The sequence below is a fragment of the Schistocerca piceifrons genome, chromosome 11 (assembly GCF_021461385.2).
Source record: "Schistocerca piceifrons isolate TAMUIC-IGC-003096 chromosome 11, iqSchPice1.1, whole genome shotgun sequence".
NCBI classification, from domain to species: domain Eukaryota; kingdom Metazoa; phylum Arthropoda; class Insecta; order Orthoptera; family Acrididae; genus Schistocerca; species Schistocerca piceifrons.
The window spans coordinates 46,056,487-46,128,575 of record NC_060148.1 but is presented as its reverse complement, the minus strand read 5'-3'; the positions used below and the strand labels follow the sequence as shown (position 1 = coordinate 46,128,575).

Genomic DNA, 72,089 nt, shown 5'->3' with positions numbered 1-72,089 from the left:
AGTAGTTCCTCAACCTCATTTTTTGTTCCATGAAATAGAAGCAAAGTATCATCAACTTATCTCCAGTAATATCTTACTTTACTTTTGAATCTATTGTTTCCATTAAAGAACTTTCTTTCCAGATGATTGAGAATTATGTCTGCAAGAGCACTTGATAGGCTACTGCCCATGGCAAGACCCTAATTCTGTTGGTGAACTTTCCCATTGAATGTCAGTAATTGTAAGACAATATTAACTGCAATGTGTCCTTGACTTCTGATATTTCTACAATTGACAATTTTTATGTGTTATTAAGTTTTCAAAAATTAGATCTTCTTGAAATCGGGTTTTAAAGTTCGTGCTTGTTTTCCTTACATAGTAAACAGAACTGGGGCGTGATACCTTGTACATTGTACTGTTTGTTTGCATATTTCATTTATGTTATGGATGAGTAAGTTTCCTAATTTATTATTAGTTGAAAATGAAACTTACATTTGTTTCTTTGATAAGGTTAGCTATTTTTTGTGAGATGGAAAACAGGTATGGGATACCAGTGAATGTTTTCTCTTCTTTCATAGTGTTGACATTCATTGACTTGGTTTTGTGTATTTATCTGTCTAAATTGTCGATAGTTTTGGTTGTGTAGCCATTGCTGATGGCAATGCTCTTTATTGTAACTATCTCATTCTTAATGGTGTTTCCTTCTAGGGCAAGGTAGTGTACTCTGTATAGCATGGATCTAAATGTGGTGTTTTTCTGTGTGGTGGGATGAAATGATGAGTTGTCCAGTGTTACATCTGTGTGTGTGTGTGTGTGTGTGTGTGTGTGTATGCTAAACTTATGTTTTTGTTGATGGTTGGTGATTTTAAGATACAGGAAATTTATGCATTTGTTGTCCTCATGTTCTATTGTGAATTTCACGTTTATGTGGAAAGAATGGAATACTTCTAGTAGTTCCTCAACCTCATTTTTTGTTCCATGAAATAGAAGCAAGGTATCATCAACTTATCTCCAGTAATATCTTACTTTACTTTTGAATCTATTGTTTCTATTAAAGAACTTACTTTCCAGATGATTGAGAATTATGTCTGCAAGAGCACTTGATAGGCTACTGCCCATGGCAAGGCCCTAATTCTGTTGGTGAACTTTCCCATTGAATGTTCAGTAATTGTAAGACAATATTAACTGCAATGTGTCCTTGACTTCTGATATTTCTACAGTTGACAATTTTTTGTGTGTTATTAAGTTCTCAAAAATTGTCTATTATTTCTTCAGTTGGTACTATTGTAAATAGCTTAGTTTCATCAAAAGAGGCAAAATTTTAGTTGCTAATCCCTTTGTGTTCTTAAATAATTATGTTTTATCAAAGGTATAGTACTGCTTCAGAATTTTGTTCAGTAATTGGGAGACACTGAAAGCAGGTGTATTCCCAGAATTAACAATAGGCCTCAATGGAATTTAGGGTTTATGGGTCATAGGTTGAGCTACAAGTCTTGGAGCTGAGAGATTCATTAAAAGGCATGTTTTTGATTCTTTTTCTGTGAAGAGGAAATTGTATTTATCAAACATTTTTCTGATTTTGTTTTGGAATTTTAGTCAGATCTTGCTTGAGCTCTGTTATGTTATTTTCAAAAATAAAACGTAGTGTTTTAGTGAGTTATTCGTCTTTGTTCATAATTACTACAGAATTGCTTTTGTCAGCTCTCAGAAACGTGGCATTGGTGTTATTGAGTTTCATTTTTATGCTGTTTAATAACTTTCTCTCCTGATAAATTGTTTTTGGGGTTTCATTATGGTTAGTTATGCTTTCCTGAGTAACTTTATGTTGTGTGCTACGACAGTCTGTTCAGTGTTATCAAGATCAGCTAAATCAGTTGGTTTTTTAGTGTGTATGATGAGATGTTTTAGGTTATTAGTACTTAATCAGGGTTGTACATTGTGATTTAGCCCTTCCTTAAGTAGACGTTGTTCTTCTTCGTGAAGGTGATACCAGTTTGGTTAACGACTCTTTATGAAACTGTTCTGTTGGATGGTTGGTTGTCCTGCCGCTGATTTAGTTTTAGCTACATGGCTTCTAATTTCTTTTGGTGCCTGTGTGTGATTTTAGTTCGCATTTTATTTACAGTTCTTTCTACATACTACTCAGTGGCTCTTAGTTCTAATGGTGTAGTGTATTAGCTAATTGTAAATACGTGTTGCAACAGCATATAACAGTATCTTCTTTCGTTTTGTACTGAGATTTTACTTAAGACTTCGTATACATTATCTCACATTTCCTCTTGGCAATCTGGGCTGCAGCAGACTTGTTTCATCTTCGCTTTGACATAATTAGGACGAAAGTCACACGCTAGACGTTCTTTGATGAACTTAATACTAGCACTGGCTTTCACGAACCTTATTTTGTAATTACTCTATGAGGATGAGTATACTGCTTTCAGTGCCTGGCTGGTCAAGTTAAAGCTTCAAACGTGGTATGCTTTATTTCTCCTCTTGAATGAGATTAACTGCATATTCCTGTAATGAAAAGGTTTGACGTTAGGTTCCGAATTTCATAAGCCACACGTGGAAAAATGTGTGAAATAGTGGAAAGGATGAATATTGTAGACTTATCCAAATAATCCAAGAAAAGCGTTTTTAACCCTTTAGTAACAGCATTTGTATTCTGCTCTATCGTTTTCAAGCATACCATTTCAATGAAGAGGCACCTCCATAAACACATGTTTGTGAACACTTCACGGATGTTTTGTACATGGTGAGATCAAAGGTGCATTTTCATAGTGCTAAAGATATAATTATTAAATAATTGACATGTGCAGGAAATAACTTTAGAATAGATCTTCAAAATTACAAAAGTAACTGTGGCTTGCGAAATCTTTTTGTTCATGTAACATCAACTCTGGTTTCTTGATTTTGTGGAGGTGTATCTCCAGTTGTTCGAACAGATTTAGGGTCTTGCCATTGGCTACATTTTGCAGTACTACGAAATTGTTTTCTATGTTGTTGTTGACATGTTTCTTTTCCAACATGTGTTGTGCAATGACTGATTTTTCAAAGTCGCTGAGCCTGAAAGAATGTACATCTTCTTGAAAACGGGTTTTGAAGTTTCTGCTTGTTTTCCATACATAGTAGGCAGAACAACTGGGTCATGATACTTTGTACACTCAACTGTTTTTGTATGTTTCCGTATTTGATTTTATGTTATGGGTGAGTAAGTTTCCTACTTTAATAATAGTTAAGAATGAAACTGTTACATTTGTTTTTTCCACTATTTCGCACATATTTTCCGCGTCTGGCTTACAAAATTTGTATCCTAACATCAAACCTTTTTGTGACAGGAATATGCATTTCATCTCATTCAAGAGAACAAGTAAGTCATGTATTAAGACGATTTACACCAGAAGATGGACCCACAGGGTTGATATGCATAATGTACTGTATAAAACATGATAAATTGTGACTGAAGGCGTTTTTTAATTCATATCTCGAGTGTGTTGAGTACAGTCACGTTTGAAGCTGCTGAATATGGATAAAATTAAATTGAATTTACCCAGACAGGCACTAAAGGCTGTATACTCATACAGGAATCGCAAACCAGTGCTAGGGTTAAGTTCACTGACGAATGTCTAGCGTGTGATTTTCGTGCCAATTATGTCAAACTGAAGACCAAAAACAAGCCTGATGCAGTCTATTGCCAGAAAGAAATGTGAGATAATGTGGATGAAGTCACCAGTACAATCTCAGTATATGAAGAAAGAAGGTGTTGTTGAGTGCTGGTATAACATGTATTTACAATTAGCTAATACACAACACCCATTAGAACTAAAAGCTGCTGATGAGCATGTAGAAAGTATTGTAAACAAAATGCAAACGGAAATGACACACAGGTGCCAAAAGAAATTAGAAGCCATGCATCTAAAACTGCATCAGCAGCAGGACAACCAACCATCCAACACAACTCTTTCATGAGTCATTAACCAAACTGGTATCACCTTCATGAAAAAGAACAACGTCTACTTAAGGAAGGGCTAAATCACAATGTAGAACCATGATTAAGTCCTAATAACCTAAAACATCTCATTGTACACACTAAATACCAACTGATTTAGCTGATCTTAATAACACTGAACAGACTGTCGTAGCACACAACATAAAGTTATTCAGGAAAGCATAACTAACCATAATGAAACCCCCAAAACAGTTTACCAGGAGAGAAAGTTATTAAACAGCATAAAAATGAAACTCAATAACACCAATGCCACGTTTCTGAGAGCTGACAAAAGCAATTCTGTAGTAATTATGAACAAAGATGAATAACTCACTAAAACACTAAGTTTCTTTTCTGACAATAACATAACAGAGCTCAAGCAAGATCTGACTCTAAAATTCCAAAACAACATCAGAAAAATGATTGATAAATGCAATTTCCTCTTCACAGAAAAAGAATCAAAAACATGCCTTTTAATGAATCTCACAGCTCCAAGACTGATAGCTCAACCTAAGACCCATAAACCTCTAAGTTACATTGAGGCCTATTGTTAATTCTGGGAATACACCTGCTTTCAGTGTCTCCCAATTACTGAACAAAATTCTGAAGCAGTACTATACCTTTGATAAAACATAGTAACTTAAGAACACAAAGGGATTAGCAACTAAAATTTTGCCTCTTTTGATGTAACTAACCTATTTACAAAAGTACCAACTGAAGAAACAATAGACACTTTTTGAAAACTTAATAACACATAAAAATTGTCAATTGTAGAAATATCAGAAGTCAAGGACACATTGCAGTTAATATTGTCTTACAATTACTGACATTCAATGGGAAAGTTCACCAACAGAATTAGGGTCTTGCCATGGGCAGTAGCCTATCAAGTGCTCTTGCAGACATAATTCTCAATCATCTGGAAAGTAAGTTCTTTAATGGAAACAATAGGTTCAAAAGTAAAGTAAGATATTACTGGAGATAAGTTGATGATACCTTGCTTCTATTTCATGGAACAAAAAATGAGGTTGAGGAACTACTAGAAGTATTCAATTCTTTCCACATAAACGTGAAATTCACAATAGAACATGAGGACAACAAATGCATAAATTTCCTGTATCTTAAAATCACCAACCATCAACAAAAACATAAGTTTAGCACACACACACACACACACACACACACACACACACACACACACACACACACACACAGATGTAACACTGGACAACTCATCATTTCATCCCACCACACAGAAACACACCACATTTAGATCCATGCTATACAGAGTACACTACCTTGCCCTAGAAGGAAACACCATTAAGAATGAGATAGTTACAATAAAGAGCATTGCCATCAGCAATGGCTACACAACCAAAACTATCGACAATTTAGACAGATAAATACACAAAACCAAGTCAATGAATGTTAACACTATGAAAGAAGAGAAAACATTCGCTGGTATCCCATACCTGTTCTCCATCTCACAAAAAATAGCTAACCTTATCAAAGAAACAAATGTAAGTTTCATTTTCAACTAATAATAAATTAGGAAACTTACTCATCCATAACATAAAATGAAATATGCAAACAAACAGTACAATGTACAAGGTATCACGCCCCAGTTCTGTCTACTATGTAAGGAAAACAAGCATGAACTTTAAAACCCGATTTCAAGAAGATCTAAACGCTTTCAGGTTCAACCAATTTGAAGAATCAGTCATTGCACAAATATGTTGGAAACGATCAATGTCATCAACAATCTAGAAAACAATTTGGTAGTATTACATAATAAAGCCGATAGTAAGACCCTAGATCTGTCAGAACTGGAGATACACCTCCACAAAATCAAAAAACCCGATTTGGTGTTAAATGAACAACCAGATATCGCAAGCAACAGTTTCTTTTGTAATTTTAAATATCTGTTCTGAAGTTACTTCCTGCATATGTCAATTTTTTCCTGCCTATGTCAATTGTTTAATAATTGTATCTATAGCACTATGATAAATGCATCTTGGTCCACACCATGTACAAAAGCATCTGCGAAGTGTTTACAAACATTGTTTGCGGATCTGCCTCTTGAATGAAATGATATGCTTGAAAACGATGGAGAAGAAAACTTATGCTGTTACTAAAGCGTTAGAAACGTTTTTCGTGGATTATTTGGTAAGTTTGCATTATTCATCTTTTCCACTATTTTGCACATTTTTCCGTATGTGGCCTACAAAATTCGGAACGTAACATCAAAACTTTTCATGACAGGAATATGCATTCAATCTCTTTCAAGAGGACAAATAAACCATGGATGAAGACGACATACACCTGAAGACAGACCCACAGGGTCCGAAATGCTTCGTGTATTGAATAAAAGGCGATAAATTGTGACTAAATGCGTATTAGGTACATACCTCGAGTGTATTGAGTACAGTCACGTTTGAAGCTGCAAAAATCGATAAAATTAAAAAGAAATTCCTAGCTTTATAATTGAATGATTAAACTGTGCCACACTGATTTTTCTCTGGTGGTGTTTTTTTTTCTGCCTTAACACAGCATAATATAAACACGAGAACTAAGTGGGAACAGCCTTGTGTTTCTCTGGCATAAGAAAATGTTTTATCCTACAACAAGTGCAGATTTAATGTTCTGAGCAAAATGAGTTTGTAAGTACTACCATTTTTCCTTGCATATGGGCTTAATTATGTGCTTACTCCTAGAGTGGCAGACAGAAAAATGAGTGAATTACATCTTAAACAGTTTGTAGGCTTACGTTTATTTCAAGATTTAAACCAATCAACCACACCATAATGAAGGCACAGTATTCTGGATCAATAATTAGAGGTAAATTTCATATTCAGCAGCTGAGCACTTGATGAAAACGTCATGTCCCATCAAGATTAATGTAAAATATTTGTTATTTTGTAACAAATGGAACCTTTAATATACTTATAAATTAGACCATTCATAAAAAATATAGGCAAAAATCTATGCAAAAAGAATTTTTATCCACATGTTAAGCACAGGAAGAACAGTAAATGGATGTGCATTTAAAATGTAATCATAAATGTTCAGTATTGAAAATTTGTTAGTTTGTTGTTACAAAAACCCACATCTATCTCCTGGAAGTCGGGAACTGCAGTCACTGACAACTGGCATGGCAAGTCATGTGGAAATGCCTGTACGTGGACTGGTTGCACTTTGTAATTGCCACCATGTGTCAGGAAAGAATTACCTCCATTGGTATAATGAATGGGAAACACCACCTGGATCACCATTTTCAAAATTATTGAGATGTTTTGATCTGACCAGCAGATCATTTTCAGATGAAAAATGAGGCCTAACAACACAAGTTAAGAGTGTGACACTACAAATAATACAAACAGCAGTACTGCAAATTTCGTAAATATTTCATATACTCATTCATATTCTCTGGTGTAGTTTGTTATTAGTGGCAAGAATGAACATAAACTATGAAAACAGGACAGAGGATGGATGGGGAAAAGTTACTTAGTCATGTGATGTATATACACGTCAGAGCCCAGAACATTAATAGTGTCAAGAAGATTTTTATAAAGAGAAAGTATGTTGATTGTGTACAATGGATTACATGATTCTTCCTTTCGTTCTTCTCCCATCATGTGTTAGGTGATTTCACCTCTGCTGGTCAACATGTTCTAGCAGTCCCTTCTGTCGTCTTTACCTCTTTCTTGTCCCTTGTGGTTTGTAATGAAGTATTAGTTTTGGAAGTTGTTTTCAGGCATTCTATCTACATGTTCCCACAATCTGTTTCTATTTCTTGTGCATTGAATCAACTTGCAGTTCATTCATAACGTCTTCATTTCTGGACATATGTTCCCTGCGTATATCCATATGATTCAATAATAATTCAAGAAAATGAAGAGAATCTTCAGAAATATGTCTATCATCTTGAGTTGTTGGCTTCTGAATGTCACATGAAAATCTCCATTAATAAAATAAGTGTTAAGGTAGTCAAGGGAAAATCATCTATCAGATCAAAAATTGTTATAAATAATGTAATACTGGAGCAGGTAACTCGCTTCCAATGTCATAGTTGTGGAATAAGACGAGATTTTTGCAGTGATACTGATAACAGGATTATGAAATTTGAAACAATGTGTCTCCCATGATAAAGGTTAAACCACACATGTGAGAAACACACTTCCTGTAAACGGTATGTTTTTGTGTATGTTTATATATGTAGTGAGATATATAAATCTGATATGCATGTGAATAGTACAATATCTTTTTCGGATGCTTCATTTCTTAAAAGACAACTGGAAGAACTTACAATTCGCAGAATAAAGGAGTCTTACTTGAAAATCTGATTTAAGTAGGAAACAGAATCTGGTTATAAAAACAGCCATGTTTTAGAAAATTATTATACTATGTACTCTTATAGTTGGAAGATAATAGTGAGGGGAAACACAATGGCCACAGGGGTGTACCACATGCCACAGCAGGTTGTGTGCCAAGCGATACACCTGTGTGTTTACGCAGACCAGTCTGCACCAACCACCATCTTTCCATGGCTGGCACACATGAAAACATTCACATTGATGGGAGTAGTGAGCCGCTGGAGATTGTATGTTTACTGGAGAACATTGTCATAAATATAAATTGTAATAGTTCTGACACTAAATGTAACTGGGTTTTCTCTTTTGATGCTAGTCAATGGTCCGGATGAGCATTACTGCAAAGGGCCTTTGATTCTAAAGCATTATGTCAGGGTAAAAATACTAAATAAATTAATTTTTCTCCCTTAACAACATGTGGGCAGGGTGGGTTCTTTCTTGTCTCGGGTATTTGGTAGAATGAAATAGCATTTTTACATAAGACAACTTTCAATAATAGTTTTGTACAACTGTTTGCTTACTGGATGTTCTGGCTCGGAGAGCGGCAGCTGTGTCGTTTGTGACGCCTTCTGGCGGTGTGTATCTCGTGTCGCCGTCTCGCCCAGTTGACTGGAGACGCGCACCGCGAGGTGGCCCATTTAATTATTAAGAGCGAAGTCATGCATCAGACGGTGATACCTTGGATGTGGCGTCCCAGTGTTTCTCTTCTCTAAGCTGCCGCGTATATTGTGCATCGGCCAGTGGAGTGGCACGGCGGGGAAAGCCAGTGTCCCGGACTCGAAAAACGGACTCCCGCTTGCCAGTCTTCGGCTGTCAGATCTTCATCCCAGCTCACAGGTGACTGCTGATGTGAGGCCATCTCCTTCCCGTCCTCACGAGTCACCCGGGGACATAAAAATCAGACTTCAAATACCTTCAAACTCCTGTCTTCTGGCGCCGAGGCTGCTGCTAGCTGTTCTATTGCAGCGTCGGACTTGGTGCATCTGTGTACGATGTAGTCTCTTCTTGCATGACGGTCTTCAGCACCGAAACTGACTAAAAACTACTGCTACTCTCTTTGTCGGGCCCACTGCGTCTCACGTATTTATTCACTTCACTTCATTTCACTGGAGGTGAACGACTTCACGGTCATTGCCTCTTCGGTCACGTTGGAAAGCTTCTCAAAGAATCTTCTTAACGTCGGTCATTGGCTCTTGGAATGTAGGCAAGGGCCTTTGCTCACATATGACAACTGAGAAACACGTGAGCCAGTCGTGCGATGCCCTGACGGCTGAATCGACAGCATCCGCTTATGTGGGGAGGGCGATGGCTTATGAACTTGCTGACTTCACGGTCATTGTCTCTTCTGCTCTGCCCGCTGTTTGGCAGTATGTAACTCTCTAAACTAAACCAAGTTTTACATTTATTTTCGAATTTCTACTTCACTTTGATTTCACTAATTTATTTACTTAAGTACCACTCAACCAAATAAGTGGTGTAGGAAAATCAATTTTGTTCATTAATATTCTTTTCTTTTGGAAGTATAAAGTTGCTGCTCTTCAAGCAATGAAGATATCCCCTCCTGCCAACTACGTAAAATCATCTTGTTAGGCAAGTTATTAACAGAAACTTAACTGGTTGCACCATGTGTGGTGACTTCTGAGCAAGTCGATGCCAACTCATGTCAAAAGTGATTTCCTTTTGAGTAATCTGAGGAGCAGACCCATTGAGTTTGTTTTGAGAGGGTTACAAGCCATCCTAGCTTCAATCCTGCTAGCCAATATATGATGCTTTTAGTCACTATTTGGTACAGCCCCCAAGTCTTCACATTTATCTAGAACTAGATATATATTTCTTTAGCCAACATATAGTGCATGATGGAGGATACCTTATGCCACCAGTGATCATTGTGTCCCACTTGCAACTGGAATGATGGAGAATTGACTGGCTATATGGTTCCATAGGAGACCTGATCTTTTTATCCTGTCTCCTTAAACCTTCTGAGATATATGTTGGTGGAAATATATCGTTCTACAGTCTGTTCCATATGCTGGTTATGTGAACTTTCTCACTAGCAGTTTGCAAGAACATGTTCCTTCCACAGGAACCTAAAAATACTGCCCAGTTCCCTTCACACAGGTCCCACTACCTGTGTAACCACTTCCTGTGTATAGTGGACCTCTGACCTATTAAGCAGAACCCAGAAACCCACCACCCTATGGTGCAAGTCAAGGAATCTTCAGCCTACATGATGCAGAACCACGTGGACTTCTGATTGAAGCCATCCACTGGTCTCTGTATCCAAGGACCACAGTCAGTTATGTATACGATGCTACAGTTGGCGATCTCTACCTTCATCTTGCAACCAAGACTTGGTCTTTACTACTTCAGCTAGCCACTCAAAACAATAGAGAATCTCTTCCAATCCAATGCAACACATCTTTTTAGTTCCAACATGAGCCACTACCTGCACTTCGCAGCACCCTTTGTTCTTCATGGTATCTGGACGCACCCATTCCCCATCTAGGATAATGCCTTCCAAAATTCCTCCTTGTATGTGCACAGTGCACAATGGATTCCTTCCCATCCTCGGCAGCCATATCCCCTAATGTTGGAACTCCCAACTACCGGTAAACCCACTCTCTGTGAATGCCCAGACCTTGTGGGCTGAGTGGCTTGCTCTGGAAAAGAGTGCCTTCATCTGGCTCAGGGATTTTGTCAACCACAAACAGCACCCAGAACTTGTTTGTCATGCTATCTAGGGTGGAACTCTGATCAGCCCCTCAGCAATTCTTTTGCTGGAGCTACCTACCACTCTACTGTAGGTGATGGGTCACCTCCAGTGCAGGCAGTTCAGAGGAGGGCCACAGTAGTGGACCAATTGGGTGGATGTGTGGGACATAGTAGACATCTAGTCTTCCATAGTGATGCCCATTGGCAACAGCCTCAAGCTGTTTGACCAAAGCCAACACCACCTGGAGCTGTTTGCTAGGAGTCACCAACTAGGCTCAAATCTGGACAGAGCAGTCAGTCCCTATTCATATCAAAGATGGAAAAACTGTACACTACCCAGTTATTAGGATACTAGACTATGCCTGGTAAGTATTCAGACATGCAATAAATTAGGAAGTAAATTAGGAAGTAAACTGAAAATAAGTCGCTCATGTTTGAGGCTTGTAAATATAATTTGCAAACAAATGATGTACTCACCCTATCTGCAGCAGCACATCGAATGAGTGCTCTGGTGGTCCAGCCAAACTGACCCAATCAAAGGAAAGCAAAAACAAAACAAAAAATGCCTGTATGATACAGTGATCGAGAAAAGTGTCAGTACAGTTACTTCACACCACACTGTGGAACGAACAGTTCTCATGACACAACACTAATGCTAGCCCTGTCTGGGACATGTGCCACATGGTCAGTTATAGCAATCAACTACTCCATCCAGATAGGATGCCTCCCTCTTCCAGATGCTGCACCAAGCTCACTCACATTTTATAATTTCATTATCATATCCTTTAAACCATTTAATGAAATTGGTCCTCTCCTCAGACCTTACTGTGTCAGTGTGGCACTGTAATTCCTGCTCATCTTAGAAAACTGTTTCACCAACAGCCCACAGTCTCACTTGATTTCACTAACAGCCCACAGTCTCACTTGATTTCACTAACAGCCCACAGTCTCACTTGATTTCACTAACAGCCCACAGTCTCACTTGATAGCCACACTGTTCACTCATGTTATGGCTTGTCAAATGACAGCATGTATGTCATAGTGTGAGACAAACAGTGTACAGTGTCAAATTTTGCACTGGGGTGTCCAAAGTTGGAACTGATTTTTTCCAGTGTAAACCAATTCCCCATTAATGCAGCTACCAAGTTTTGCTTTGATATGATGATCAAATTCCACATTGAACGTGTGCGAGTAGCTGCTCATTAATTACAACCACTTGGTGCTGAAGTCCCGTATGTATAGCTCCAATATGTGTCTTGTCAAAATTAGATTTATTACAGCTTTCATGAACACATTTAAACAGTCGTTCGTTCTGCGCTCCATATGCGAATAGAATGGGGAAAAGCCAGTGGGATGTTACCTCTGCCATGCACATCACATTGGTTTGCAGAATTAAGATGTTCATGTAGAGAGACCTCTCTGATTTATATAATACTGTAAGTACCAGTTCATTATTTTTACCATGAAGTGCCCCCAATACCTGTCGATTCAAATGTACATAATAAACATGCTTCATACTTAGTATTAAATGCCATCATAGATTTCTTTAACAATCCTTGTGGATCACAAAATGATTTGCTTATATCTTGCGTTATTTCCTCACTGCTTAAACCAACATTAATGATTGGCATTATCACTAATTACATTACATTGCTACACTTTTTCCAAAAAAAGATGCTTAACTTTGATTGGTTTCTGTTCCCCCTGTATGTATGGTTGTATAGCTGTCTTGGCACATTCTTCATTCCCATATCAAAATATTGCTTTATTTTCTCCCTTTTATGTACATTGACATTTCCAATCCATTAAAGCTCATATATTGACAAAAGTCTCATTTTTAGGTAAATACACATTTATTATTTTTATCATTATATTTCCACTGAAAACCTATTTCTTCCTACCTATGTAATGTCAATTCTTCATACTTGTTAAAAAATAAAATCATTGATTTCTGTATGAATCCTTGGTCATAAAATGCTTTGTTTCTATCCTATGTTGTTTCCTCAATATATAATTTAATGGTAGTGATGTATACCATCATATTTGGAATAAAAAAGACCTGACAAGGAGTCTGTAATCACTTAATTTCAATTGTCAGTTAACAGCTCTGTGCCGATTGTTGCCATGAAGTCTGTGGAAAGCGGTAGTTGACACTGAACAGCAGAAAGTGAGAGGTTCCCCACAGCAGAACTGTAGAATTCCACTAAATTTTGGTTTACATGATAAATCATACAGATTTAATGATTGTAGATTCAACGAAACACCCAGAGGCTAAAATTACAAAAACCCTAACTTCACATAAAAAATGTTGTGGGGAGCTTGAACTGAAGTGTTTTGTTGGCGTTCCACTTAGAAGGTGCAACAAATCTAGTAGAGTACCTACACCATGCTTCCCTGCTGTCCCCTGGAGTATTGCTGTACAGTATGGGATCCTTCGTAGATAGGACTATGGAAGGGACTGAGAAAGTTCAAAGAAGGAAAGCTTGTTTTGTATTACTGCAAAGTGGGAGGAAAGTGTAATGTGTACGTTATGAGATGAAGTGGCAAACAGAAGAAAGGCGTTTGTCTTTGTATTGAATTCTTTCCTCAAAATTTCAGTCACCAACTTTTTTCCTCTGAATGCCAAAGTATGTTTTGACACCAAACTACGTCAGGAGAAATAATGATAAAATAAGAGGAAGCAGGGTATACACAAAGGGAATTGTTAACTGATGTGCCTAGATAATCTCAGCAGTGGATAGAGGACATGGACTAACACAGGCTGAGTCTAGAGGTGTTGCAGGGGTGGTGGGTGAGCAGTGCAGTCTACTGATTGCAAGTAAAACAAACATCCTTTCAGTATACTCGATGTGTAGATTCTAACACAGCTGGTGATGTTGTATTATTATAGTTGAATGGAAGAGAAAATGGAAAAAGAGTGAAGGGCATCTACATCCATGTCCTCATAAAAATCCATTCTCCAGAATCTGCTGAGAGTTATATGGCAGACAATACATCCTACTACACCAGTAAGTTGGACTTCTTCAATTACATTCACGTATTGAGTGCAGGATAATTGCTGTCAAAATTACTCTGTGCATGCTGTAATTAGTAAAGTCTTGTCCTTACACTCCCTGGGGAAGTGATAGGTAATAGGATGTAGTATATTTCTAGATTCATCACTTACAGCTGGTTCTTAAATCTCTGTAAATAGGCTTTTATAGGATAGTTGGCATCTATCTTCAAGCATCTGTGTGTCTCATTTCTTACCAGTTGCATGACACTGTCACATGGTCAAACAAACTTGTGAACATTGTGCTGCTCATCTTTGTATATCTTGAGTATTCTGTGATAATCATATGTGGTGCAGGTGCCACACACCTCAGCAGGCTTGTAGTATGGATTGTATAAATGTTTTACAAGCAGTCTCCTTTGTGTACTGGTTGCATTTACCCAGTATTTTACCAGCGATTCAAAGTGTGCTATGTAAGTGCAGTTTTAAATTTCTGAACAGACCAATGACCTCAGCAGTTTGGTCACGTAGGAATTCACCCCCCCCCCCCCCACACACACACAAACACAAATATTTTTCTGAACATTTACAGCAAGTTGACAATCTCTGCACAACTTTGAATTCTTATCCAGATGTGACTGACCATTCATGCAGCTTTTTCTGGTATAGGGTGACAAAATATAAACAGCATTACAAATGACTTGCAAGCAACAATTTCGAATTCCTGGCTTTTATACAATAATTAATTAAATCTGTATTTGATACCTTATTAGATAGGAAAATTCCGATTTGTTTTATATGCACAGGAATGTTGTGTGGCTTTCATTTTCTGAACAAAATGATTTCTTAATTGATTTAATTTTTCTTTGCATTTGGATGAAAACACCGTCAACAAAAGTTATTTTATAACAAATGGCGCATTATTTTTAACACAGTGAGACCTTTAATTAATGTGAGAGAGGGAGAAACACTTGGTTGTTTGAAAACAATTTTTAACAACACATTAATGAGAGGAAGAACAATGGGATGTGTTAGGAATTTCATAAGACATATTTAATATTGGAATATTTTTTCAGTTCTAACAAAGATCTCAAGTGATCTCCTGGAAGTGAGAAACTTAAGGCACTGGGCAGTGGTTGCAGATCAATCAAATACTTTCTTCATAATTGTTTGCACCTCATGAATGCATTATCATCATTGGTATAATGAATGGAAACCACCATATGCATCATTATTTTCTGTGATAAAGATGGTCATTTCTCATGGGAATTGCAGATTAGCCCCATATAAAAGTTGGAAAAGAAAAAATGAAAGAAGACAATATAAATATTATGTGAGAGTAGCGCTATAAAACTAGTGATAATGTTACAACAAATACCTTCAAATCATGGACTCATATCCAGGGCTGTAAGCTTTAGATTGTCAGTAATGACAATATTGTACAGAAAACTCTAAAAAGTACAGAGGATGCAATACTTGGACTGAACAGGTGTCTTGACAGAGCGAGAAACTGTGAAAACAGTGCGGAATTCTGTTAATTATAGTGACACACTAAGGGATTGCTGTGTTCATTTGTCTAATGACTACTGAACTCTCTTTTCATGGCCCTGTCTGTGAAGCCCAAAGAAGTTCCATTAGGGGAAAAAATCGTGTAGCCACTAATTTTTGCACAGTGCCAAGATGGAGTGTCCTGATCAATAATGCTAAAAATCCTGAGTGGTAGGGTGTGTGTCTTGGGATGGGGCAGTGGTGTTTAAAGGTCACATTTTACGATTTATTTTGAGTAACTGAAAAATTGAGTTTCGACTACCCCATACAGAATCAAACTACATGAAATTTGCTAAAAATGTTCTTTATGCATCTATGACTAATAGCTTCCGCATTTCAGGGAATAGAAAAACAAGATTATTAACAATATTGCTTTAAATATACGAAATTAATTATCTTTAAATGGAGGGTTTAAAAACAAATTTGTGTACCACATGTAAGTGTAGTACAGCCATATTACAGGATAAATCGTGTTCTGGGAGCACAACAGGATGATGGCGAGGTATTGGGAGTAGAAGCAAAGGACAGATAGATAGCCAGATTATGTTCATGCTCTTCCTTCCTTCACAGGGCTGCAAACTGAAGATAAAGGTGGTGATTCCCCATTCCATCTACCCCAGTACGTCACAATAAGCCACCAAAGGTTGTCTCACAAAGTTATTACAGCTGTCCACAATGTGCCTATGAAGAGCGCAGTACCACAATCTGCAGACATGCCTGGAGGCCATTTATTTCCCACACAATGCGTCAAGACTTACTGAAAAGCTGATGTCAGTTACTAATGACAGTAACACAAGAAACACACACAGTCTCTGAAAATCTTTCCAGACTGTTCTATGCTGTCAGAGGAGAACTTCAAACTGTCGTCCTGTATGGAAGTTGTAGCCTTCTTGAGGGAAGTGGAAATTCCATCAGCATGAGTGCTGCTTGCTTTTCAATTTACACAGACTATACCTTCCCAGCATTTTCTGTCTAGTTCTCTTGTGTGAGTAGACGCAACTACTTCACTGAGTTCATGTTTGTACAGTGGAGTTATTTTCAGTTTATTAAGGAAGTACTTTGCTATAGTTGTTCGTCCATATGTTTGTCCATATGTTACTTTTATTACCATTATTAATGAAGTGTTAACACATCTGGAAAAGAAACGAAACACCTTCATGCTTCCCTCCCCCTCCATCCCCCCTGCCCCCTCCATCCCCCCTGCCCCCTCCATCCCCCCTGCCCCCTCCATCCCCCCTGCCCCCTCCATCCCCCCCCTGCCCCCTCCATCCCCCCCTGCCCCCTCCATCCCCCCCTGCCCCCTCCATCCCCCCCTGCCCCCTCCATCCCCCCCTGCCCCCTCCATCCCCCCTGCCCCCTCCATCCCCCCCCTGCCCCCTCCATCCCCCCCTGCCCCCTCCATCCCCCCCTGCCCCCTCCATCCCCCCCTGCCCCCTCCATCCCCCCCTGCCCCCTCCATCCCCCCCTGCCCCCTCCATCCCCCCCTGCCCCCTCCATCCCCCCCTGCCCCCTCCATCCCCCCCCTGCCCCCTCCATCCCCCCCTGCCCCCTCCATCCCCCCCTGCCCCCTCCATCCCCCCCTGCCCCCTCCATCCCCCCCTGCCCCCTCCATCCCCCCCTGCCCCCTCCATCCCCCCCTGCCCCCTCCATCCCCCCCTGCCCCCTCCATCCCCCCCTGCCCCCTCCATCCCCCCCTGCCCCCTCCATCCCCCCCTGCCCCCTCCATCCCCCCCTGCCCCCTCCATCCCCCCCTGCCCCCTCCATCCCCCCCTGCCCCCTCCATCCCCCCCTGCCCCCTCCATCCCCCCCTGCCCCCCTCCATCCCCCCCTGCCCCCTCCATCCCCCCCCTGCCCCCTCCATCCCCCCCTGCCCCCTCCATCCCCCCCTGCCCCCTCCATCCCCCCCCTGCCCCCTCCATCCCCCCCCTGCCCCCTCCATCCCCCCCTGCCCCCTCCATCCCCCCCTGCCCCCTCCATCCCCCCCTGCCCCCTCCATCCCCCCCCTGCCCCCTCCATCCCCCCCTGCCCCCTCCATCCCCCCCCTGCCCCCCTCCATCCCCCCCTGCCCCCTCCATCCCCCCCTGCCCCCTCCATCCCCCCCTGCCCCCTCCATCCCCCCCTGCCCCCTCCATCCCCCCCTGCCCCCTCCATCCCCCCCTGCCCCCTCCATCCCCCCCGCCCCCTCCATCCCGCCCCGCCCCCTCCATCCCGCCCCGCCCCCTCCATCCCCGCCCCGCCCCCTCCATCCCGCCCCGCCCCCTCCATCCCGCCCCGCCCCCTCCATCCCGCCCCGCCCCCTCCATCCCGCCCCGCCCCCTCCATCCCGCCCCGCCCCCTCCATCCCGCCCCGCCCCCTTCGCACCACCGCCCCCTTCGCACCACCGCCCCTCGCACCACCGCCCCTCGCACCACCGCCCCTCGCACCACCGCCCCTCGCACCACCGCCCCTCGCACCTCCGCCCCTCGCACCTCCGCCCCTCGCACCTCTCCCCCCCCATGCCCTCACCCATCTTTCAGTGTTGACCTATGCAGCCGTCTGCTTCAATATGAGTGTGAACAACTGAATGTTTGGACATTACTGCCATTGATATAGTGAAAACAATTCACTGCATTCGTTCTTCTGTGGATTCAATTGAAGGCCCATTTTGACATTTACAAACTTGATTAGAGCGCACTATTTCTCATGCATTGACATTTCCATTACACACTGCAATGTTTCACACTACAATTCAAAGCTGCATAATAGTAGTGTTGCAACTTGTCAGTGAAATAACTCAATTGATAAAGAGAACCGAATATAAATATTCGGCAGCATTACTTTTCAATGAGCCTCCATATTATGAGACAATGGGAGAAGTGCAAGGAATTTAACTAACACATTTCTTCCATGTTTATACAATTTTCCATCACAGCACAATGGTCACAGACAGAGGTTACACAACAATGTGAGGGAGTGTAGAAATCCTGAAAAGTTAGTAGATGTACTGAGGAGACAGACAGCGACAAGAGCAAAGGTACAGATATGAGGGAGATAATGACCTGTACATTTAAAATGCGTACTGATTTGGAACAAGATTCTACTTATCACCATGAATGCTCAACATAATATTTGACAGATTAATGGAAATAGCAAGGATGCCAACTTGATAGGGCACATGAAATAACAGTGAGGTTTGTAGTCGAAAACGCTAAGAAGCCAGATGTGTTGACTCTTCCCTCAGGAGTGGTGCAAAGTGACCCAGTGCATACTGGGAATTTGATTTACAACCCTAGAGAAGTTTTGATGTGTGGGCACAAACTTACAGCTGGATATTAAATGAGACAGCATTAGTACATTCAAAAATCTGAAACTATGAAAATGATTGTTACTTAATATAGTGTGTCCAGCAATACTAAAATTTAGGCTTATATTACAGTTACAGCCCCAGGGTTGGTTTATAAACAGAGTTCTTAACTATTGTAAACACAACTGAGAGAGAATCTCATCTCTATCATCTTTGGTCCATTCTGAGACTCTCGTGTCTGGACAGAAAGAAAAAACAGTGTGTTGGAAATGACATTGATGGAACAGTGTCATATGCCAGAAAATATTCAAACCAGGGCTGTGAGCATGAGAATGTGTTAACATTACAAATACAAACAGGATGAAATAGACAGGGGATTTAATTAAAAATTAGGGAAAAGTCGTTCAGTGGATGCAGGAAACAACACTGTAACTGCAGGCAAACGATAGTGAGTAGAAGAGGAAACGTACTGACTGCCCTGGTTCAGTAGTTCTGCCTTAAGATGTCAGTTGGTCTGCTTGTGACCCACAGAAGTATGTGTTACAATGGAAAAATCAGCAGACTGACTTACATTGTGGATCTTAGATACTATGTGGAATACAGAGTGTTTTTTCAAATACGTTTTCTGCTCCAAAACCCTGTATTAGTGCTTTTGTTGCAAATATCCAGCTTACATCTGTGTTTGTCTTACGTACAACGTCAACGAAAATTCACATTTATGTTCAGTTTTTGCAAGAGACAATGAAATTACTACAGAAATGTACTGGCAAGCAAATTGAAACTTGTCCGAGCAGAAGTAGTCCTACTGATGGGTGACGATTTTGAACTTGGAGACGTAGAGATAACGAAATGATGCTGCTGTTGGGAGAGAAATGCAACCTCTTTTCCATAAGTATTTAGGTATTTCGAAGGTACTATTTGTGGTTACTCTTAGCGCCAGTGTGTTCTTTCAGAACAAAAGCTTTTACTGTATTGGCTACAATGCCTCCCCATTTCATTAACTTTTTGTGAGCCGGAGCGTTTTGTGCAAAGCATCACCAAGAGAATAAAAGTGTGTCCACTAAGTTATTTATCTATCTAATGAATGATCCTGTTGATTCTGGAGAACTATCTGGTCGATAATTGTAGTTGATGATGCCATCGTTAAAAAGTACATCACTTTTATTACGTCAACCATTTCTTATTCAATTTATGACACGAATACCGTACGAAAATGCTCACATTCTTCCGGTCTTGTCAACTGCGTTTGATATTGAGCAAGGAAGTTTAGTTTTTATGCCAGTAATTCCTAGACACTGCTGGACCTCTTTATTCAGTTGTGTACTGCGCCATAAGAAGTGAATGCAACAAGTGTCATTCTGGCTTGCTCTAGCTGGATAATTACTTGAATCAATATATGCTAGACATCACTGGGAGTTGCATTGTGACTCGAGTACACTAAAATAGGGTGAATACGATTATGCATCAGAGCAACAGATTGTCTGAAGTATATACCCATAAATTGACGAAACAAACTTTCAGCAAAGTGTCATTGAAATGTAGCTTTTCTTGTGCTTTACGTCATCAAAAATCAGCATGTCTTTGTTTTCATTTTGTCGTTTCCGAAAATAATTCTTAATTGTTCTACAGCCTCTTGGTTAATTTCACATGAGCATTTTAGATAATTTACTTTTGGAGATGTTTCAGAAGGTTGTCGCAACAATGCGTGCCTCAAACCATGTCTATATCCTCTGAGCTTCTAATTTTCAAGGGCATGCTATCCAGAGTAAATTCATTGTCACATCACATAGTGCATTTCCTGCTGTTTTTAAATTGGCATTTCTTTAACTTAGTGGCAAATATGATTTTCTGTTTCTACTGAGTGTACAATGATGTAGAACATTCGACTGAGCCATCTTATGGTTTTCATCTGAGACTTGGTTCTGGAAGAGATTGATTTTGTCATTTGCTGTCCATAATTTATCTCGTAATCGGACAATTTCCAGTTCCTGACACATCAACATTGTTTTCATGTGATTACTACTCCGTTCAGTACTGACCTGCACCCTACATTTTCCTTTAGCAGAAGCAGCTCTGCCAGACATTGAAACTGCAGCTTGTTTACTGTCTTCTTTCCACAGCTTCCCTTTAGCGAGTGCTTGACGGACGATTTTCTTTTGTGTAATATTTTCAACAGATATTTCAGTAAACTGGGAAATACACGAGGAACCACTGAGCTGCCCTGGTTTTAAAAGACAACCCTTGTCTTACAATTTCAACTTATTTACTGACGATAAACATTTGTTGTTCCTCACTGAAATGTGAATCACACACAAAACAACTCAGAGTCAGATTGTCTTTCCGAGGAATTGCTGTCAACCATTTTGAAAATTTTTGGAGAACTACAAAATATATACCTTTAGTTTCTCTTCAGCCACATCGGTTCACTGGATCGTAAAACGTGGACATGTTTTGTTAGTTTTCTTCTATAAATACCAGTAACTATAACTCTCAACACCTCTTTATAATCACAGCCTTCAACTCTTAACCATTCACTCACAAGTCTGTAAACAAACAGAAGCAACAAATGCCACCCGGTTACATGTCAGCTTGAATCTCAGGTGACAGTGCTACTTGTAGTTCTTGGGTATATGAAGATGGTACCTGTTCTTTCAGACATGTCTTCTATGTGGATGCACAAACAGTGCCCGAACTCTTACGGGAATTGGCAAAAAGCCGAGTAATGAGTATAGTGGGTAGGGGCACTATGAATATAGTATGGGACAATAGGTTGGGAATGTGAGTCTCGTGGTAGGCATGCCAGAGATAAGTCCCTGCAGTCACACTATCATCTGTGTCCTTGGTGGCACAGATGGATAGAGCATCTGCCATGTATGCAGGAGATTCTAGGTTCAAGTCCTGATCGGGGCACATATTTTCAGCTCTCCCTGTTGACTTTTATCAATGCCTATATGGAGCTAGGGGTATTCATTTCATTGTAGTTCTCAGGCTCGCCGCCTTTCCAATCCTACTACGTTAATGCACAGGGAGTAAGCACACTCTCTCTTCTTCTTGCTACGGGCAAACTGTCATGTTACCAAAGGAAGGATAGGGCTCAGTAAGCATCGTGAAGTACGCTATGTAATGACTGATTATGTGTAAAATTAGTGCAGTAAGGCACAGTGTGAAGTTATGGAGATGCATGTTGGCAGAATAGCTGCTCATTAAAATATATATTTTTAAAATTTTTGTGTATACATGATACAAATCTCTGAAAACTTGTATCATATTTATAAAAAAAAAAAGTATTGAGAGCCATGTCATAAGTACAGAAGGGTATAAGCATTTTTAACTGAGAGTTTTTTCTTTCTTTCAGTGTCTTGAAGATAACTTGGGAATCTCTCATCCAAATGATTTTATCAAGGAGGATCCTGAACTAAATTTGGAGGTGTGTAAAACTGAGAATACTGTAAGCATTTGCATCTCTGATTTATTGCATGTAGGGTGGTAAAAATGTATTTGTGTAATTGCTTAATGTAAGGAATGCAATACTGTGAGACAGGCACAGGTTAAGAGTTTTCTTGAGATAAATGCAATTAAAAATTTTACACTACTCTTGTGCTGTTCCACTTGATGTGGATTAGCAACTGTTATTTGATTATTGTTCTGAATAGAATCTGAACAGAATTTGTAACAATGTTTTTAACCATATTTTCAGTGACCCTTCTGGATGTTAAGTTTAAACCACGAGAGGGCAGATAATTTGAAAAATATTCTTCCTTTCAGTAACTTATGATGCATGGATTGCAGAAGAATACATTGCACATCATTCATCTTTTCAGTGAATCATTGACATTTGTCAGTTTGAACCAAAAATTTTCAAAGGTGCCAAAGGTATGAAGTGTGATATCATTTGTATGTGATACTATTTGTATGTGATAGATCACCCTTGCTACATTGATCTTAGAATAGTTACAGTACGGCTACCTCAGTGGTACAAGCTGAATTACTTATAGATTTGTCAGTCACAGAAAAACTCTAGAACCTATGCAGATAAATCTGCAGATTACCTCACCGTAGAAGTCATAGCAGATCCAAATAAATTATCTTCTTGGCGCAACCTACAGCTTTGATAAGGTCTGCTTGTATGAAGCATAAAATTTAATCCAGTAAAATACAATGTTGTGGTATTAATTTTGTCCACTTTGCGTAAGATAAAGTGGATGGTTAGATTCTTAAACTTCTCACAGGAATAAGACATAACTAATATTGGGGAATATAAGGTAGAGTATTTAAAAACCTAAATCCAAAGACTTACTATGCAAGACACTGTACGGTGCATGGCAGTTGGTATGTTCCACCACTGTTAGTCATTGCCTTCCCTTTCCTGCTTATAAGCAGAGTGAGGGAAAGGCAACTGTCTGTTGCCTCCATACAAGCCCTAATTTCTCTTGTCTTTGTGGTGTCTGTGAAGGACCCTCAGGCTCATTGATGTCTGGTGATTGTGCAAGCATACCAGTAAAGGAAAAAATTTTCATTCCAGGGACAGTGCGTATATAAAAAAAGAGTGAATCTAGCATAACTGGTTCCTGCATCACATTTTCTCTTCCCAAATTAAGCATTTGTTTGTTAGGCTTCATTCTGTTGTATATGCATGGTGTACTAATAATTTTCTATGGGGCACAGCATACTGTTTTGTGCATATGGTATTCACTTTGGAGGATGTGTTCAATATTGAAATCAATTCATTTAGCAAATGTGTTCCTTTACTGTCACTGCTCTGATATTTTCCCACATTACGTCAGTTCACAATAAGAGGTAGATCGACACCTTGGACTAGTAACTCAGTTGTTGGCATTGTGCTTCATAAAATCTTCCTTTAGTAAACGTGCCTCTGCATCTATTCCATGTTGCTGCCTTCATGCTATTGTGCGGAAAATTAATCTGGAATGCATAAATTTTAATTCCATTTCGTCCTATATCTTTATAATCCACAGTGCACCAGGAAAAAGAATTTGTCTATGTTTACAAGTTCACCATCCATGACTGTATACTACCCAACAGCAACCTTACATAATTGATCTCCTCCCATTGTTCTGTCAAAACTCACAATTTATTGGTACACATCTAAACTCTGACTTCTAGAATATTATAATCACTAAATCCTATTAATAGTTTTCTGTTTCAGTATACACAAACAGATGATTTCAGAAGTAACAAAAGATACTAGATGAAAAAACAGTAAACAGAAAAATAAAGCTCTGTCTATCTCTGACAGTTACGGAGGATACACAAAGTTTGATGCATTATATTATAGGCAAATATTAGTGTATGAATCAGACACACAAACTTTCATTATGTTTCCTTTACAATACACACTAATGTCATCTGCCCTGCAAGGATTCCTGTTTGAGTATCTGAACCATATCCATAACATATGTATGCTAATCAAAGCTAATAGTAGAAAATCTAGAAGCATGCCACTGAATTTCTTCAATGTCTGACTGGTGGGATATCACATTGTCAAGCATGCATATATTCCAACAACAAAATTTTGGTAAACCGGAGTTCAAAAGAGAATATATGAAAATGGTGAGATAAAGCTGGGAAAATTAGATCAAAATCACTACCACACAATTTAAACCTGTGAAGAAGCTACAAAAATGTAATTTTCTGAACTTCGCCTTACATGAGTTTCAGATAGACCCTGTTGTTATAACCAGTAAGGATACAAAAATTCTCAGTGTAAGAACAAGAGAGGAATTTTTTAGTCATTTCAATGTCTCTTGCATATAAACACTAGATTTCAACCTGTCAGGAAAGAAACACACATGAATAAATCACTCATCATTAATCCATTTTTCAACAAATTGTTCATTCATATACCGTGAGTTGTAAGAAACTTGCAGACCTACTGAAAACCAGATTATGCTAACCACAAAGGAAGAGAGAACACAGGTAGTGGAACATTGCCTATGGTCAGGGCCTAGTAGATGCGAGGGAAAAAGCGTTGGAAACTTTAAATGGTAACAAACCCCAGAAAATGGCAGGAATTCTTAAAAGTATACAAAAGAATGTTGAAGGCTATAAAAGTGTAAACTGGGTCACTTGAAACCAACATAAAAATAACAATTTTTGTCTATTACTTTCGCTCAGTTCTCGACTGTGTGCCTCTGAAAGAACAATGAGTTTTGGAAGCAAAACAATTCTGATTAAAAATCATCTGTTGAGGAACTGAAGGAAATCCGTACTTTGCAAAATAACAAGTCATGTGCAGAAGACAGAAACTCATAGTAGAAGTATGGGGATATGGATACTGAGCAACAGTAATCTCACACAAACAACTGGCAGAATTGTGTTAAACATTTGTAAAAGTGAAAAAATTACTGAAGAGTGGATATGTGCATTAATTGATCCTCTTCATAAAAATGAGATAAAACCAGTCTGAATAATTACAGGGAATTTCACTGCATCCAGTTATGTCCAAAATCCCTTAAAAAGCCCTGTGAAGGCAACTGCATGAACAAGTAGGCCTATTAATGGGAGAGTATAAGGCACGATTTTGCAAACGCAATCCTGTAGAGAACAGATATGGGAACCAAAGTCAATTTTGCAAAGATGACGATGTGTAAATACTGTGGCAACTTATGCCAAGTGTCAGAAGGGCTTATGATTTGACAGAAAAAGACTTGATTCAGTATGTCAGAGGAATTCAAAATTGACAGGAAAACAGTGGCAGTTATCCAATAGACATAAATGGGTACAACACTAGACATTAAACTGATTGGAGAAATTTCAGAAGCATTTGAAATGCACAACAGTGTGCAGCCAGAGATTCACGATCCACTCGAATTTAAAATAATTCTGAAAAAGTTGTGAAGACATAGGGGAAGGAGATAAGGGAATCCAAATCGAAATTAAAAAAGAGCAGAGAATTAACATGAGGTGTATGGCTTTTGTAGACACTCACTATTCTAAGATACTGTATAGAAGCCAAACTTGTCCTGGAGAAGCTTCACAAAATGTCAATGATAACTAGTCTACCAATCATCTGTGAGAAAACTCAGTAATGGACATGAAGCCTGCAGATAATCTCTCCATTATAACTTGGTATGAGGAAGTGTCACAAGATACATACATTAAATATCCAGGAGAGATCATCCAATCACAAAGACATATTTATTTTTTTATCCTATTCTGACAAGGGCCATCAGGTTCTCTTTTGCATTGGACCACAGTTTCCCACATACATCATAGTTACCTAAGAAGCAATTATTAAAATTATGACAAATAGTATTGAAATGATATGAGTGTCTGAAGTGGCAATGTAAGTAATACTGACTATGAACTAATAAAGTTAATAATGACAGTACTAGTAGTATTACAGCTGTTGCCACTAATGTGGTGGTGGTAACAGTAGTAATGACAACAATAATAGTGGCAGGTATAAAAAGGATTTATAAATGTACAAGATAGCTTTCTGCTGTAGTGAGTTCCATGGAAAGCCTTCACCTTGTAAGAATTCTGAGAAAAGAGGAAGATCTGGGTGGGGTGTAATTATATGCTCCCATGTCAGTTCAAAGAGCAAGTTAAAAGCAGCCAAACCTTGGTACTTGAGGACGTTTGTAGAGGACACACATTGGTGACTTCCTGTTAATGGATGTGATCTCTATGAACATATTCCTCTTGTTTATCTTTATGATTGTTGGATGTGTGTAAGTATATTATATGATAAATCAGAGTATGTGTATGCCCCTACTCCACCCAGTTGTCAGTTACATCTGTTGTGTCTCAGAAAGATGTAGTCTTCTCAATTTACAGAACTTATGGACATACTTGGTTGGAGCCACATCTCTGACGGAAGTATCAGATGTAGGTCCGTGTCTTGAAATATGTGACAGACTTTATGATGAGGTGGCAGAGATCGAACATTTGCGTGTGCTGTATGAAGTTTAGTGCATTTAGCTACAAGGCTCATGAATATACTAGATAGTAGTGACTGTAGGCCAGTGAGGTTATGAGAACAAAGCATACCAGAGTGCATTATAGTAGGGGAGCAAGGTTCCTTGAAGTGAAAGTGGGAGATATCTCCAGGAGGAGGGAAGTTTTGTGGCCAAGGCCACCATCCTTTGCACTGGTCAGTGAATGGTCAACTGAAGACTGGGAGAGAAAGTTCCTGAACAAAGCTAGAATAATCTATGCACAACAATACTGAAAGCAAGATAAATGGAATGACAGATTGCTGTCTTATTGTTGGTCCTAATGATGAGTAACCACAGTAATATGATGATAAATTATTAAAGTAGAAATAAGACTGTAAATTATCATCTGAATCAGAGCCTTGTGAGCATATTGAAGTAATAGTGAATTAATGAATAGTATTGGTATTGGAGTTACGCAGTTTTGCAGCTGAAGTCTTGGGATCACACTGTTCAAAATCTTCAGTCTTTCAAAAGTGAGAACCTCGCTTATTGTCAAATCTAACTTCAGGAGTTTCTGGCTCAAAAGCTTGTCACCTGATATGGAGTCATTATAACAAAAAATCTATTTGAGAACTATTACTGGAATAACTCTTTGCTGCAGAAAGTACTGTGATTCATGGTCAAACAAAAATGACTGATTGGGAAGCAGGAAAGAAAAACTCTCAGGAAAATATTTGGACCAGTTTTCTGTGAACGAATTTGGATATGGAGTCCCTTTAGAGAGATTTATAGACAGACAGAAACAATAAGAGACAGCTTTAGATAAAAAGTGATAAAATTTTGGGGATGCATCACAGGATGACTGTCGACAGGCTCACAAGGCAGATCTCTGAGGTAGCAAGCACTAGCAAAAGCAATTCAAAATTGGCCATAGGTACAGAAGAAGTAGGACTCTCACAAGATAACATAACAAATCGAAAAAGAGTCAAGAAAGACCATGAAACATACTTAAACAGCAACACATGGAAAACAGAAATGGATATAAATATTTGGAAGACCACAAGAGAGACCACAGAGGACATACACTATGTGATCAAAAGTATCCAGACAGCTGCCTGAAAAATGGCTTAAAAATTCGTGGTGCCCTCCATCAGTAATGCTGGAATTGAATACGGTGTTGGCCCATCCTTATCCATGGTGACAGATTTCATTCTCACAAGCATATGTTCAATCAGGTGCTGGAATGTTTCTTGGGGAATGGCAGCCAATTCTTAACAGGTGTTGCACGGAGGAGAGTTATCGATGTCAATCGGTGATGCCTGGCACGAAGTCAGCATTCCAAAACATCCCACAGGTATTTTAAAGGATTCAGGTCAGGTCTCTGTGCAGGCCAGTCCATTACAGGGATGTTATTGTCATGTAACCACTCCGCCATTAGCCATGCATTATGAACAGGTGTTGAATTGTGTTGACAGCTGCAATTGCAATCCCCAAATTGGTCTTCAACAGTGGGAAGCAAGAAGGTGCTTAAAACATCCATGTAGGCCTGTGCTGTAATAGCGCCACACAAAACAACAAGGGGTGCAAACCCCCTCCATGAAAAACATTGACACCATAACACCAGAATCACCTCCGAATTTTACTGTTGGCACTACACGCACTGGCAGATGATGTTCACCAGGTATTTGCCATACCCACATCCTACCATTAGGTCACCACATCGTGTACTGTGATTCTTCATTCCACAGAACAATTTTCCACTGTTAAATTGTGCAATGGTTTCGCTCCTTCCACCAGGCGAAGCATCATTTGGAATTTACCTGCGTCATGTGTGACTTATGAGCAGGTGCTCGACGGTGAAATATAGGTTTTTATCACCTCCCACCTAACAATCATAATACCTGCAGTGAATAATGATGAAGTCTGGAATTCCTGTGTGATGGTCTGTATACATGTCTGCCTGTTACACATTATGGCCCCCCTCCAACTGTCAGCAGTTTCTGTAAGTCAACAAACGAGATCAGCCTGTACTCTTGTGTGCTGTATGTGTCCCTCCACGTTTCCACTTCACTATCACGTCGGAAACAGTGAACCTAAGTACGTTTAGGAGTGTGGAAATCTGGCATATAGACATATGAAATAAGTGATACCCAATCACCTGACCAAGTTTGAAGTCTGTGGGTTCTGCAGAGTGCCCCATTCTGCTCTCTCATGATGTCTGATGACTACAGAGTTCACTGATTTGGAGTACCTGGCAGTAGGTAACAGCACAACGCACCTCATATGAAAAACCAATGTTTTTGGGGGTGTTTGATCAAAAGTATCCACATTGTGTATGTAAAGAAATTGGGAAGGATGTAGGAATAGGAAAAAAAATATTAAATTTAGACACTATCTCTTATAAGTTAATGTATGAAATAGTAATAATGATGATGATGTAATCTGGAAACATCTCCCATAATTATCAGTGTGAGGAGATTAGCAATAGTCATAGGTATCTGATTGTCAGTAGACTTCACAGAAATAATCTGCGGTAACAGCTTCTGCTTTTTAATATGCTATGTGTCACATTCTGCAACCCTCTAGAGAATATGATTTGTGGAATACAATGTGTAGATCCAAGAGTGAGTGAGTGAGTGAGTGAGTGAGTGAGTGAGTGAGTGAGTGAGTGAGTGAGTGAGTGAGTGAGTGAGTGAGTGAGTGAGTGAGTGAGTGAGTGAGTGAGTGAGTGAGTGAATGAATGAATGAATGAATGAATGAATGAATGAATGAATAACCTTCCCACCTTCTCTCTGACCAGGATATAGGCTACAGTATGATTTCACACTAAAAGAGAAATTTATGAATGAAATAAAAAATGAAGAAATAAATTCAGCTCAAGAAAACAGGGTAAGATTACCCTATTTTACTGAAAGGGAAGTGATAGCTGTGTAACCTGATCGTGTGTAGGTTCCAAGAAGGTTATATCCTGGACACGAATAAAGATACAAATGTAGGATAACTTTATGTTCAGTAGTATAGCTATAAAGCTTTTATTTGCAGAAGAACCATTCAATTTATCATGAGTACATCTTCTATATGCATGCATGTGTAATGGGGTACTTTTCACAATTTGGTTTAAGTTCAGTGTTTTCATTCACCTTTGACAAAAGTTCACTATTCCCTCAACTGGACACGCAACAAACATTGAGGCAATAGACTTGTCCCATACTTATTGGAACACATTTGGAGTTCTTTTGCTCAAAGTTGGTTTTTTTTATTTAGTGAACCTTAAGTTACTGCATGGCAAGGCAAATAGATGGAGCCTTCCACAAACCCTGACAAAAAAATGACATACTGTGAGAGCAGACGAAATTCAAGGTCGGCAAGTGAATGTGAGATGTGTATGCCCCTTGTGGCTGATAAATGAATAAGGCAGCTTATTGTTAAGAAGTGCTCTTTCATTCAGGTGCCAGTGTGGTGATGCTCCATCCTGGTGAAAAATGATTTTTTTTTCTCTGGATAGTTTCCTGTGCATCTATCTTGAAACCTTTTTGATATTTCTATTTATGTCAAAATTTCATGTGTTGTGAAGTTCCTTGCTGTACTGATTATATTCCTCATTAATAACATGAATGTGTCACTTCATTAAATTACATAATTTGAATAACAAATCATGACCACCACCAAGAAATGGTTTCTTTTTCCAATTCACAATACATTATCCTTGTCTTTGTTATTACTCATTTTCAATGCAGTTGTTATTTTTTAAAAATCAATTAATTGATTTAGTTACCTTAATTCAACTTACTGTCAGAGATGACTCAGGCTTTCTTATTATTGTGAAATAGTTTGTTTAATCTGACACATTTCTCATTAGGTGATCATCTTCGGGTTTGCTGACTGGATTTCTGGATTATCCTTGATGTTAAAGGTTTTCTACTAGGCTCCAGTAACAAACTTGTTTTAGTGCTATTGTAGCTGTCCACATTCTGATTGCTTCTTCATATTTATTCATTGTACACTGGCTCTTTATAATTGGCCACCTGAATTTATCTGCAGTTGTGTTAATCCCTCCCCTGCTGTGAAATGTATGAAAGCACATTCATTAATTTGGAGGGAACACTGTCCTCATGTTGACCATTTGTTTATTTCCTATTTATGATACTACACAAATCTTTGTCATTTATATGCCTATAAAATAAAACCACTTCATGTAATAATTCCTATAGCTATCATGTCAAGCTGTACTCCTGAATTTCCTCTGTGGATGAAAGTGATGCGACATTTAATAACTTTGATGTTCCATGCAGTGAGCTATCTCAAGAGAATGGCATAATATTGAATGCTGCAGTTGTGAAAAAAATACATTTAATAGCTGTTCAGATAGATATTTCTTCAGTTCTTTCCTTTGCCAGTTTCATCAATAAAAATTGGACGATTTTTTACATTTTTCTCTGGTACTTTGCCTAACTGTATGTCCCCGAGAGGTGAAAGGTATTTCAGGCATTTAATTTTGAAGTATCAAGTAGAAAATTTGTTTTCAAATTAATCAATGTTTCTATAGTTACTTACACAGCTAAAAACAAAGTGCTGAAATGAAGTGCTAATTTTTACCAATAATTTTCTCAATAACTGCTACATTTATGTAGTGTCTCTTTTTGATAATACTATTTCGAAGTATTGTTTGGAACATTCAGATGTTAGTGGGTGTTAATACAATTTTATTTATTTACTGTTTCATCAGTTTTAAATAACCAGTAATTCTTTGTACTATTTCAGATGGCAGCCTCAGTAAGAAAAGCATCTGATAGTTTAAGGTACGTTTTTATTATGCACTGCAGAATTTTTTGAGCAGTATAAATTTTTAGTTATTCCATGTGAAAGGAAAACAAACAATAACCCCTAGGGACCAAAATGTCATAAGTTATTTTTAAAAAGTTCTGTTTTTGGAGTTCTATTTTTTCTATATATTAACTATTTGCAGTATATACATATGGTATATACTGACTACAGCAACACTATGCATGTTATCAGAGAAAACACTACTATATCTAATATTCTGTTATTGCAGAAGATTAAAAATATGCTGTAAAATATTACAAGGTATGTCAGTCCAATTTATAACAGTGGTTTGCAATAACTGCACAAACAGAACAAAAAAGCCATTTATGCTTAACTGTCAATCCAAGCTTTCCAATAATGAGAGTAGATGCAAGGTGAAGCATTAATTTTATGTTCTTAAGACATATCAGTTTCTCAGATTTACAGATCACCCAAGAATGTTGTTTACTACTGGCCCCACGATGCCACATGTCACCTTTTGTTTTGTGGGTTTGACTTGGCAGCAGTTGTAAATAAATACTAGTTTTGTCCACATTGCTGGCATAAGATACCGCAAACTTTTCTCTCACTTGGTCAAATTCATGCAACCAATGCTTGCCCCTTCTTCGTCAACTTTATTCATTTCATTGTCTATCACTGAGCATGAAATTAGGCATCTATTTTGGAACTTACACAGCCAACAAACAAAACAATTGAAGTCTGTTTCGAATGTCTAAATTTTCTGCAGTCTCATTTGTTGTTCACTGAATTATATTTCCACTTATAGGTACATTGGAGGTGCACATATAGCTGAAGCACTGTAAAAGTAAACACTGTGAAGTCACTTCAGCATGCACCTGGAACACAGAGCAGCAGAATTAAGAACATTTCATTTAAGTAGTGTGGATAATGTAGATTTGCTGAGTCTAAACCTTCTTCCAATTGTGCTGTTTTTCAATACACCATATTCTGCTTCCTGCAGAATTTTTAGTTTCACTTGCTTATCTATGCTTTGTGCTTCCTACAGCATGACAACCCTTTCACTTCTTGGAACTCAATGTTACTACTACTGACTCTGTTTAAAGAATATAAAAGCACATCTCACCATGGAATTGCACTTGTTGATGGAATCTAGTTTTTCATGCTGTTTGTGTCACAATTGTTTTCCTTGTTGATGGTGATTGTTGAGCAATGTTATGCACAAAGGTCAGCTAGAGAAACATTAGGAAAAAAGAAAAACATTGACAATTCAGGTTTAATGAAAAATGTAATGATGCTACAGACTAAAACACAGTTTGTAATTCATGCTTACTGAAATTTGTTAACCAGTAAAACATTGTACAATATCATGTACATCACTGCGAGTACTGATATTCTGCTGGTGTTAACCAAGTGTTCACCTTAAGTGAGTTCATGTTAAGCCTGATGTTTGAAATATACATGATGGTTCATTATTATTGATAAGTAAAAATATTACAAAGCAGTTATGTTAGTAACACATTCTATAAAACGGCTGGTTTGTGCGTCTGTTCTTTAATAAAAGAGTGTACTTCCTTTATACAAAATTGCAGGTGAGGTGTCAGCAGCTGTATAGTGATAAATATTCTAATTGAAAATGACATGGAAGTCATACAAATTCGATGTGATGGGTACAGGCTAATGTCCTACCATGTAGAACAAGTAAGAGGAAAGGGTGAATGGTTATATATCCAAAACCTGGAGTCAAGTTCCAGTCCCTTCAGATTACTGTGTCAGCAATGTGGATTGGGAAACAAGCTTGTTGTATCCACAGTTTACAGGCCACCATCATGTTCTTAAATTTCATAAAGCAGCTGTAGTCAGCTTTAGTAAGGCCTTGAAGACTTAACTGGTGAGTCATCTTTTGTGACTTGCGAGAAGCTACTAACCAAGGACACCTAGAATCCCCTATGTCTGAATATGGGAAATCTAACATAGTACAATTCCCCAAAAGGACTTAGTGCACACATTGCAAATTTGGCTGATTTGGGAGCAAAACTGATAGTGATTTATCTGGCCATGACAGTAAAATGAATATTGATCAGTTGTGCTCAGATCATTGAAGGAAACTATTGTCATCACAGAATTAGAGGGAAATTACAGGACAAATGTTATCAGTAGGTATATAAGGGGCACAGTCTGGATGGACAGTTAAACTTTGTGTTAATAATTTCCCTAGTATTCTTATTCTGTAAACCACCACAATACTGACTGGAAGTAAGAGCACGGGATGAATAACTCCTTGGACTTAATTATCTTGTGCAAGGTAGAGAGAGCTCTACCTACTTCCGAAGACAACTGACTGTGATAGTGACATATTCTGCTATACTGTCTGTAGTGCAAAATCAGATCTTTCTTTGTGCTCAGTAAAGCTCTTTTTTCCTGTCACAAGATATTCTTATCCCAAATTGTAGCTATGCCTTTTTGGTGTTTGAACTGTAGTAACCACTTGACCTGTTGTGTAGGAAGGCTGGACTGATGAGGTTGCAAAATCATTTTTAGGAAAAAATTCAATTCTGCATTTACTGTGTATATCCATGGTAAACATTTACCATTTTTCACCTAGTAAATGCTCACAGATGAGTGTGACTGCTGTGTCTAGATCTAAACTTGTTGCTTGCGAAGCACTGTGAAATAAGAGATTAATATCTCTGGTTAGGGCTATATGATAAGCATCACACACCCTTCAGCAATGTTCTGAGGTGAGTCACACAGTTGTTTTGAAAGCATTGGATTTCTGCGGTATCCTAGCAATGGATTCTCTGGTATCGTAGCAATGGACCGACTGCTGTACCTACAATTGAACCAATGTGATGATTCCATTTGGTATCTCCACATATTGCTACACTCAAGAATATATGAGAGTACTGATAGGATACTATGTTTCTCCTCTTTGTGAAATACACTATTTTTAGTCGTAATGTTTGAAGCTAGCGGGCAATCCTTGCACCAATTCAAAATTTTATCTAGGTAAAGGCTGATACATTCTTTTAAGTTCTTTATAATTGACAAAGCTAGTAATTATATGTGCCTGTACAGTTGTGGATAGTTTTGCCTTTTATCTGTCTTGGCTATGAAACTGAGTCAACAATATTGTTCATTATAGTTTACCTACATTTCTATATTCTTATATATAATAACTTCTACTGGTGCATTACCCTTCTTTTCTCCGTATTCACCTGACCGGAAATGTTGTTCTTCCTCCCATGCACCACACGAATTCCCACCATATCAAACTTCAACTTATCCATTTCTCATTTCATGTTCTCTGACTCACCTAATCAATCAAGGGACTTCACATTCCACACTCTGACTTGTAGCGGTATTGTTTCTTTCACCTGATAATATCCACGAGTGTAGCCCCCTCCCAGAGATCTTATTGGGAGGCTATATTGCTACTGGAATATTTTACCTAATTGGATGTCTTGATCATTAAACTATACAGCAGAGCAGCATGTGGTTACAACAGGTGTAGTCCTCCTTGCTTTTAGCTGTTCACAGTACTAACATAGCCAGGTCATGTTGGCTAATGGTGCAAGACCAAATTGTATAATCATCCAAACCATTCTGCATTTACATCTACATAGATACTCTGCAAGCTAGCATATGGTATGGGAGTGGCTGGTACCTTTACTACTAGAAAGACCTGCCATCCATCTTCATTTACCACATGTTAGTGTGTGGCCCCTCCCTAGATACTTTGTGTGTGTGTCTGTTTTGTTAAGGCATGCATGTCACTTCACTTTGCCAAGATAAATGTTTCATATGGTAACTGGGTGCCACACAACTGAAACATGTGAAATAATTTAGCTATTACCAAAAAGTCACAAAATTAGGAAATCATGACATTGTGCCGTGGAGATGCTGATAGACTTTTTAGATGTACACTTAATATCATATATTCTCACTACATACTTTAGTAAGTTATTGTTTATCATAAGTTATTGTTTATCATAAGTTATTGTTTATCATAAGTTATTGTTTATCGTAAGTTATTGTTTATCGTAAGTTATTGTTTATCGTAAGTTATTGTTTATCGTAAGTTATTGTTTATCGTAAGTTATTGTTTATCGTAAGTTATTGTTTATCGTAAGTTATTGTTTATCGTAAGTTATTGTTTATCGTAAGTTATTGTTTATCGTAAGTTATTGTTTATCGTAAGTTATTGTTTATCGTAAGTTATTGTTTATCATAAGTTATTGTTTATCATAAGTTATTGTTTGGAAGTTACACAGGAATTAGGATTGGCTGGTAGAAATGAGGCAACACATACTTGAGGAAAATTATGAAAAACTAAAATGGTAAACTGCAGTTAAAAGATCTAATATTAAACTCAAGTTCATAAGGGTTAACAGTATGTGTAACTGCTCATGTAATCAGCTTTAAGATAATGCCGTAAGTCCCAAATATCACAAGCTTTGTTGTACTATGTCATTTAAGGGACAAGAACTCCATGAGAAATATCAGAAAGCTGCATATGAATCAGGAACATAAGTGTTGCAACAGTTGTACCAACTTGAACCATGACTGTCCAGCAATAGACTAGGATATCTGCGTGTCACTCACTTTTGTTATGGGAAGGTTGTTCCAATGAGATATCTTGGTATATTCAGTGTTGTAACTTTCACTAGCAAAGTCTTCAAGAACACATTTGATGGTAACTTGGGGGTTGTGGCAGCTGATGGGGGTGTTACTTGATTTTCTACTCTATGCCAACAGAACAAGATAGAAAATACTTGAAACCTAAAGCCACCACCATACTCATTTGAGAAAAAACATAAATGAAATAACAACTGTCAAAATAATGAGACTTGATGTTCCCAGAGCATCAGGTACAAATACCCTATCCCATGAATCACAAGTGGACTCAGCCCCTAGATGCAAACATTGATGGTTTTGTGTTGGAACCACCAAGTTCCACAGTGAAAACCCTAAAATTGTCATCTCCCTAATCAATTGTAGTAATGACACAAAAGCTTATCATTGATTTAATTACTCCTATACTGCAATGGAACATTCATAGTTTGATAGCACATGTGAAGTAAATGAAACTTTTTATTTGTAGACGGTCACAGTATTTCACATGAGTCACTCTGTAAATGTTCCAATACTCCCATGCTGTCAGGGCACAGTATCTGACTGGTTGCCACTGTGGGTAAGGATTGCTGAATGGACAACCTGTGTTTTTGCAGTGTGTGAGGCATAAATGAGGCTAAGTGAGGACTGAGATCAGACACTAGCTGTATGAATTCTTAGGGGGGTTGCTCAGTGATAACAATAGATTTTGTTTTGATTTGCCAAGATCCTCTTTGCAAGAAGCATTGCTAATATTATCCTAAAATTTTGCCAGCCATTTCATTTGTAGGAGATATTAATGTCAGTAATATGCAGGTGTAATGCCAGCATCTCCTGGTGGGTTGTGAGATGAGCTATGTCTTCTAAATACAAGTGCTAGAATTTACTTCAGCACAGTTATTTGTTTTCTCACAACTAATCTCTAATCCTGCTTAATTATAATTGTAACCTACACACATACGCATGTCAAAAGGAGGTCACTGAGGTGGGTACCACATAGAGCAAACAGAGGGTTGTTTTACCATCTGCTGATATTCAAAAATGCTTACATCTTGCCAGACTATGATTATTGCAAGGTAGATTCACCACACTGGTGGTGCACTTGCCCTGTTGTGGAAGTAAGTGTCAACCCACAGTATTCACCATCTGCAAAGCTTGGTGATAGTTCCAATGTTGTTCTTCTACAGTGAATATTTAACACAGAACAGCTGTCTACATCGTTTCTTTTGTGATCTGGGTCAACAAAAATATGAGTTGCAATGAGGAGGATTTATTATTGTTGTAATAGCCCATAAAACTCCTGTATCAGGCAGGAACAAACCTAAACACTAGAGGGGAGAAAAGGAGGTAGCTCAGACAGTGTTGCCGTAATGCCACAAGAAACGTAGATATGACTTATTATTTTCAAGTAGTGCTACATAACAGCTGAACTAATAGGAAAATTTCAGCTTTATGTGAGAAAGCAATCGTGCCTCTTCTACTGAACCCAGGGGAAAATGATACATTGCACAATAATTACTGTAAGGTGGCCCTCACCAACAGTAAGCCAAATGACAAGAAAAATTCTATCAGCATGTGCCATACCTGGTCTGTAGAATCCAAGAAACTGAGCACTCACATCCAGTGTGCATTTGAAGGATATTGCTCCCTCCTGAGAATGTGAATGGCTGGAATACGCTGCTTTTCCCTAATCAAATAATATGTTGGAACAGTGTGTAATGGTGGCTGTGTCCTCCTTGTGTATGTATTGATAGGAGTGTTTGGGCAAAGGCAGTGCCCGCCATCTATGTCATCTGCAAGCTTTGAAAGTGGGAAGTGTTTCCAGCCACTTTGATAATGAGCACACCAGGCATCTACTCTTCTAATATGGCCTATGTGGAAGCAACTGTGTAAGTAATATACCTACATAGGGCATATCAAAAAGGTGGTTTTTCTTTAATTCAGCATACAGTACTGTAGTCAGTGGGATATAATATTCTACATTAACTTAGTGTCTGGAGATTTTAGACAGAAGCCCATTTTACTGAGAGTTTCTCTTAAAGAAAGTTTTTTGGTGTATGCCATTATTGACACAGTGTATAACTGTTCTACGCAATGTAGTGATTAACTGCAAAGGTTTTTATTAATCACATAGAAAATAGCTTTTACTGTAGTCTGGTTAAAACTACTTGATAGCTGATGTGTGTCATTTGCCACTGCAATACTGTTACATCCACTAGCAGCTACATTGCTTGGTTATAGGCAACACACAAAAACAGCTGATTTTAAGTGACCTATGACTAAAATGTGGCAGATGACAGGTTTTGTAGCATTGAAACAAACTCGTGTCCTAACCTTACCACAACTATGTGATCTGCAGTATATCTGAGAAAACAGCAATCAACAATCAGCAGCACAATTGAGATCATGATCATTCTGTTCAGAGCTTTTAAGGCTAACCTGTAGGACCGAACTGATGACTGAAATATTTCTTAATATGTTTCTTTGCACAGCCATCTTCTGCAGCAAAGTTTCAGTTTTTGATGAAAGCAAACTGTAATTTGTCACTGTCATTGGTTACTTGAAACCATATATCCATCAAAAAGCAAAACAGTCAAAAGCAGCAATCAGGATAGAATAATAGCACAGAAGTATGTGCATGCTCCTACCCACCCACAGCCATATCCACACTCAAATGACCTCATTGGGAAGCTCAAAGATGTCCATTTTCATTGTGATGGAATGGGGTAGCTGCAGGTGGAATGATTGGACCCAGATATCACATGGATGGACGATGCACCTACTGCAATTACTTGCTCTCAGAAGACTATGGTAGGATTCGCTGTACATTATTCGTGCTGATGTCACCATTGATACGTTTGTTTGATTCAGTCAAGGATGTTTTGGAACTCCAGGGGACCAGATATTGAGTAGTTGTAAAGATAATTTTGAATGGGAGGCTGTAACTGCATTGGCATCCTCCCTGCCAGACAGTATGTCAATTAGAAAGGGCTACACGTAAGCTGTGCTGCTAACAATACATATGTAATGTTGGAATAATTTGTGTGTGTCATTCACATTTGTTCATCAGTCTGGAAATTTATGTATGTGTTCATTCATTTATTGACCTGACATTATTTCTTATATATGTACAGGTGTTGTCCACATGGTTGATGGCCATACCGCCTAGCCAATAAGAAATGTGATGTTGGTGGTAGTTGGTGATTAATTTGGAGTCAAAGTGCCATGCTTTATTGCTTTCAGAAATAAATTGATCATTGGTGGTTTTAAGAATTTCTACCCAAAGCCTAAAGTGTCCTCCAAAACAAAGAAAAATCCACATGGAAAGAGTGATTGGTTTTTATTTTAAAATCATAGATTACTCTTATATTTTTTTTCCCTTTATCTTTTGGTGGATATTTTTATGTCAAAAGCTAGAGGATATTATTTCTAATAAATGTAATAATTTGGTGTAAAGGATTGTAGAACAGTATTTTAAAAATACTGCAAGACTTTTAATAATAGAATCTACTAGAGAATAAAGGAACCCAGTCAGCACTGAATGAGACTGGGCGTTATTCAGTTTCCTGTGATGATTTGCTTTATAAAAACATTTCATATTAGGAAAATTCTGTCATTCTGGTAGAATGTCATGACAATTTTAAATCACTTACATTTACTGAATAAGTTATCTGTGATGGCCATACATTTTTATCTTTTGGTTTACAAGCCCCAATTTTGTGGATGGTGAACTATTGTTTTGTATTGTGTAAATCAACATTTCACACGTCTTTCCTCCTTCCTCAGTTTCATTCAAAGTGCTGATGACAGCTGTGACATTTCATATCAAGAAACATTACATCACGGAGTAGTCAATGGCAAGCTGGAGATATATCCAGAGAAGTCAACAGATTTCAGTGTGTCTCACAACTATACCAAAATACAGACTTCACAAGAAGATGGCTTATGTGGCACAAGATTAAGTTGTAGCATCAGGGAAAAGGAATTCCATAAGTTTACCTGTAGTTTCTGCCTACAGAGCTTCCCTTCAAAATACAGACTCATAATGCATATCTTCATCCACATTGACGGTGTGCAGGCACCTGCATTTGTGTGTAAGTCATGTGGTGAGGTATTGCCCGCTGATGACTGCTTGAAAGAACATTTGAGAGTGAGGGAGTGTGCCCAAGCATTATCTGCTACCAACAGTGAGAAACTTGAATGCAGTGATGATCATGAAAACAATATCTCCTTCGAGTGTGTACAAGAAGGAATCGTGGAACAGACTGAGGAGCCCCCTTCGTACAAGGTACCCAGGAAAACTTTTAAAAAATCCTTTAATGACATATGTAATACACTTACTGTGAAAGAAGCTGAAGAGGAACTCGAAAGATGTAATGACTGTGGAATTTTATGTTCAAGTGACCATGTACATGTCCACACTGTGCTAAGTGCAAAGAGACATCACAAATGTGATGTTTGTGGTAAAATGTTTACTCAGTTATGCAATCTTAAGAAACACAGAATAATACACACTGGAGAGAGACCCCACGAATGCGATGTTTGTGGAAAATCGTTTACTGAAAGGGGCAATCTCAAGAAACATGAATTAATACACACTGGACAGAGACCACACAAATGCGATGTCTGTGGAAAATCATTTGCTCACTCGGGCCATCTGAAGACCCACAAGTTAATACACACTGGACAGAGACCACATAATTGCGATGTCTGTGGAAAATCATTTACTCAGTCGGGCCATCTCAAGACCCATAAGTTAATACACACTGGACAGAGACCACATAATTGCGATGTCTGTGGAAAATCATTTACTCATTCGGGCAATCTCAAGACCCACTCATTAATACACACAGGAGAGAAACCCCACAAATGTGATACTTGTGGTAAATTATTTAATGTATTGAGTTATCTCAAGGCCCACAAGTTAATACACAGTGGAAAGAGACCCTACAAATGTAGTATTTGTGGAAAATCTTTTACTCAGTGGGGCAGTCTCAGGAGACACAAATTAATACACACTACATAGAGACCATTCAAAGTATTGTTGAAGTCTGTAGACCTACACATGTTCATAGAAGACCACGTGTTTTATGAAAATTGTTCGCATATGCTACAGAGAGGTCACAAAAAATATGACAAATCCATTTCCGCAGCTTCACATTCGAAGAAGTTAGATACTAAATACAACATATGAAGTGCACAATTGTGATTTTTTGTTGCAAATGCTCCATGCTTTAATGATCGGGCTACCCGAAATTTGTGCATTGAGAGATATCTTTTACTCGTTTGAGAAGACGTTCTGTGCAGTTATCAGGACCCCATATTCTTCAAGAGAATGTACCAGTATGCTGCTAATTATTTGAAAGAAACTACCATTTCAGTCTTCATGAAGCTGTATCCACTACCCAGGCGACAGCAGAAAAGTGTTTATTACACATTCATAATGTAGGATATTTATCTCAAGAATGGACAAAAATACAAAAATCTCTTGATTATGCAAACATATTATTGAGGTATGCCTCTTTAATAGTAATGCTATTTGTATGATCAATAATCTGCATCCATTAGGAAATAACTGATGGTGGCAAGTATGCAGAGATAAGGGAAAAGTATAATCATCTGCCTAGGAGCGTTTTGATTCACCTACAGACCACAATACAACAGTGCATCTCTATGGTATGGACTCATTAGTTCTTCGTTAGTTTTTCAGTTGTAAATTGGACTATAAGTCTACACATATCTCACACCTTTCCCATTAACTGTAGGCTATCGGTTTGTTGCTGTCTAGTTGGTGTGCAATAGCATCCCAGATTCATTTCCTCATGATCTAATGAGGTGAGCTGGGTGGGAAAGACAACAGTGTGAGCCATCATGCTGCTCAAACCATTGCAGTGTGATTCTTTCCTTGTAATTTGGACAGTTATCCTGCTGTTAGATGTTGTCACTCTCTGTAAATACATCTAGCATTAAGTGATAAGTTTGCAATAATGTTCATGTTCTCCACATCTGTCATGGTGCTTTCAGTTATGACCAGCTGTTTTCGTGCCACCTTATATCAATATCCCCCATAGCATGACACTGCCTCCATCTTCCTGCACCTGTTGTGTGGTGCATGTATGAAACAACTATTAATCTGGATAATGACATATCTTAGCACAAGCATGTCATTTACCCCAACATGTGACACTTCCTTATAGGTATGCAGTCCAATCTCGATTATCCTGTTTGTACAGGGCTATTACAAATGATTGAAGCGATTTCATAAATTCACTGTAGCTCCATTCATTGACATATGGTCACGACACACTACAGATATGTAGAAAAACTGATAAAGTTTTGTTCGGCTGAAGCCACACTTCAGGTTTCTGCCGCCAGAGCGCTCGAGAGCGCAGAGAGACAAAATGGCGACAGAAGCCGAGAAAGCGTATGTCGTGCTTGAAATGCACTCACATCAGTCAGTCATAACAGTGCAACGACACTTCAGGATGAAGTTCCACAAAGATCAACCAACTGCTAACTCCATTCGGCGATGGTATGCGCAGTTTCAAGCTTCTGGATGCCTCTGTAAGGGGAAATCAACGGGTCGGCCTGCAGTGAGCGAAGAAACGGTTGAACGCGTGCGGGCAAGTTTCACGCGTAGCCCGTGGAAGTCGACGAATAAAGCAAGCAGGGAGCTAAACGTACCACAGCTGACCGTTTGGAAAATCTTACAGAAAAGGCTAAAGCTGAAGCCTTACCGTTTACAATTGCTACAAGCCCTGACACCTGATGACAAAGTGAAATGTTTTGAATTTTCGGCGCGGTTGCAACAGCTCATGGAAGAGGACGCGTTTAGTGCGAAACTTGTTTTCAGTGATGAAGCAACATTTTTACTTAATGGTGAAGTGAACAGACACAATGTGCGAATCTGGGCGGTAGAGAATCCTCACCCATTCATGCAGCAAATTCGCAGTTCACCAAAAGTTAACGTGTTTTGTGCAATCTCACGGTTTAAAGTTTACAGCCCCTTTTTCTTCTGCGGAAAAAAACGTTACAGGACACGTGTATCTGGACATGCTGGAAAATTGGCTCATGCCACAACTGGAGACCGACAGCGCTGACTTCATCTTTCAACAGGATGGTGCTCCACCGCACTTCCATCATGATGTTCGGCATTTCTTGGAAAACCGATGGATCGGTCGTGGTGGAGATCATGATCAGCAATTCATGTCATGGCCTCCACGCTCCCCCGACTTAACCACATGCGATTTCTTTCTGTGGGGTTATGTGAAAGATTCAGTGTTTAAACCACCTCTACCAAGAAACGTGCCAGAACTGTGAGCTCGCATCAACGATGCTTTCGAACTAATTGATGGGGACATGCTGCGCCGAGTGTGGGAGGAACTTTTGTATGTGTGTGCAAAGCATTGTCAAAATATCTCAAATAATAAGGTTATTGTAGAGCTGTGAAATCGCTTCAATCATTTGTAATAACCCTGTATTGCTATTGTAACTGACAACAGTTAGATCAACATGGGAATACAAAGCTGTTATATAACTTGAGGCCTCATGTTCAACAGTGTCTGCTTGATAGCTTGAAACTCTCGAGCCTGCTCAAGCATTTTCTCCTGTCTCCACAGATTGCCATCTATCCCACTTTACAGAGCAGCTAGGTTCTGATCTGCTTGTTCTAGATAACGCATGGGCATCCTACAACCTTTGTCAACTTGTGGTTTCACCATCTTTCAACAATGTTCCATAGAGGCTCATGATAGAAGCATCTGCACAGCAAACCACATTCGCTGCTTCTGAGATGCACTTACCCAGCACCAGGCAAAACCATCTGCTCTTTGACAAAGTTATTTATGACATTTTTTCACATACTGTCACTAGAATGATAACCACGCATTTCTGATTGTATAGTTTCATTACTACGTGACATAACCACAATGCCGCTGGGTAGCAAACACTCCTCCTACGGAAGTGGGTATAATGATTTGCACCAACAGTGTATCTTCACAAAAAGGGTCTTTTGGTAAATTGTGTAGTAATTCAATTTTTCTGCTTTGTTAAATTTTATGTCGACACGCTATTTCCAGTTCAAGTGCCGTATTTCTTATGAAAAATTATTGTATTACGAAGCTCTGTACATAATTCTGAGTTAATGAAGATTCATTTTATGCATCAAATCTTTTAATTATTTGTCTGTTTTTAAATATCATGTAACTACTGTACAAACATCACATTATAATTCCAATTGTTTGTAGAAACACAAGGACAGTTGAAAGAGCTCAGTGTGATTTCTAGGTTATGAATTTAATCCAAATGCATAATTTTTATTGTAATAAGTTAATTTATCAAATGTACTTTCTTTCTAATTGCTTTGTTTTAATTTGATTTTTTAATTGTCTTTTATCTGCTTTAAACATGATTTCATAGTGTGTATTTTCCATAATTTCTCTGAGTAAATGTGACGTTTTCAGAAATCTTTACTAAAGCTTTGTCTTACACTTCATAATGTTTGTTTTTGGTCAGTTTTTTCCATTTACTACCAATTTCTTATTGGTGTAAGGTAGTTCGTTTATTAAGTTTTGTCATACTTTTAATAACTTGAGACAGTTGTTTTTAAGTGATCGGCATTTTTGAGTTTTGCAACACTTTAAGCTGTGTGGCTTTTTACCGAAATGTGTATGTATCTGTCATGATGGTTCTTGCAACATAATAGTGTGCTGCTATCTGGGCTGTAATACTGCAGTGGCTTTTAAATATTTAGGGAATGCTGATCTAGTTGCAGTTTGTGGGCTCCCATTCTTCACACACTTGATGAGATATTTTGGTTGTGACTTGGAATGAAATTGCATGGATTTTAAATTGTGTCATTCTCGTTATAGTAATGTTGTTACACTATTCTGTCCAGCTACTTAGTTACATATTTCTACTACAGTTCCTGTTGGTACTGCGCTCTTTGCGGATGGTTTACTTTAATCATAACAGAAAATATTTTGTTCTCTCTGTAACGCTTGCCGAGACAAAAATCATTACTATTATTATTCAAGTAAGAACAGAGCTCTGAATTCACAAAACACAATACTGCTACTCTCATGAAGCTTAAATCCTGACTCGACTATCCTATTTTAATAGTCTCACCACTGAAAATAAACTTGTGTTGATTCTGAAGATTTTGTACAGAAATTAAGTAAAAGAACCCACAGTGATACGTTAAAATCGGATTTCAAATGTCAAAGGGAATGAGAGATATTGGTAATAGTACTTTATTTTGACAAAGTGCCATTAATTGTTATAATGTGGTATTTATATGATAACACCAAAACAAATATTATTAGTAACTGGTTATTACTGCCATCATCATATGATGTTCCTGACCACTTTTAGACGTTTTGTGCTGAAATATATCTGGTAAATGCCATAAAGGCTCTATGGACTATCTTCACACTATCACCATTGCTCTGCCCCCGGTAGATGAGTGGTCAGTGCAACAGACTGTCAATCCTGAGGGCCCGTGTTCGATTCCCGGCTGGGTCAGAGACTTTCTCCGCTCAGGGACTGGGTGTTGTGTTGTCCTAATCATCATCATTTCATCCCCATCGACGCGCAAGTCGCTGAAGTGATGTCAAATCGATAGACTTGCACCAGGTGAGCGGTCTACCCGATGGGAGGCCCTCGTCACACGCCATTATATTACCATTCACTTAAAGCTAATATGGGTGGCATTGGCCAACCAAAATGTTCTATGGAAAATCATTTGATACGATAATTGTTACCTTCCACTCCTGTCCAAAATGGTTCTTTTCAAAACCTGTACCGTTAGACATCTGTCAAGACTAACATTAGTGTTCACTTGAGGCCAAACTGAATCATAAATCAAGAAAGTATTATTCTAAATATTGTTATAAGAAGAATTAGAGTACTTTTTGTTTGAAATTACTTGAGTGAATGGAGGTTGTTGGAAGATGATACAGCTTTCATATAACGTTAAAAAAAGCTACTTTTCACTAAAATATAAAATTGTGGAAATAGTTTGCAGATTCATGCTACTTATTTGGATTTGTGTGTGTAAGTATTTGTGCTACTAAAATTTTTTATTTAAGTTTAATGTGGCTACGTTTACTATGGGGAAGTTAGCTAGTGTGCCACATGTGACTGCAGGTGTAACTCTCTCATACATTTATACCCATAAATTTGTACAAGTTGTAGCTATGCAGTTGCACATCGACATAGTTTCATATCTTAGGTTACAGTGCATGGCACGTGAGATAGATATATGTAATTCATACATTGTCTCATAAAGAACAGATTGACATACACCAGTATCCCCCTGTGGTGGTTGCATTAGTTAACTCTATTCAGTTATACTCAGGTTAGTTGATTTTCAACAAATATTGCCATAAAGCATGTTATGGGACATTTCTTAAGTATTTGCATTACTACGAATAATTATGAGTAGACTGATCCTTTCACATCAGAAGTATTAGACATTAAATCAGTGATCGTTTTTGGGCCAGTGTTGACTATAATATCCATGAATATTGACGGAATACCTCCCTGCAAGCAACAACTCTTGCAAGACGTACCGCACTAAGCACTGTGATATTTTGTGTGTTCAAGAATTATACACATACACCCAGCAGAGACGTCCTTCAGTTCCTGGAATAAAACTGGTTGCTGAAACACAACATGCACAGTATGGAAGCGCCATCCTTATAAGACCTGACCTTTAAGTCTGTAGTGTTCATCAGTCAGATGATAACAATATTGAAATTATTGTTGTTGAGTAACAGTAGAGTCACATCAGCATATAAACCTCCAGCAACAGATTTTTTCTTCACCCCACCTGAACATTTTATTACAGGGAAAGCTTCTATTGTGGTATGTGATTTCAACATTCACAGCCATGTTTGGGGGATACACTCAAGAGGATCAAAATGGTGAGGTTGTCCTCCTGTGGGCTGAAACTTTCCATTTCTCACTTCTTCACGACAGCAAACTACCTCATTCTTTCTTCAGTGAATGCTGGCTATAATCCATATCTGCTTTTTGTTAGTGAAAGTATTTTTCATACCTGCACTAAATCCGTCTGTAAGCCCATACTGAATACACATCGACCTATTATGTGTCAAGTTCTCCCACAAGTAAGCCCTCAAGAAATCACTTTCACATGAAGGTACAACTTCAAAACGGCTGATTGGCAGAAATTATCAAAGTTATTACATGAGAAAATTGTAACTATAGCTCCTGTGATAGATCAATATAAAAATTTTGTTAACGTCGTTAATGCCTCCTTCTGAGCATCAATTCTAAGGGGATGCAGAATGAACTATATCATGGGTATAACACCTGAAACGACCACTCTTCTTTAAGAGTACTACAGAAAGTTTGAAGAAGATCCTTTTAGTGCAGCCACATCAATTCATGCACAGAATGATCTCTCTTCAATATCTGAGGCAAACAGAGAAGAATGGATACAATTAATGGCACTGGGTAAAAGTAGTCAAAAGGCCTGGAGGCTGTTACATCGCCTGAGTAATGATAACACTCAGGTCAACACATATTTTAATATTAAACAAGACCAAATTGCTCAACAACTCCCCATTAATGGCAGATCAACTAAATCCAGAAATATAGAGAGGAAACAATTATTCAGGCAAACAGACCAAGAGAATAGTATCTTAGCTCCTTATTTCTCTGTTGAAGAATTGAATTCAGCCCTGAATAAATGTAAATAGGGAAAAGCAGCAGGACTGGATGACATTAGAGCTGAACAAATCAAGAAGTTTGGTTCCGCTAAAATGCTTTGGTTACTGCAATTTATGGGCAACTGTATTCGAGAGTGCAAGATCGCTAAAGTATGGCGAAAAATCAAGATTAATTGCCATACCGAAACATGGGAAGGATAGGAAAGATTCCAAAAATTATAGACCAGTCTCTTTACTCTGTCACCTCCACAAAATACTGGAGAGGCTCATTCTTCAGAGAATGTTTAAAAAGGCGAAGCCTCTTCTAATGCCACAGCAAACCGCTTTCGGAGAAGGGAAGAGCTGCACATCTCAGATATTAAACTTAACACAACATATCGAAGATGGATATGAGAAAAGGCACATTACAGGTGCTGTATTTATCCGTCTATCCACAGCTTGTGATGCGATCATCCATCGGCTCCTTCTGAATAAAGTTTGACATAACTAAAGACTTCACATGCATGTGCAATATTAGAAACCTTCCCCAGAATTCCAGATTTTTTGTGGAATTTTAGGGTAAGAAAAGTAGGTGGAGAACTCAGAAAAATGGGCTGCCACAAGGCAATGTGCTTGCACTGCTATTATACCAACGATCAACCTATCCCTGAAGGAGCTCAAAGCTTTATTTATGCTGTTGACTGCACTGTCACTACTCAGGCTGACTGTTTTGAGACTAGAAGATGCGCCATCAAAATCTTTGGAAGAATTCACTGTTTACTATTATGGGAATTACTTGATACCTAATCCTGCTATACTCATATCTGCGCTTTCCACCTCAAGAATAAACAGGGAAATGGATCCTTAAATACATCCTGGGGAGGTATCATACTCGAACATAATCCTAGTCCCAAATATCTTGTAGTAACACTGGATCGCGCGTTAACATATAAAAAGCATTGCCTAAACACCAAAGAGAAAGTGGCAGCCAGAAATAAAACAGTGCGACAATTGACACATACGTCATTTGTGCGCTAATCCATGCACTGTGAGCTCAAGTGCGCCTGCTCTATGTTGTTCCACTGCATGTTCAGTATGGTACAAGTCCAGTCATGCCAGGAACGCAGATGAGGCTCTAAATGAGTCCTGTGGACAAACTCCATTGCCTCGCTGGCAAAGATCCTCCTGAAATGAGACGTCAGGTAGCTGCGAGATATGAGAAAAGTAAGGCTACAACGAAGAACGCCCATCCACTATATGATGCAGAAATCAAGAAAGAGCTTCTTGACAACTACTGAGGCTCTCATCGAGAATCCGTATGTGGCAAGGATCTCGCGACTGCGAGAGAAATGTCGGTATTTGGGAGAATGGATCGCTCCAAAGGATTTGATTACGGTCAAACACAATGAGATGCAAGACCAATCTGCTGTGTTCCTCATCACCAACCACCTGCACCATGCAAGACCAAATGCACTTGAAGTGTCCAATTTTTTGTCCTCTTCTGTGTAAAATTATGTCAACACTTATATATATTTTTGACATTTCGGTACTTTTGAAATGACAAATAAATAAATAAATAAATAATGTAATAAAGGTAACAGTAAGAAAAAACTGTATCATTTGTTTTTAATGTCCAGAGAAAAGAAGATTATTCATATGTTAGTGGAGGAAACATGACAAGACAGCTTTTGGTACAGTGATATTAGCAACGAAATAAACCCAGCACTGCATCCTTTTTATGGTTAACTAGATGGAATGCCACAATCATAGGATTAATTCTCATCATTTTGCAGGTACGAAGATGCACAACCCACTTAATAGAAACAGTTTGATATTCCTTCGGGCAAGAACAGGGGAAGTAAGGATTTGGTGGAAAATATAAGTACTCAGTGTATGAAAATTTAGCTAACACTAAAAGGATGATTGATAGTAGCAGCTAAGAGTTGTGCTTAAACAAAAAGAGAAACTAATGAAATCCTAGCATGAAATTGTATCAGCATCATTTTTGGGAATATAGGAGCTGCTGCAGTGCAGAACACCAGGTGGATTGTGGGCAAGATAGAGTTGATGGTTGCGTGATTGTTTGAGGGCCAATTAAGAGTCATGAATATAGTCAGAGAAGTCTGCAGTTATTGCAGTGCTAGTTTATATTGGGCCCTCCAGGAAAGATGAAGTTGCCAGTCTCGATAGTAATAGGGATGGGTTGCCGCTTTGTGACAAGAGATAAAACACAAGTGAGGCTATTGTAGATGGCACAAACCATGTCTGCTTTAGCACAAGTAAATAAAAAAACTCACAAGCATATCGGACTAAATCAACTCTACTGTACTAGGATATGCACCGAGCTGTGATTGAGCACAGAAGGTAGAACTGTAACGAAAAAAGAAAAGACAAAAGTTATTAATATCTAGGGATCCTTGTTTGGTCTAGCACACCGAGTTGTACATTCTTAACCTTTCACCCTTTTGAATATGCCAGGGTATAGGTGAAGGGATATTGTTAGGGACATAAAATTACAGGGCAGCATAATTTGTTCAGATCTGAGGTTGGTTTATATTACAGTAACGGAATAAAAAAAAAATCTCTATCCATAAGAAAAGGTTTGCTGGCCATTAGGTGATCCAGGGTGGTTGTCATATTCCATATCTGGCAGAACTGTTGAAGTAACATGCTCAGAAAAAGAAAATATTGGAAACACTTGGACAATCGTAATGGAAGGAGTCTTCAGAAATACTGTAGTAATAATAACACAAAAAGGCTGTGTTGATACTGAGGATGAATGTGGTAAGCAATAATTATTTTAACTGTGTGAATCAAAATTTATTAGAAGTACAAAGTGCCAATACATTTACCATGAGTATACTGATGCTGTGCAAAAATTAGAATATGTTAAAAAATGGTAGAAATTTGAAAATTTATTAGCCAGTTGTTAGTCCACAAGAGAAGAAATGAAAGAAGAAAATACAGTAAAGGGGACGAATTCAGAAACAAATGTGTACAGTGTTTTAGAAACTAGTATTCCATATTTTGAGAGGCAGTAGTACATATCATAACAAGAAAAACTGCATAGGAGACATGGGCTCTAAAATACTTGCTGTACGTTAAGGTGAGATATAATGGAAAATGTAAACATTTATTTAAAAAATCATTACAGCCATATTTATTAATGTACAAATCTAAAATCTTGCATGTGTAAAAAAAGGAGCTGTGTTTAAACGGAAAAATGTTATAAAATATGCAGGAATATTATTTTGCCAGAAATTTGAATGGTTATAATAATGTGAGAAACCTAAAACAGAGAAAATGAGGTTCAAAAATTTTCTGCTCATACTTCTACATGTAATAAGCTTACCTCAGTTTTAAAATCGTCCATACTGATACATCCTCCAGATTTCTCTTCTCTCTTCACATTTCTCTGGCCCATATTTGCAGGTCAGACATTGATCCATTAGCTTTCTTGACCCAGCTCTCGTCGATGGTGTAAAAAGCTTTTGTTTTAAACACACGAGGATCTATACCAGCTCTATTCATCACTTCAGTTCTGCCATTATTTCCGTTGCTGTAACATCAAACTGCAACATAGACACCTACTTTGAGTACTTCAAGTCCACAGAATGTTTGAAGTTTCTGGTTACATCAGGAGATGAGTTTGGAAGGCAGTAGAGGATCCAATTACCAGCAGCTGACAGTCCTTTGACAGTAGTGAAGGCGATTTCCAGCTGCCTACAAAAGTCAACCAGCTCATCCCATTTTTGAGAACTGCATTCACTCCAGGGCTCAATTTTGGCTGGCGCAATGTATTGCAGGAAAGTGAACAAATAACTTCAAATTAAGCCTGCTGGTTGTGTTTTATGTCCATTGAGCTAAAAAGCTACTAATTCCCGTAAGAACTGAAGCAAATATAGAAAGCGATATTTCTATTAAGACAAGAGTAAACTTTTTAAGGTTAGTTATAGCTACTTGGAAATTTGAAAATGAAGTTAATTTATAAAAAATGTAGGTAACATGTACGTTCTTTAATGGAAAATTATATGTCTGCCACAGTACCTAAATCACAAACTTTGATTTACAACAAGCTAGATTATGCACAGGACAAGTAGCTTCTGAAAATTCTCAAAAATGCGCATTTATTTGCGTCGATATACGGTGAAATTTGGGGTGATCTACTCTTTGGCAGTAACTGTGAATAACAAACATTGATTTTCTACGAAATAAGTTATCCAAAAACGCTCGCACAGGTAACTTGCGAAAATACAGTTTTGTAAGCGACTGAAATTTCTCACAAGTAAAGTATTTCGCAAGTAATTATACAATGCAATTAGAGAAAGATTGTTTTCAAAAGGATAGGCCTACTCTTCTCAAAATTCTTATAAGAGCAAAATTGAGTTTAAGCCTAGAATTAACAATAACAGTAGGCGTTCATTGTGACACTCGCGATGTTCGAATTTCACAATAGACCAAAATACAAACGGATATTAATACAATCAATAATAGATTATGCTTAACTGACGTGATCAGTAAAATACGTGAATCTAGGATTTCAACTCGGTACACAAAGGAAAATTCCGAAGTCTACTTTTACATATAAATAAACATGCTAACTGCACAGGTTTTTAAGTTAGCTGTTTCTGTGCCAACTTCTACCCTAGCGTGCTACAGAAGAACATTTTAGCATGTGCTAATCAGTATAAATATAGAAAAATGTGCAGCACCAACAGCACATATTCTGCTTATTCCAGCTAGCTAGATATCTGGAAATGCAATATGAGTTAGGAGTTTCAAGACCAGCACAGAGGAGAAAACCTCTGGGGTGTGTGTGTGTGTGTGTGTGTGTGTGTGTGTGTGTGTGTGTGTGTGTGTGTGTGTGTGTGTGTGTATCTGTAACACAATTCGTTAACTTTTTAACTATTAAAAACAGTCTTGATCACGATTTATTTGTCAAGGTGTCCGGTTTCGACCACTACTGTGGTGACCTTCAGACCTACAAGTTGTATACAAAGCTTTAATTAGAGGGCTACATACATTAAAGAAAATAGAGAAAGTTATAAAGCTATAAAACGATGAATTACCATTGAGTAGGAACCTCTTTCTGTTGGAGAATCACTACTGGAGAAACCAATGCACGTATTACTATATATAATGGAGGAATCGTTTTATAGCTTTATAACTTTATGTAGTTTCTTTAATGTATGTAGCTCTCTAATTAAAGCTTTGTATACAACTTGTAGGTCTGAAGATGACCACAATAGTGGTCTAAACTGGTCACCTTGATAAATAAATCGTGATCAAGACTGATTTTAATAGTAAATATTTGTAAGACATTGATCGCTGCCTCTCCCATAATGTATTCAAAAGTAATTAATTTATTGCCAAGTCATCTATTGGGAGATTGCAAGAAGTTTAGAGGTTTATGCACTAAAATTATGAAACTTAATTCCAAAATTTCTTTTAACAAACAATGCCTAATGAATCATGTGATTCCTAATTATGTAACAATTAGTTTTAACACCAGATCAAACATAGAAAAATTTTTATGACAGAAGAGTAGCATTTTATGGATTAGATCTGAAATTAAACATGCATATAAAGAAAAAGATGCATTAAATCTTGAAATGTACAATTTACATTTAAAAATTAGCAGTCAGTTGTCACCATTAATATTTTCACAGTTACTTAACTTTACAGATGACAAAATTAATGCAGTACAAGAAATTATTCTTAGTAAGAATAATACAAAAATTGCAGCCCTTGTTGGTCACCAAAATGTGTGTTCATAAGATGTTTCACCAAATGTACGTAACTTTTATCCAAGAGTAAGCAAACTAACCAAACTTACTTTTACTCCTGCAGAGACAACACTTTTAAACAAAGGCCTAAAATATAATTTAGCTCCAGAATTGAGCAATGCAAATATTAAACTTGTGATTGCTGACGTAAGGGTTGCTACAAAACATGCACAATTAAGTTGGTCTGAAATATGTGACATTGCACATAAAACTAAAAATGTCATTACTAATGAAAAAGATAAAAATAAACATCATAATGAATTAAAACTTGTAAAACAAATCAACCAGAAGTTAATAACTAATAAATCTATTGCAATCAGGGCAGATAAAGGGAATACTCTTGTCATTGTTAGTGAAGATGATTATGTTTTTAAGACTTTACAGTTTTTTGACGCTAATGGAATAACTGAGGTTAATAAAGACCCGACTTCAAGATTTCAAACAAATACTGAAAAGCTGATTAATGATAGTGACTCTTTACTTTCACCTAAAGGTAAAATAACACTTAAAATTATGAACCCCCACCTTACCTAAGTTGAGATCACAAATCAAATTACACAAACCAAATTTACCAATTCATCCAATTGTTAATAGTACCAACAGTCCCTCTTATAACCTGAACAAAAAGCTTAATCAAATCTTAAAATTCTTTTACATTTATGAAGAAAATTATAGTATTGAAAACAGTTTTGAATTAACAAAATTAATTTATGATGTGGATATTCCAAAAAACGCAAGGTTTGCATCGTTGGACATCACAAATCTTTACATGAATATACCTATTCAAGATACTATATTAACTTAACGTATCACAAAATCATGAGCCCCAAAGAAATAGTAGAATTCATTGAACTGTTAAGAATTACTCTAGATTTTAATTATTTTTCATATAATAATAAAATATACATACAGGAAGATGGACTTGCAATGGGGAATTCACTGGCTAGCACTATAGCAGATATCTTCATCAATTATGTTGAAATTCAATTTTTCAAAAATAATGCAGAAATAACAAAAAAAAATTATATACTACAAAAGATGCATTGACGATACATTGCTATTATACAACCGTTCTAAGGAAGAAATTGATGCTTTCGCTAACAACTTAAATAATTTACACCCAAAACTTGTATTTACAGTAGAACACGAAAGTAACAATAGTATTAATTTACTGGTCTTCACAATTACAAACAAGAATGGAAAACATAATATTTCTATTTATAGAAAACCCACATCAACCGACATAACAATAAATGCTACATCATGCCATCCATTAAGATACAAAATGGTATTTTTTAAAACTATGATACATACGATACTGAAATTACCTCCTCAACCTGATGCAATCCAGGAGGAAATTGATACATTAAAACAGATAGCAGTTGCTAACAATTATAATTCACATCAGGTTGATCTGTTATATCAAAAATTACAAGAAACAAATGATGCTGTTATAAATTCCAGGAAGAGATTTACAAAAATGACATACATGGGACCTATCTCAGGTAAAATAAATAAATTAATTAAGAACACAAGCGTGACAATAGCATTTAAAACTAATAACTCCCTGCAGATGAAACTGAAACACACAATTGGGGACTCAAATATATACCAAAAGTCAGGCGTTTACAAAATAATATGTAATGACTTTGAGAAACAGTATATTGGCCAAACTGGCCATAACTTTCTAACATGTTTCAAAGAACATACTACTGGTACTGCACGTACCAAATCAATATTTGGTCAACATCTTGATGGATACAATCATTCTGAGGGTTGTATTTCTAACAATTTGAAAATATTACATACTGTGCCAAAAGGACCACTGCTAAATATTTTAGAAGGAATTGAAATCTTATCACTTCACAAAAGTAATCCATTATCTGTTTTAAATGAACAACTTCAGTTCAAAGACAAACATTTCTTTGAGCATTTCGATGATCTGCCTTTAGTCTGTTTACTCTTCTGTCCTTCGTTTTTTTAAGATTATTAAGACTTTTAGGAAATATTTTATCTTTACATTGTAATTTTATTTCACCAAACTTTATTTTATGACTGACGATCTGTTTTAGAATTTTTGCTTATATGCTTTTAGACTGTATATTGCTAATTCACATCCTTTTATTTTTGACACTATGGCTTATAATATTATAATTTTAAATTCCTTCCATTTTCATTATTTTTATTTGTTTATAAGACTGGCATATAACTTCATGAATAACAATACCTTTTAAAAATTGTCACATGTAATTTACATACCAACTTCATTGACAATATTTCATATATATGGACAACTACTTCGTATCGTATTTGTGCAGCATGTAGTATACATGTCAGCTAAAGATTATTGCAGCCTACTCATTGAAAATCGTTTCAATAAAGACATGTTGCTGCTCAATAATACATCGTTTGACGTGACACTCTTCGCCATTCCACTTTCGCAACAACTTCGTTGGAAAGAAGTCTGCTGCCACATCTTTGCACTGGCATTTGTCCTCACCATGGCAACCACTAGCTGGCCTATCGACTTTACAACAACTTCAGTGGAAAGAAGCCTGCTACCTCATCCTTGGAACGGTGTCCAACTTCACCATGGCAACCAGTGGTTCCAAATGGTTCACTAACAGGCCTTGAGAGGGCATCCCATATACTGCCAAACCGAAGTTCATTTATCCTACACGTTTAAATATTTTTAACGCTTCTTAATTGACAATAGCTGTTTAATAAGCTAAGTTTAGTGTGTATTTACTTTTAATTCTTGACAATATTCTTTTCAATAAGAAATTTAAAATTGTATTTCGACTTATAACTCATTGGTTAGTAATGCCATCATGCCATCAGAAGGGGGCGGAGCCTCCATTATATAAAGTAACACATGCACTGGTTTCTCCAGTAGTGATTCTCCAACAGAAAGAGTTTCCTACTTAATGGTAATTCATGATTTATAGCTTTATAACTTTATGTATTTTTTTAAATGTATGTAGCCCTCTAATTAAAGATTTGTATACAACTTGTAGGTCTGAAGATGACCACAGTAGTGGTCGAAACCGGTCACCTCGATAAATAAATCGTGATCAAGACTGTTTTTAATAGTGAATATTTGTAAGACATTGATCACTGCCTCTCCCATAATGTATTCAAAAGTAAATAATTCGTTAAGATTTTAAAAACTTTCATTATTGTCATCAGTGTCATCATCGTCATAAATCTCTTATGGCAACATAAATTTGTATGAAAGCTTAAAAATATCGTCAAAGTATGTATCAACATAAAACTTTCAGTACACGTCCCATTCCTCCTAGTCCACAATACTCGCTGTAAGAGTGACAAGAAACAGTGCGTAAATTATATATTTTCAACTCTGTCATGCTGCTGATTATAAGGTGTGCAATACTACTTTAGAATTTGCCCACTTACTGTCAAATGCATTTAGCCTCAATGTACACTACTGGCCATTAAAATTTCTACACCACGAAGATGACGTGCTACAGTCACGAAATTTAGCCGACAGGAAGAAGATGCAGTGACATGCAAATGATTAGCTTTTCAGAGCGTTCACACAAGGTTGGCGCTGGTAGCGAAACCTGCAACGTGCTGACATGAGGAAAGTTTCCAACCGATTTCTCATACACAAACAGCAGTTGACCGGCGCAGTCTGCTGAAACGTTGTTGTGATGCCTCGTGTAAGGAGGATAAATGCGTACCATCATGTTTCCGACCGTGATAAAGGTCGGATTGTAGCCTACCGCGATTGCAGTTTATCGTATCGCGACATTGCTGCTCGCGTTGGTCGAGATCCAATGACTGTTAGCAGAATATGGAAACGATGGGTTCAGGAGGGTAATACCGAAAGCCGTGCTGGATCCCAATGGCCTCATATCACTAGCAGTCAAGATGACAGGCACCCTTATCCACTTGACTGTAACGGATCGTGCAGCCACGTCTCGATCCCTGAGTCAACAGATGGGGACGTTTGCAAGACAACAACCATCTGCACGAACAGTTCGATGACGTTTGCAGCAGCATGGACTATCAGCTCAGAGACCATGGCAGCAGTTACCCTTGACGCTGCATCACACACAGGGGTGCCTGCGATGGTGTACTCAATGATGAACCTGGGTACACGTTTGGCAAAACGTCATTTTTTCGGATGAATCCAGGTTCTGTTTACAGCATCATGATGGTCGCATCTGTGTTTGGCGACATCGTGATCATTGGAAGTGTGTATTCGTCATCGACATACTCACGTATCACCCGGCGTGATGATATGGGGTGCCATTGGTTACACGTCTCGGTCACCTCTTGTTTGCATTGACGGCACTTTGAACAGTGGACGTTACATTTCAGATGTGTTACGACCTGTGGCTCTACCCTTCATTTGATCGCTGCGAAACCCTACATTTCAGCAGGATAATGCACGACCGAATGTTTTAGGTCCTTTACGGGCCTTTCTGGATACAGAAAATGTTCGACTACTGCCCCGGCCAGCACATTCTCCAGATCTCTTACCAATTGAAAACGTCTGTTCAATGATGGCCGAGCAGCTGGCTCGTCACAATACGCCAGTCACTACTCTTGATGAACTGTCGTATCGTGTTGAAGCTTAATGGGCAGCCATCCAAGCTGTGTTTGACTCAATGCCCAGGCGTATCAAGGCCGTTATTACGGCCAGAGGTGGTTGTTCTGGGTACTGATTTCTCAGGATCTATGCACCCAAACTGCGTGAAAATGTAATCACATGTCAGCTCTAGTATAATATATTTGTCCAATGAATACCCGTTTATCATCTGCATTTCTTCCTGGTGTAGCAATTTTAATGGCCAGTAGTGTAATTGGGCCGTGGCTGGTTCGTCTTTTGCCTTGCATTAAACCTTGGTTGCTATTCTGTGCTCAGTGTCCTGCAGTTATCACGATCATGCTGCTATCCTCTCTCTCTGCAAGTGGCAGCAGCAGCGTGTATCGATATTTACATCCTTGTAGTATCTTTGGCCTCATACTTATAGTTTCAGGCTGTGCCATGCGGGCCATTGGTTGGTTTGCGTGGAGCAGCGAGGAAGTCCCTGTGGCGCGTGTCTGGCCGGGCCTGCTGGTGCGGTCCACATGCAGTCGGAATGTGATGGGCAGTTCCCATTGATACAGGGTCCGTGGTTGACCGATCCCAGACACGAGTCTTTACTTAATCTACCAGCCAGCCTCACCTGTTCACTTTGTGTCTTTGACGTCGTAGTGGACTGTTGGAACATTCCCGCAAGCAACAACGTGTGTTTTCAAGTTGGCGAAATTCTAGTTGCCGTCATGTGTAGTTTAACTTAAATCGATTATTTTAGAATTGAAGTGCACCAGCGGAATCTTCTACCTTGTGGCCGATAACACCCCTGTTACCTGCCCTGGCCGTTGATGTAAACTCAGGCAGTGTATTTTCCTCGTCGTATTGTGGCTGTCCAGCATGGCATGTAGTTTGACAGTTGAAGATGTAATTCGTTGCGGGCGCCGATACCTTCTGCGTGTTCCATTGAACTCCCCGTTGTGTGCTGGTCGGGTGGAGCGGAAGTTATCCTTTCTCTTGGTCCACTGACTGCCTGTCAGTTGGGTTGCCGTCGTATTGAGAATTGTTGTACCGACTGCATGTCTCACGTAAGTTAGCATTAGTAGTTGAGTTCCAGGCCGAACCCTGGAAACTTCTGAGCGCCGTTTGATGTGCTATTTTTTCTTATTTGTTCTTGTTGTTTGTTTGCGTATGGCTTCTAGCCGACTTTAAATTAAAGTTGTTTTGCCCTTAAGGCGTGAGATTGTTTGGGCCTTTAACCTAATTTTGAGAAAAGTTTTGAGATAAGGCCGTCTGCCTTTTAAATTCAAATTTCTGTTTTTGAGTCTTCAGTTATTGGCCTTCAGCCGATTTTTTGCTGTTAAGGCATGAGATTGTTTTGACCTTCAGCTTAATTTAGAGAAATGTTTTAAGATGAGGCCTTCTGCCTTTTAAAATTCAAATTCTTCTTTTTGAGTCTTAAGTGGTTGGTCTTCAGCCGGTTTTAAATTAAAGTTGTTTTGCCCTTGAGGAGTGAGATTGAATGGCGCATTTAGCCGGGAATTAAGTTCTAAAATTAATGTTTGGCTTCCTCTGTTTTTAATGTTTTCTTTACTCTTGTAATGTTTGTAAAATGAATAAAGTAGTATGTTCGAGTGCAACTGACAGCGACTCGTTTTGGCCCCTCTCCACAAATTGAACTATCTGTCCTGTAGTGCGGGTATAGCAGGGGATCTCACTGGTAGCAGAGCATGATTTCGCTTGTGTTTGCTATTCCAGTTGCTGTCAGTCTCACTCTTGTTCTGTTTTTGTGTTCTGTGGAACCATATTGTTTAGGCTGTTACTTGTTTCAGGTGTTTATCGTAATGGCAGTCGGACAGTGTCTGCTCAGAAAGGACCACCTTGTTTACAAGTAGGCAATAAGGCGCCAAACGATTGAGGGCAGTGTTCCGGAGTTAGTAGCCCGTTTGCGCGCTGCCGTTCTTCATCCAGTTGACGTCACGTCGGCGGTGGTGGGTGAGACAGGAGCAGCAACTGAATTTTTGTTTGAGGCTGTTAGAGGCTTTGAGCAAACTATTTGTGTTTTGGAGGGAAGCCAACCTAGTGACAGTTACCTGGATAGGGTGCAAGCACAGTTAATGCATTTAACTAATCAGATAGCGGATTTAGGCACGTTAGCTTCGGAAGATCATCACTGGAAATTAACCGTTGGGTTGGGAACTTTGTTGAGCACATTACAGGTTAAGCTTGCGTGTTTGGAGTTGGATGGCAGGAGGATTGAAGATCGGGATTTGCGCTTTCAGGGAGATGGTGAGAGCCAGCCCGGTGGGGTACTGTTGCATCCACTCTTACGTTAGATGCTGTATTTGCCAAGTTGCCTAATCCTCTGGCCTATTTCTTCTCAGATATTACTGAATTGATCGTGGAGCGACTTGATGAGGCGGAAAAATTATTATTGCTATTGGTTCGCTTAGAATAACAAATGGCTGCCTCTGCAACGACTTTTGTTTCACGTGTGTCTGTCGTGGTCGGCAAGCACTTGCATCTTAAGCAGTACCGACAACTCACCACTGTCAACCCAGCCGTGAAAACGCGTATGCAGCTGTAGACACCTACTTTAGGGAATTTACTTGTGTTCCATACACATCGCGTTCCATGATAGACAACCGGGACGTTACAACATTGGCACTCGCGTCCTGTTTATTACGACCAACTCTCAAACCCCACGTGTTCAGCCCATACCGTCGCCAGAGCTTGCCCTCATACTCTCCTCACTAAGATGATACGTTTAGCGTTTTGATAGATTCCTCCTATATCAAGTTTACGTGTTTAAAAGGCGTACTTTTTGTTCTGCTACAGCTTTAATAAACTTTTATAACAAATAAATAGCGTATAACTAGCCGGTCGTTTGGAACACGGGGGGTTACAAGTGCCAAACCCACAAATTTCCATAGCTTCGTTAGCTACCACAACAATCGTATCGCGCAACTTCTGCTGCCAAAGTGATAACTTTGTAGTTGCACCTTCATCCGCGATGTAGTGCTGCAATATCTTTCACATTCCGGCCACGCATCAGTATCAAAGTAGCCTTGATGACGGCACAGAAGAAATATATAATTAATATCTGCTTTTACCAAATGTGTTCTTCACTCCCAGGTGCGGTTAAATAGTCCATACTAGAAAACTGTACTAGAAATTGGCGGGAATCGTACATGTACGTAATCTTTGAAAACTGTGACCCAATTACGGAAAACACAGTTGCTGTACAAGAGTTATTATGTTCTATTAGAATTTTTAATTTGTCAGTGACACAATGAATTTTATGTAGTAAAGCGTTTGCCGTACTCGAGAACATGTCTATGAATGATGCATACTACGACTCTTGTTTCGCTCAGACCGATGCTTCGATGTAAACATCGAAACTTCCGGCTACTCTTAAAGTTTTGGAGCAGATATGGTTTTTGACGCACTATTTAGGTGCTTACAGTTCAATCAGAATTGGTAACATTTGAAGCTATGTTGTCTTCTGGCCAAAAGAAAGTATAGCACCTCTTTGTTCCTGCATGTACAAACCCCACGAAAAAAAATAAGACATTTCGTGTCAGTATATTTAACGACGTCATTCGATTCTGTGTATGTCATTCACCTATCGCTATGTGTAATTCTTTATATCAGAACTAAGGAAGCGTCTCTAGTTAGTAACGGTAGCAAACTTTTCTCAACGGCTAAATCTCTGTTTTCAACCCGGAGGTCTCCCTACTAGCGAGACGATGAAGTGATTTACCAGCTCGGGGTACATCTTCTGTTTTATTTTTTTATTTATTTACTTAGGGAAATAGACTGAAACAACATTCACAGCAAACACGGTAAGAAATGGTACGTTTTTCCGATTTAACTACAGCTAAGAAAAGCCTTCACGTCATCATCGTAATAGCAATTCTTTCCAGTTCACCGCTCTGTAATACGTCAGTATTATATAAACGGACAATTACAATGACGCTGTGCTTATAAATTGCCGCGGAAACAGCTTTGGGCCGAAAATTCCGTTACAACTGGGAACGGAGTTGCTCGCGACGGCATTCTTGCGTCAGACGCTGCCCGTGTTCTTGCGAGTTAAGCTTTAGTAACAGGTCAGGATTATTTTGAAAATGTCCATCGCCTTTTTTTCGGCACTGTGTCACTATCCTCATGGTGCCAGAGAAGGTGTCGTGCGGAAATGTTGCCTGCTTATTTCTCTGAGTATTGTGGCTTCCAATGCGCTCTCAAATTACGGAATACCATCACAAAGATACGCCTGTCTCTTTCAGTTCAAGTTATCTTGCTGTTGCACACCCCAGTTCCGTCATCACTGAAGCCTGGGAAATGTGGCAACACACACGGCAACATTTCAGTTCAGTTGTCGACGGGTGGGCGAATTACACGAGACCTAGTACGGGAGAGGCCCCATCCGCTACCGTACCGAGGCAATCGAATATCACAAGCAGTGTTTCATTGACGCACTCAATCTTTCTGCTGGTCATAATGCGTCTGCTAAAACAGGTCAAAGCACATTTAATGCACGCGAACGGCCCAGGAAAGGGTGCTGTATTCGAGAATGACCTGTAAGGAATGCTCCAGACGTGGACGTATTTCTAAAAAATTATCTCAATCTAGTGTGACCTTTATTGTCTCTATCTGAACGGCCAACAGGCGCAACGTTAAACAGGGGCGAATCGTTTGTGCTGCCCAGTCTCCCAAGTGCTGATAAGGCGCAGCATTGCTGGACTTGAGTGATCGGAAGTTATCAGGTGCACGGTCTTTGGCGCCAGTATAAGCAAATCGCAGGCCACTAGTATCGTTCGGCATCTCTCCACACACACACACACAGTCGCAATTATCGGCTGAAATACAAGTTCAGCCTCCCTCCACTGTGTTGTTGCTGCTGTGGTCTTCAGTTCAGAGACTGGTTTGATGCAGCTCTCCGTGCACACACTGAAGCTGCATGCCCTCGGGGAAAATTACGGCTGTAGTTTCCTCTGGGTACAATGCGACAATTTAAACACGTGTGTACAAGATGACGAAATATTGGTTCGTTTGTAGTGTACACAAATCCGTTGCACCCTCGATTGGTTTCACGAGTTGATATTCCCGCTAAACGCGCGGCACGCGGTGTTTAAAAAATGCCGGTAATTCATTTAAAATGCGAGGAGTATATATGTCGTTACCTTGGTGAAGAGATGTGTGCAGTCAATACCGGCGTGTTTGACTGTGTGAAGAACGAAGAAGGAGTTTTGAGTGGTTTTCAATCTACTCAAATAGTGGACCGTAGCAGCAGAGAACAACAGATGGAGTGTGTCAGGCGCACACGCCGAATTTTCGGCGTTTCGGTATGAGATTGCACTGTGTTAGCGCTGTGGAGACTGTGCAGCGATTTAGTGTGAGATAGTGCGAAATGTTTAATGCACTTCCTCTCGGAATAGTTGGTCATTTCTAAGGCGAGACGACACATGTGGCGCTTTCATTTCCTGTACAGACAGAACTCCGTTAGCGGAGTTTCCGCGTCTACACTGAGCGAGAATACATGAACACAGTTTAAGACGAACGCTTGGGTAAATATCTGGCCCGCAGTTGCTCAGCGACAGACGACGGCATATCTGGGGATCTACAATTTCGTTAGATGCAAACATCAGAACCTGCTGTTAGTACAGTGATCGCCGAGCCCTGTGGACGCAGTAAGCTGAAGCGTGCGCCAGCCGAGTGGCAGGCAGGTGGGAACGTTTCGCAGTGGGACCTGAGTGTTGGTCCGGATGTGCCGGCTCTGGGATTTCCTCCGGCAGGGCTGGCCGCTCAGCCGCAAAGGCGGCATTAAGGCAGGTAGCGGCGGGCTCCAGCCCGAGATCTGGAGTGGGTGGCTCCGGACACTGGAGACAATCTGACGGAACGCACTTTAACAGTACTGCATGCGGCTAGCAGATCTGTTTTTCATGAACCGATCGAATACCACTTCCGATTCGTCATGTCAACACTTTCGTATCAATCGTCGAAATGCGGTTTCAGTTGCCGGATTTTTTATTGCACTTTAAAAATGAAAATCGATATCACAGCAATCCATCATTCAGCTGTTTCGAAGCACATTCGACACTGTGAAAGAGTAAATATTCGACGCCTGAGGATGCGGTTAGCGCCCTCGTCATGGGTTACAGAGAATCGTGAAACCGCCTTCGGTTTCGCATACTGACGCTGTATTGACTCTGAAGACGTTTAATCGCTCCTTCAGATCTCAGTAGTATAGAATCTGACTTTCTCTTTCCGCCATTTTTTCTCCGTCTCCTGCAGTCGACAGAGCTTCGTCGGTGCCTCAGAGGCTGGCAGTTGCTGCCAACGCTCCGAAATGTCTGTCGCGAGTAATGGCTCCTTTCTGACGTAAATGAAAACGGGAAGAAATAATAATAAATGTGCAACCACCAGCCAGACTTTGGGTTCGGCACAGTAATAAGCGAGTAAACTTGTAAACGGTGAGTTACGTCGGTAGGGCACACACAACTGCAACTACGCTACGTAAACCCACGTTTAGAGTTACGCCTTCGCAGACAAACTCGCAAAGTTATCTTCCTTCCCAAACGAAACAATGTATCCTATTCTTCACTCAAAACCGATACTGGCTTCGAGTAACCACTACTGGCGTTCTTATAACACTTGCACTTTGCAACATCAGATGATGCGTGCTCCGTTATACCGTCTGCCCGCATATTAAAACAGTTCAATGATTGTGACGGAGGAGACATAAAAAAATATCACCATCTGGGTTCATTATTATTGTCTCTGCGTTCACACATGTCACGTGACGGTCGACCACCGGTTCCTTCACACGCGGTGATAACGATCTGCTGTCGTGAAACACCGTCTGAATGTCGCACGCACGGAGGAGAAAGCGAATCGCAAAAGTCGTCGATCATCCCAACAGAAAGTAGCTATCGTGTTCGTCACTATAACCCGACAGTAAGTTCCACAATTGTTCTCTTTCCAAGGCTAAATCTTCCGTCAATTATTTAATGCATTTCTCCTCAGTTCGAGGACGTTCAGTTCTTCAGTATTACATAAAGCCACAGTTTCAAAGACGAGATATTTATTAAATGCCGCTAAAACAGCACTGTGCCGAAAATTCCGTTCAAACTGGGGACGGAGTGTGTCGCAGCGACATTCTTCTGACACACACTTTCGCCGTTCTTGGCCGGGTGAAACGTGAGTAACAAATCAAGATTCGGACGAATCTCTCCACCGCCTCTTTCTGGACCAGCTGACACCAGCCGTGCTGCCAAACGAGGTGTCGACGTCTGCGACGCTGCTTCCCTTCTGTTTAAAACGTAAACAAGTCTTGAGAGTCCTCTGTAATCTCTCAACGCTATGGCAATAGCCGCCGTGCCGCTACAAGTTACTGCTGTACATTCTCCTCCGCATTTCACACAAGTGATAGGCCTCGGTTTTACTTGAATATCAGTAAGGTAACTAATTTTGCGTACAACACCACAGCCAATATTTACAGTTACTAGTAACTGCTTTTTCGCATTACTCATCTTAAATGTACTCAGGTTTCGTAATACCTCAACTGTTTTCGTACGTGCTTGTGGTCGTCGGCAAGCAAATGCATCATCACAAGCGCAGAAAACTCATCGTCGTCAAACCAGCATCGTGATTTGCGTACCTACAAAGGTACTTACAAAATTTTACATGTATTCTGCAACATACACAGCTTACTCTGTTATTGGCCACACTAAGAAAAGACAAAAAATGGTTCAAATGGCTCTGAGCACTATGGGACTCAACTGCTGAGGTCATTAGTACCCTAGAACTTAGAACTAGTTAAACCTAACTAACCTAAGGACAGCACAAACATCCATGCCCGAGGCAGGATTCGAACCTGCGACCGTAGCGGTCTTGCGGTTCCAGACTGCAGCGCCTTTAACCGCACGGCCACTTCGGCCGGCAAGAAAAGACAGTTAGCACTCGAAAAGTCCCGTCTGTTTAGGAAGTTAGGGAATGTCAAGGGCGCACTTTTTGTTTGGGTCTACCTTTAAAACGCCATAAAAACATCTATCGGTGTATATGCAACCGTTTGCATCTCTACGCCTCACGTATTATTTTTCTCGCCTCACCCGTGTTTCTTCAAGCTCACTGGTGGCATGTTTTCCTTATTGCAGCATCTTCCATTGAAAAGTGGGGCTGTGGCCCTTTACATATTCCGGCCACATATTAAGAGAGTGTTATGATTGTCCTGATGACAATGATGATGGAAAAGAAAAAGTTGTTATTATTGTGTCTCGTACTATCAAGAGCTTAGTGAGTATCTATGCAGTTTCTTTGCGACAGTACTTTATTATCTAAAGATCAGGGCAGGCGTCTCTTGCTGATACACTATGGTGACGTCATGACAGCCACACTCGCGTCTCATTCATTACGAATGGCTCTGCACTGCCACATATGCTAGCCGTGTAAGTAAGTAAATTCTTCGCTATTTCAAAGCGTCTCATTTTTGTTCTACTGTAAGTGTAATACAGTTTGAAAACGTGTAAATGGCGGAAATCTGTTCGACTGTGTTTTACTCTCTGGGTGATAAGCGCAAAAATACCTTTTTTAAGGCATTGCCTTCGCCTCGACAAACGGCTCTCCTGTCCTCTGTTGGCAGCATGCTGACAATCTTACCGTCGCGTCTTCCATCTCGAAATTCTACAGTAGTCTCTTTCACATTTTTGCTATATGTTTAAAAAAATCCCGCAATGTTTTTTTTACCACGAAAAACAAAATTATCATTTTTATTTCCTCTTCTGAAGTGTGCTATCCGTCGTGTTTAAATGACGGACATTGCACAGTTGTACCACAGATTGGCACGATTTGTGTATCTACATACTCCTCAGAAATCATTGCCCACTGTGGGCAATGATTTCTAATCAAGAAACTTATTTTATACTTCGCTTCGTAACGATTTGGTTAAATGTATCACATGTGCTTTTACGTAGTTACTGTCTACTGAACATCAAAGTTATAAATCGCTCGTAATGCATTCCGTCATTTTGCCGTATGTAGCACTTTCTACCATAGACGAAATGTGTTGGATGGCTGAGAATTCGATCATTACTGTCACGTCACGTCAGGAACAAACAGGGTGGTGAAAAACAATTTAATCGAAAGTGCAGAGCAGAAAGGCAGCATCAAATGAAGGAATTTCGGTATCGCAAGTGTCAGTTGAATATTTCGGGCGCTATGCCAACATGGCAACTGTGGTCAGTCTAAACATTTGCTATGACATACTTATAGCTATAAGTGTCGGCTCGTTTTTACTCGTTTTCACCTTTTTAAGACGTATTGAAACATGAAACATGGATATCTGATTCTCTTCATCTCTAAAAACGTGCTGTGTCCTAAGTCAGCTAAGTGCGATACACGTGTAAGTGGCGCTTTAAATTTATCTTGTTCTCATGGTGGCGGTTGGTTAGTTCACACAGCCTGTGTTTACGTATACATTTTCTGTAAACTACCAATCATTTAGAGCCAAGACGCTCGTGTGTGGGATTTTAATTACGTTCCGGTGCCGCCAAAATATTCAATCGCGAAGCCTAGTTGCTATACTCAAATTTTTGTGTTTCATGCTGCGTTTCCACGATACACGTTTGGTCAGATTGTTTCTATGCACCCTGTATGACGACGCCGGATGGCAAGCTTCGCTAAATCACAACAGCTTAAATTTTTCTTTTCTTACGAACGCTGGGTGACTGCCACCCATATTCTGCCACGTCACTGGAACGCTAGCACGCGACACATAAAATCACGAAACCAATATCAGATCCGCGTAATTACACTGTACCGATTATGTGCATATTTAAAAGTTAATCACAAATGTAGGCAGTAGTAATGTGTAAGATGAATTTCTCTTTCCTTTAGTCTTCCATGTCCCGCAACCGACAGAGCTTTGTCGCTGCCTCAGCGACTGATTGTTGCTGCTACCACGCGGAACGATGTCAATTTTAAGTCTCCCGCGAATAATGGCGGTTTTCTGAAACAAACGAAAACGGGGGAAAAATGTATATGCATCATCTGATAGAGAGTGACTCGCTAATTGGGATTAATATTTACGAGCAGCAGAGCCTGGCGTAGCCGTCCACTTGCGAGATGCGTGTCCATTCCCACACTTGAATCGCACATCTAGTCGCCGGCAGTTGTAACATTGTAATGCATTCGAAGTGTGCTCTTTCGCACACCGCACCTACATGGATGGACTTGTGTCTCAGCTGCGTCCAGCTGATGGTATCGTACAATCCTAAGAAGGAGACCATTCTGTGAGAAAATCTTCCGGAAAACACGCATAGAAATCGTCAAAAAATACCTTCAGAACCTTTTTATCCCAGCCAGTTAATGCTTGTGCTACTTATATTATGCTCACTTTAATGACACACGTGGTGCAGAATATGCGTAGCGGTAAGGGATGGAACTTATTTACACTCCACGGCTTTGAAAACGTATCATGGCTAGAAAAATTCCTCTCGACCCGAGGCGGAACCTTAAACAAGCACATAGGATTAGCAGATATGTTGTCACCACCCATCGATTGTCAAGGTTTAATAAACAAGTTGACAGCGTCGTCTGTTTCGCATCGACGTGGAATATCATCGCAGTATGAGAACATGTTTTACTTCGTGGCAATGTGTCCAGCTGTTGTCCTTGTTTTTCTACAGACTGCATTCGTATCTGGTAACGGATAAGGAAAAAGATCTCTCAACGGCCTTAACACACTGCACCTGTGAAGAAGAGCACCGTATGGAAACTAACAACTAATTTACTGGAAAGGTGATAAAAATATAAAAAATTCTTGCGCCAGCGATATTGTTGTCATGCCTCTGGGCAGCGCCGAACGCGAGAACGAACGCCACGAAAGCTTTATTTTACACTCCTGGAAATTGAAATAAGAACACCGTGAATTCATTGTCCCAGGAAGGGGAAACTTTATTGACACATTCCTGGGGTCAGATACATCACATGATCACACTGACAGAACCACAGGCACATAGACACAGGCAACAGAGCATGCACAATGTCGGCACTAGTACAGTGTATATCCACCTTTCGCAGCAATGCAGGCTGCTATTCTCCCATGGAGACGATCGTAGAGATGCTGGATGTAGTCCTGTGGAACGGCTTGCCATGCCATTTCCACCTGGCGCCTCAGTTGGACCAGCGTTCGTGCTGGACGTGCAGACCGCGTGAGACGACGCTTCATCCAGTCCCAAACATGCTCAATGGGGGACAGATCCGGAGATCTTGCTGGCCAGGGTAGTTGACTTACACCTTCTAGAGCACGTTGGGTGGCACGGGATACATGCGGACGTGCATTGTCCTGTTGGAACAGCAAGTTCCCTTGCCGGTCTAGGAATGGTAGAACGATGGGTTCGATGACGGTTTGGATGTACCGTGCACTATTCAGTGTCCCCTCGACGATCACCAGTGGTGTACGGCCAGTGTAGGAGATCGCTCCCCACACCATGATGCCGGGTGTTGGCCCTGTGTGCCTCGGTCGTATGCAGTCCTGATTGTGGCGCTCACCTGCACGGCGCCAAACACGCATACGACCATCATTGGCACCAAGGCAGAAGCGACTCTCATCGCTGAAGACGACACGTCTCCATTCGTCCTTCCATTCACGCCTGTCGCGACACCACTGGAGGCGGGCTGCACGATGTTGGGGCGTGAGCGGAAGACGGCCTAACGGTGTGCGGGACCGTAGCCCAGCTTCATGGAGACGGTTGCGAATGGTCCTCGCCGATATCCCAGGAGCAACAGTGTCCCTAATTTGCTGGGAAGTGGCGGTGCGGTCCCCTACGGCACTGCGTAGGATCCTACGGTCTTGGCGTGCATCCGTGCGTCGCTGCGGTCCGGTCCCAGGTCGACGGGCACGTGCACCTTCCGCCGACCACTGGCGACAACATCGATGTACTGTGGAGACCTCACGCCCCACGTGTTGAGCAATTCGGCGGTACGTCCACCCGGCCTCCCGCATGCCCACTATACGCCCTCGCTCAAAGTCCGTCAACTGCACATACGGTTCACGTCCACGCTGTCGCGGCATGCTACCAGTGTTAAAGACTGCGATGGAGCTCCGTATGCCACGGCAAACTGGCTGACACTGACGGCGGCGGTGCACAAATGCTGCGCAGCTAGCGCCATTCGACGGCCAACACCGCGGTTCCTGGTGTGTCCGCTGTGCCGTGCGTGTGATCATTGCTTGTACAGCCCTCTCGCAGTGTCCGGAGCAAGTATGGTGGGTCTGACACACCGGTGTCAATGTGTTCTTTTTTCCATTTCCAGGAGTGTATTTTACGGCGCCTGTTTGCGTTGTACGGCGCTCGTTGGCGCACGTGAAACTTTGGACACACACACAGCGTTTCATACCTTAGACCATAGACACACACATGTAGACGGCAAGTGCATCTATCCTTGCCGTGTCGAGGTTCGAAACAAGGTGGATAAGACAGTTGCAGTATTAAGCACTCATTTCAACGACGCATCTCCGTGTCGTATTAGCGTCACACGTGCAGCAATTCAGCTAAGCTAATTTCCCCAAGACTCGCAGTGCTAATCCGGTATCTATCCTTGTTGCGTTGAGCCAGGTGGAACGACAGCAAACGTTTGACACACTGTGCTGACAATTCGTTATTTTCACAAACGACAGCTTTGAGCAAGAGCACGGTGTCCCCCAGGGCAGTGTTTTAAGCGTTACCCTCTTTGCCATAGCCATAAACAGTACAACGTCTACAGTGAGGAGTCCAGTACAGTGCTCCTTGTTTGTGGACGACTTTGCTGTTTTCTGTTCCTCCTCCAGTGTTGCATCCGCGAGCCGTCAATTGCAGCTAACAGTGCGGCGGTTAGAGGAGTGGGCTGCAAAGACGAGTTTTCGGTTTCCTGCCGATAAGTGTGTTTGTGTTCATTTAAACCGTTCTCGTCGTCTTTTTACGTTGCCTGCCTTGCATATGGGGGATACTGTCCGACATTTTAGAGACACAGTGCGGTTTCTGGGCCTAATTTTTGACTCCAGGTTGCCACACCTACGTGACTTGAAAGCCAGAACGCTGAAGGCACTGAACATCCTCAAGTGCCTCAGCCACAGGTCTTGGGGAGCGGGCAGGGCGCGTCTCCTTCAGTTTTATGGAGCTCTTGTGCGCCCACGGCTGGACTATGGGTGCACAGTATATGGGTCAGCGAGGCCGTCTCATTTGCGGATCCTTGACGCTGTCCACCGTGCTGGGATCCGACTGGCCACGGCTGCTTATCGGACCAGCCCCGTACCAGCCTCTGTGCTGAGGCTGGCGAACCGCCACTTACCATCCGGCGGCAGCTCCTGCTGGTGCGCCAGGCCTGTAAGTTTCTTGCAGCTCCCAGCTCGCCTGCCCACCGTCTTGTTGCCCGTCCACCTTTGGACCGCCTTTTTTCCCGCCGTCCCCGGGCTACGTTGCCGTTTGGGATCCGTGTGCAACGTGTGCTCGAGTCCCTCGGTGTGGAGTCTGTACAACCCCAAATCCAAGGTTTTAACCGCCTGCCACCCTGGTTACTGAAGAGGCCCCGTGTGATTTTAGATTTATTGCAGTACAAGAGAGATTGCACTCCTGCCAGCGTTTTTAATGCAGCATTTTCTCCCATTTTATCTGAGCACCACGACTATGTAGCTGTTTTTACGGATGGGTCGAAACAAGGGGATTCCGTAGGTTGCTCAGTTGTTTCTCCGCATCGCGTCCTCAAGGTCCGACTGCCTCAGACTTTTACTGTCTTTGATGCAGAATTGTCTGCGATCTTGCGGGCACTGGAGCAGATGAGACTTTCTTCCTCTCCTAAATTTCTTGTCTGTTCCGATTCACTCAGTGCCCTTTACTCATTGCAACGTTTGTTTCCGGCAGACAAAATAGTCCAGACCATGCAGGAT

General features: G+C 39.8%; 1 protein-coding gene across 1 annotated transcript; it reads left to right on the top strand.

Moving 5' to 3' along the window:
* The first annotated feature begins 40,209 nt into the window (after window positions 1-40,209).
* Window positions 40,210-41,190, top strand: LOC124719652 (zinc finger protein 239-like). The gene has a single exon (XM_047244865.1). The coding sequence runs from the start codon at window positions 40,210-40,212 to the stop codon at window positions 41,188-41,190; it is 981 nt and encodes a 326-aa protein (XP_047100821.1).
* The last annotated feature ends 30,899 nt before the right edge of the window (window positions 41,191-72,089 follow it).

Excerpts from the sequence above, each read along its gene's own strand:
- LOC124719652 (XM_047244865.1), top strand. The coding sequence starts at position 40,210 with ATGCATATCTTCATCCACATTGACGGTGTGCAGGCACCTGCATTTGTG.